Raw genomic sequence first — 60,948 nt, 5'->3', positions numbered from 1 at the left:
ATTACATAATGCTTTTGAATTCCTCAAAGAAAATGATGGACGTCTCATGGCAGAGCAGCTCCAGAAAGAGGAGGAAGTGCTCCACAATCTTGCTCTCATACTTTCTACTGTTAAAAGTGCATGCCATGTGCACTCTCCTCTTGCAGGCCCTGGGTGTTTCTTTCTTAAAGCCTCACTGCTGTTCCTGACTTTTTCTTAGGGCCACCCATGAGGAAAGAAATTAGAAGGGGGAGGTGGGGGGAGGGGGGGAATCTCACCACTTCGAGAATAAAGTGGAAATGTCGAGAATAAAGTCGTCATATAATGTCAACAATAAAGTTGAAATAGAATGTCGAGAATAAAGTCGAAATTTGAAGTCATGCATCTACCAACGACAAGCAGCCGCAGGTAGTTCGCCTACCAGCCACTCTGAGGCCACGCCCCCTCACCGCAGGCATTCTCCAGCTACATCGCCCAAAGGTGGAACCATGGCGTTTTTGTGGAAGAATTGATGAAGGATTTATTATTGAAGCTTGCATTTGATTAGCAGATGAAGAAAAGAGGAGTCCAGTCTCCTGGTTCAATTTGCAACTTCACCCATCTTCATTCAGGTGTAATCTCTTGTCTGTGTGTAAAATAAATAGGAATACGCCAATTTTTGTTCTTCAAAAGCTGTAAAAGTTTTTTTTTTTATGGCTAGAAGCAAGGCAGGTTGCTCGATGGTAAACAGATCAGAGGTGCAGATTTGACAGCAAGAGCTTCACCTGTTTTTCTAATGTACATTTATTATTAAATATTTCAATTTTCCTGTATTTAGCCAGCGATATTTGTCCCCAATTTTTTAAAATTTTTTTCCAGTCTATTAATAACATGTATTTTATTTTTACATTAATATAAAAATAATTTCTAATATATTTCAATTTCTACAAGATTTTTTGCTTCTGCTTTGACCATCAAATCATCAGGAATTAAGACGCCTTGCGTTTTATTGATCCGTCTGTAACTCCAGTGGCACGCTGAAGGAGAAGCTCTTCAACCAGCAAGGCACTGATAATGATTTTATCATGATCTGTACATATGTAGCAAATGCACCAGACACATCCACCTACTCCATGGTGCGCCTGCTCTGACAGTCTGGCCCATGGTAGTGTAGAAGGGGAAGAGCCAGAGGGTGGAGGAACCAGCAACCTCCAGGACCAGGGACAGACCATCGGACCGAGCATCTCAGGCAGCCTGTGCACAAGAATGACTTTCTTTAGATTTCCAGACTCCTCCAGGACTTGTGCCGGGCGGGAGGGAATTATAGGGGCTGTATTAATTCATTTTAAAATAAAAAATTCAATAAAAATATTTTAAATACAGCAATTGATGTAAATAGTTTTTGCCATGCCTTTTAAAGAATGTTTAATTAGAAATATATCTTTAAAAAAAAAAAAATTCTGGTTCTTTATTTTTTGGAGAGGTGTGAGGACTATAAGTTGCATTTTTTTTCTGGGAATATGAAGTGTTTGTGGTATCTTAACAATATATCACAAAGCCATTACGTATGAAAACATCTTTATCAAAGTCATGAAATCCATCCTTTGAAAATGTGTTCACTTCGGTCATTAAATAAAATCAGTTTAAAACATGATCTGAGTCCAGAATAATTTTCAATGTTGGGTTGAACAACAACATTAATGATACTTGAATTTGAAACACAGTTTGAAACACATAAAGTTGGCACATAGTTGCATGACTTCACAAACTTACTCTATACATTCATTACACTCCATGCTACAGCACGCAGCTCCGCTCTGTCGTTCTCACTGGGTTTATCAAAGAGAATTGAGACATCGACTTTATTCTCAACATCCTATTTCAACTTTATTCTCGACATTTCGACTTTATTCTCAAAGTTCATGATGACATATTTTTTCCCCCTTCTAAAATGCCGTAGCCCAGATGAGAGAGACAGATACGGTATTATATGTCAAACGAAAGATTTATGGCCCCCAATAAACCCCTCCCCTTGCCATTTGTCCACCATTTGTCCAGCGTATGTCCACTGCGCATTTGTCCCCCCCCCCCCCCCCCCCCCAACTTCCTTCCGTCTGAGGTCTTTTGAAGTTTTTACGACGGGTTAGGCGTTGACACATCTGAAGGGATGAGTAGGAGCCAGACAGTCGGTTAGAGGGGGGTGAATTTATATTGTACCTGGAGATGGCGGAGAAACGTGTTATGAAGAGGTTATATATTACAAGCCGAGTCATCATGGTAGTTTCGGCGGGGTAGAAAGAAAGAAAGTCAGGGTGGAAGATGTGAAAGACTTTTTATCATCTCAAGACTCCGATACTCTGCATAAACCGGCTAGGATACATTTTCCAAGGAACAGAGTTTTTGTTACAAGACCTCTCAAACAGTTTCAGGCAGACCTTTGCGATAGGAAGACGGGCTCACCTTTGAGCGTGGTTGAAAGATTTAACCGAACGCTAAAGACTAGAATTTCACTGCTAAGAACACTAGACGGTGCGTGGAAGTCCTACCAGACTTAGTAAAAAGCTATAACAACACTCACCACAGCAGTATAAAAATGCGCCCGGCTGATGTGCTGAAGGGCCTTCAAGTGTTTCACAATTTGTACGGTACACCTACACCACGAGACAAGAGAAAACAAAAATTTAAGGCAGGATTTAAGGTCGGCGATGTTGTCAGGATATCCAAGTTGCGAGGGGCCTTCAATAAAAAACTACGAACAGAGTTTCACGGATGAAGTATTTACGGTGTCAGAATGCATTCTGCGTACTCCGCGTGTATAAGATTATGACGGCGAAGTGATCGAAGGTTCATTCTGTGAGCCGGAGCTGCAGAAAGGGAAAAAAAAAAATAGACTCATTAACATTTAACTCATTAACATTTCTCAATCATACAATTTTCAAACAGTCTGTTAGATATTACATTTTACTACAAACAGATATGTCCGGGTGTCTGTAGCACTTTAGATGGTTATATGACCTTTTTAAAGCTCTCCAGAGGTGAACCTAAAAATTATGATCTAAACAAGAAACTCAGGTTTCACCTTAACATGTAAAGCAAATAATCAAAAGTGTTACTATTTGTGACCTGAAGATAACCAAATCTGCTCCTAACTTGAAATTTTAAGTTACTGCTCTCAAAACTCTGAAACATGTCGTGTCCTTTGTGATAAGCATCGTGAAATTCTCTGATATTTCCCAGTTAACGTGATCACTGGAAAACCTTCACATCCACCCAAGTTCTAATATATAGATCTGAAAATACAACTCAAAAGGAGGTAAGGTTTTTAAAAAAGTGTATAAAATACAAGAAAAGGTATAAATGAATAGTAAAATCATTCAAAGACAGAGTCTCATTCTAAATATTCAAAATAAAGCCACACAAACTTAATCAGGAAGCGTAGACACACGCTTGAATAAAAACAGAATAACTGGTTGATAATTTTCACAAACTCAAATTCAATTTTCTGTATAAGAGACAATAATGATGTTGTCGATGTACGCCAAACAAAACCGAGTCAGCAGGTAATGTCAGCTTTGAAAGCTGCTGTCTCACAGCTGCAGCGTAGACGGTTGGACTGTCTGAAAAAAACAAACAACGTTACTCTTGTAAAGCGATATTGTTGGTCACAGAAGGTGAAACTAAACAAATCCTATGTATTCCTGTGTACAGCAGAATACAAATACACAACTGTGTACCATTTCACTCTGGCTGCTATTGATACTAAGATAGCATTAACATCTGGTACAACCGGACTTAAATGAATGACGCTGAAATTTATTTATTTTTCCTGTGCAAATCTGTACTTCTTTGTTCCTGGTTTCAAAAATGGGGTTTATTGGTGTGTTGTTTGGAGACAGACATGACACTCCTCGTTTCAGCATTGTTTAAACCACTGGTCTGATCCCCAGTTCTTTTTCCTTTGATAAGAGATACTGTTTAACACAAACAGGATATTTCACATCGTTAATTGTTGCTTGATAAGGTTCCACAGCCAGCAATCCTACATGATTTGCAAATACAGATTTTCTTCTCCTTTCTAACAAATCCACAGAAACATTACAAAAGAACAAAATATGACAACCCCTTGTAAGAGCAGCATTTATATCAGAACAAAGAAAGAACAAAATAAAGTGCTTAGTTTAAGAAACAAATACAATCATCAGCTTTACATACCTTCTCCTGTAGCAATTTCTTTTCTGAACAGTCTCAACCAGCTGCACAAGAAACAGAATTTCAACTCAATATACATTTTCTCACTCTTTTTCTACTCTGACAGACAGTAATCACTCCGTACTGCAGTTTGCGCCGCTGTTTTAGGTGGCGTAAAGATTAGTTGTGCGTCAACTCTTGCCTGTATCTTGTTTATAGCACTCCCTACATATAACGTGACTCTGTAGCTCGTCTGATACTTTAAAACTGAACCATCTCCGAATTACTGAGCCACTGTTTTTTTTTTTTTTTTTTTTTTTTTTTTTTTTTTTACTGAATGGGGTTTTTATTGGGGTGTTGTTTGAAGACACACAATGACTCCCTGTTTCAGCAGTGATTGAACCACTGGTCTGACCCCATTTCTTTTTCCTCTGATCAGGGATACTGTTTTAACAAACAGGATATTCCACATAGTTAATTGTTGCTTGATAAGGTTCCATACCCAGCAGTCCTACATGATCTGCGTGCTGCGTCCATAATTTAGATGGAGCAGATGCTCAAACTGACAGAGGTTGTAACAACACATCCAACTGAATGAACTTCTGCTTTCATTGTATTTTGCAGGATTTTAATGAACAAAAATGCAAAGTGTCCTCGTCATACGACCAAACAATAACATTTTAGTTGCTATCTTCATCATCTGGTGGTCTATGGAGAAACTGGTAACAAATGTCAAGCATTTTAGTCCCAGTGATCATTTGTAACTGCACTTTGAAGTTTTTACGATGGGTTAGGTGTTGAGGAGATGAGTAGGAGCAAGACAGACGGATAGAGGGGGTGAATTTATATTGTACTGAGAAAAGCGTGCCATGAAGAAAGTTAGGGTGGAAGATGTGAAAGATTTTTTTATCATCTCAAGACACCTGTACTCTGCATAAACCGGCTAGGGTACATTTTCCAAGGAACAGAGTTTTTGTTACAAGACCTCTCAAACAGTTTCAGGCAGACCTTTGCGATAGGAAGACGGACTCACCTTTCCTCCTCTCCTCTCTTTCATCCTCTGGTTGTCTATGAAGAAACTGGTAACAAATGTCAAGCATTTTAGCTACTGTCCCAATGATCATTTGTAAGTGCACCGATGAATGGTTCAATGTTTCCGTGCACATCTTTTAATAATAACATCAGTCCCTCTGGAGAGAGACAAACAGTATTTGTGGACTTTCTACTCTGTCTGAGAATGGTTTATCTACTGGTCTGCTTGACAGGATGCTAATGTTCTGATTCCCTCTATTGTGAACAGTCAAGTCACCACATCAACATTTAGCAAAACAGAGGCTGCTTTCTGCCAAACAGGGAAATACTGTCCTACCATCTGATGTATGTTTGGAATGTTTTACTGTTACTCGCTCTGGAGCGAATCATCGTCAGCGTCCAAGTTCCTTCAACTTCCTTAAATCAGACACAAAATACGCGTCTCTCTGCTTTTCTTCACCTGGACAGGACGTGTTTTCATTGAGTCCTGTGGGATTACGGAAAAGGATTAGAGAATTAGATGCAACTGGATTGTTTGCAAATCCAAAAAAAAAAATACAAGAAAAAGCTAAGATTCATGCTGTACACAACTCTGGGAGAGTATAGACCGTTTGTATCAACACTACCAGGCTTCAGAGGATGAGGACGAGACAGGATGAGACCAAATCAACGACGATTTAGGGGCTGACGTTATTATAATAATACTAATGATCAAACACTGGCAAGGGGGAAGAAACCTTAATGATCAGAGACTGTGAGCAAAGGAAAAGAAAAAAAAAGAGCTGAAGCTAAAGTAGCTAGACCCTCCGGAGTGCCACAAGTGTTGAATCAAGGCCAAAACTCAACAAGTACCAAAGACAAACATTACACCAGAACAGAGAGCAGTTTCCTTTCTGTGGAGAAAAACTTCTACACAATGAAGAGGCCGACAGTATTGGGACGCTGACGGTGATCAAATAATAATAATAATGATGGTTATTCAGGCACAAGTTTCAAATACACCGGTAGAAAATACCAAAGATTTGTTTAAACATTAAAGGGAAACCAAAAAAGTTTCTCGGAAATGTAGGTGCATTTCTCTCTTGTATTCGTCAACAGGAGATATACTGTCCATGAAGTAATGACACTGTTCAAACTGTCAGCATTTCTGGTGTCCCACCAAGAGAACCGCTGTCAAAACTGTTACCGGTCGAGAGAGATGGCTGGAAATTTCAACATGTGTTTGTGATTTAGAAATGTTTTCATTTTTAGGAAAAAGATATGCTATCAAAATTAAGATTATATAGAATTTGTGCTCCAGAGTGAGTAACAGTAAAACATTCCAAACATACATCAGATGGTAGGACAGTATTTCCCTGTTTGGCAGAAAGCAGCCTCTGTTTTGCTAAATGTTGATGTGGTGACTTGACTGTTCACAATAGAGGGAATCAGAACATTAGCATCCTGTCAAGCAGACCAGTAGATAAACCATTCTCAGACAGAGTAGAAAGTCCACAAATACTGTTTGTCTCTCTCCAGAGGGACTGATGTTATTATTAAAAGATGTGCACGGAAACATTGAACCATTCATCGGTGCACTTACAAATGATCATTGGGACAGTAGCTAAAATGCTTGACATTTGTTACCAGTTTCTTCATAGACAACCAGAGGATGAAAGAGAGGAGAGGAGGAAAGGTGAGTCCGTCTTCCTATCGCAAAGGTCTGCCTGAAACTGTTTGAGAGGTCTTGTAACAAAAACTCTGTTCCTTGGAAAATGTACCCTAGCCGGTTTATGCAGAGTACAGGTGTCTTGAGATGATAAAAAAATCTTTCACATCTTCCACCCTAACTTTCTTCATGGCACGCTTTTCTCAGTACAATATAAATTCACCCCCTCTATCCGTCTGTCTTGCTCCTACTCATCTCCTCAACACCTAACCCATCGTAAAAACTTCAAAGTGCAGTTACAAATGATCACTGGGACTAAAATGCTTGACATTTGTTACCAGTTTCTCCATAGACCACCAGATGATGAAGATAGCAACTAAAATGTTATTGTTTGGTCGTATGACGAGGACACTTTGCATTTTTGTTCATTAAAATCCTGCAAAATACAACGAAAGCAGAAGTTCATTCAGTTGGATGTGTTGTTACAACCTCTGTCAGTTTGAGCATCTGCTCCATCTAAATTATGGACGCAGCACGCAGATCATGTAGGACTGCTGGGTATGGAACCTTATCAAGCAACAATTAACTATGTGGAATATCCTGTTTGTTAAAACAGTATCCCTGATCAGAGGAAAAAGAAATGGGGTCAGACCAGTGGTTCAATCACTGCTGAAACAGGGAGTCATTGTGTGTCTTCAAACAACACCCCAATAAAAACCCCATTCAGTAAAAGAAAAAAAAAAAAAAAAAAAAAAAAAAAAAACAGTGGCTCAGTAATTCGGAGATGGTTCAGTTTTAAAGTATCAGACGAGCTACAGAGTCACGTTATATGTAGGGAGTGCTATAAACAAGATACAGGCAAGAGTTGACGCACAACTAATCTTTACGCCACCTAAAACAGCGGCGCAAACTGCAGTACGGAGTGATTACTGTCTGTCAGAGTAGAAAAAGAGTGAGAAAATGTATATTGAGTTGAAATTCTGTTTCTTGTGCAGCTGGTTGAGACTGTTCAGAAAAGAAATTGCTACAGGAGAAGGTATGTAAAGCTGATGATTGTATTTGTTTCTTAAACTAAGCACTTTATTTTGTTCTTTCTTTGTTCTGATATAAATGCTGCTCTTACAAGGGGTTGTCATATTTTGTTCTTTTGTAATGTTTCTGTGGATTTGTTAGAAAGGAGAAGAAAATCTGTATTTGCAAATCATGTAGGATTGCTGGCTGTGGAACCTTATCAAGCAACAATTAACGATGTGAAATATCCTGTTTGTGTTAAACAGTATCTCTTATCAAAGGAAAAAGAACTGGGGATCAGACCAGTGGTTTAAACAATGCTGAAACGAGGAGTGTCATGTCTGTCTCCAAACAACACACCAATAAACCCCATTTTTGAAACCAGGAACAAAGAAGTACAGATTTGCACAGGAAAAATAAATAAATTTCAGCGTCATTCATTTAAGTCCGGTTGTACCAGATGTTAATGCTATCTTAGTATCAATAGCAGCCAGAGTGAAATGGTACACAGTTGTGTATTTGTATTCTGCTGTACACAGGAATACATAGGATTTGTTTAGTTTCACCTTCTGTGACCAACAATATCGCTTTACAAGAGTAACGTTGTTTGTTTTTTTCAGACAGTCCAACCGTCTACGCTGCAGCTGTGAGACAGCAGCTTTCAAAGCTGACATTACCTGCTGACTCGGTTTTGTTTGGCGTACATCGACAACATCATTATTGTCTCTTATACAGAAAATTGAATTTGAGTTTGTGAAAATTATCAACCAGTTATTCTGTTTTTATTCAAGCGTGTGTCTACGCTTCCTGATTAAGTTTGTGTGGCTTTATTTTGAATATTTAGAATGAGACTCTGTCTTTGAATGATTTTACTATTCATTTATACCTTTTCTTGTATTTTATACACTTTTTTAAAAACCTTACCTCCTTTTGAGTTGTATTTTCAGATCTATATATTAGAACTTGGGTGGATGTGAAGGTTTTCCAGTGATCACGTTAACTGGGAAATATCAGAGAATTTCACGATGCTTATCACAAAGGACACGACATGTTTCAGAGTTTTGAGAGCAGTAACTTAAAATTTCAAGTTAGGAGCAGATTTGGTTATCTTCAGGTCACAAATAGTAACACTTTTGATTATTTGCTTTACATGTTAAGGTGAAACCTGAGTTTCTTGTTTAGATCATAATTTTTAGGTTCACCTCTGGAGAGCTTTAAAAAGGTCATATAACCATCTAAAGTGCTACAGACACCCGGACATATCTGTTTGTAGTAAAATGTAATATCTAACAGACTGTTTGAAAATTGTATGATTGAGAAATGTTAATGAGTTAAATGTTAATGAGTCTATTTTTTTTTTTCCCTTTCTGCAGCTCCGGCTCACAGAATGAACCTTCGATCACTTCGCCGTCATAATCTTATACACGCGGAGTACGCAGAATGCATTCTGACACCGTAAATACTTCATCCGTGAAACTCTGTTCGTAGTTTTTTATTGAAGGCCCCTCGCAACTTGGATATCCTGACAACATCGCCGACCTTAAATCCTGCCTTAAATTTTTGTTTTCTCTTGTCTCGTGGTGTAGGTGTACCGTACAAATTGTGAAACACTTGAAGGCCCTTCAGCACATCAGCCGGGCGCATTTTTATACTGCTGTGGTGAGTGTTGTTATAGCTTTTTACTAAGTCTGGTAGGACTTCCACGCACCGTCTAGTGTTCTTAGCAGTGAAATTCTAGTCTTTAGCGTTCGGTTAAATCTTTCAACCACGCTCAAAGGTGAGCCCGTCTTCCTATCGCAAAGGTCTGCCTGAAACTGTTTGAGAGGTCTTGTAACAAAAACTCTGTTCCTTGGAAAATGTATCCTAGCCGGTTTATGCAGAGTATCGGAGTCTTGAGATGATAAAAAGTCTTTCACATCTTCCACCCTGACTTTCTTTCTTTCTACCCCGCCGAAACTACCATGATGACTCGGCTTGTAATATATAACCTCTTCATAACACGTTTCTCCGCCATCTCCAGGTACAATATAAATTCACCCCCCTCTAACCGACTGTCTGGCTCCTACTCATCCCTTCAGATGTGTCAACACCTAACCCGTCGTAAAAACTTCAAAAGACCTCAGACGGAAGGAAGTTGAGGGGGGGGGGGGGGGGGGGGACAAATGCGCAGTGGACATACGCTGGACAAATGGTGGACAAATGGCAAGGGGAGGGGTTTATTGGGGGCCATAAATCTTTCGTTTGACATATAATACCGTATCTGTCTCTCTCAGATGTTTTAGGCCACATTGATTACTATGTGGACAAACTCATCCTTGTTTTTCTGAATTATTTATAACATTTTAAGTCTATCTAGTTGTGGCATCCATTAGAATAGACATGAAAAAATACTACTTGCACTACTAGTACTAATTCTAGAATTATGAAGTTATTCTGATGATTATTATATACTAGTCCATAATATTTTAAGTTACAGCTTCCATGTGTTTTATATATTTGGAAATGTGAACTTCTTCAAAAGATATTAATACTTGACAGCTGTGGTCAACAGCTCTTCTGCACATGCTCAGTAGATGAACACAAGAACAATGTTTTCCTGCAGAGTGTCGTGACTCCCAGCCCACATTTTCCTGGACTTGGTAGTTCTAGAGTTTGAGAGTTGACAGTCATGACAGTTAACCATTTGCATTAGTTAATGTTTATAGTGGATTGTTCTCCGTGCATGTGTGTGTGGTTTCATTACAAAAACAAACATCACCCACTAGAGGCCCAACCGGAAAATAACATCGTTTTCAGTGTTTCTGCCGTTTTTGTGCAAAAATGCACCAAAATGTTGTGATGTAAACACAAAACTTCTCTGCAGCGAAAATGCAAAAACAAGAAAAAAAATTAAATGAGTCACGTAAGCTGGGCCTTAATTTGGAAGTTTAATTCAATCTGTCACGTGTGTGTGCACACAATATCGCATTTGTTCTGGTTTTAACAATAATAATATATGCAAACCTTCATGAAAAGATATACAGTATAAAATCATTATTTAAAACAGTGACATACTGTCATCTGAAATGCATTTGTAATCCAGCATTCAACCGCAAATTACTGATTGGCATGAGACCAATGTCTTCCTGTTCACAGATTTAGAAAACAGAGATGTCACCTCAGACTGCTGTGTCAGTTTAGGAGGAGGAGGAGGAGGAGGAGGAGGAGGAAGAGGCCGAGCGAGGGCCTCGATGACCCCTGGGGTCCTCAGGAGGCTCACCGAGGAGTAACGCTCTGTTAATTACTGCCATTACAGCCCCGCTCTCCTCCTGAGACAAAGGTCTGGCAGCTCCGGCGCTCATTATGAAGGTTGTTTGTCTCCCAGCGTTGTGGGAGGACGGAGGAGAAGCTGAGGACTCATTTAATGCGGCGCTGCTTCAGTCTGACTGTGTGCATAACTCGCGGCGGTTAGCGGCGGCTCCAGAAGTTTGTCCGTTGATGAAAGGTTAATAAGAGGCTGACGCACGCGCTCCTCCTGACAACAAGCAATCCTGAGCCACGACACAGTCTGATTATGAGAGATTAAAAAAAAAAAAAAAAACTTCATAAGTTATCAGTGAAAAGTGACCTTAATTCCACCTTTGGTAATATTTTCAATATTTCAACACATTTATGCCAATCCAGGGGTCTCAAAGGCAAAAACATTTCAAGTGAAAATGCATCGTTTTGTGCTTTATTTGAGGAAAAAAAAATCACGTTTACATGACAGCATTTTGATAGCACACATATACACACACACACACACACACACAAATACACTACAATACATTAACAACGCTGAGTACACGCACATTAACAACACGGATCACTGTTGCTACTGTATACCAAACGAAGACTGTAGGTGGAGATCTTTCCTGAAAAACGCCTTTCAACCAACTAAGAAAAAGGACACATTTACCCCCCCCCTCCTTCCCCCCCACCTTTTTTTTTTTTTTAATTTTGTTTTCTACTTGTGCAAGTTCTCCAGTGTTTCAACCTTTTCATGTGCAGATGAAGATCCAGCACATGACGGGTCGTAGGTCATTCAGGAGCTGTCAGAGTCGATGTCAGGGAGTCAAACTCATCATCATGGAAACGATAAGTTTCAAATCTGACTTCCACAGGAGTTGAAGTCAGGTTTGTGATGATTTGTCTTCTGTCATTTTGAAATATATTAAGTTATTCACAAAGTCACCAACACAGTCTAAGTTGGATGTTAATTCTGCTTTGGAAGGGATTCAGTTGATTCCCGGGTCTCATTTGCATTCACTATACTGACAGTACAGAGTGAGAGAGATAATCACAGTCCTCATGCTATCACCCCTGCGCTACATACGTGATAGACTTCACAGACTATATTTAAATGTCAATCCTTCTCACTTCTTCACCCTCTAAATACAGAATCTTCATCCAGCTGCAGGGCTGCTCTCCTGCCTCGCCGTTCGGCCAATGAGCAGCTGGAGTCAGACGGCGGCGACGCTCCCGGAACACAGCAGGGTGTTTTCCTCTTTCAGAACATCCGGAAATGATCTGGAACACTTTATTTCCAAGTTAATTTCAAGGATGACCAGAGATGAAAATAGTTTTTTTCTTTTTTTTTTAATCAAATGAAGCTACGGAGGCCCAGAGGGGACAAATGAAAGGAAAAATCTCAAGACCTCGCAAGGCGTCTCGTGATATAAGATCCCCTGGATGAAGATAAAGATGATTCTGAAACATGATTGATTTGGGGATGTTCTGTAAATAATAGATCTGAGGTAATGGATTTCTTTGTCCTCCGTCTCAGCCTCACAGTGAACATGGCTTAAAGGCCTGCTCACACGAGGTTTTCAAGTGAAAATGGAAAACTTTTGCTGAAAAGCAATTAGTTTAGTTTAGATTGTCTAAAAATGTGCCACCTTCCAGTGTCTGGCTACTTTAATGCAGCTTTTTCTGTTTCGCTTCCATTAGATGTGAGAGTTGAAAAGTTTTGTTTGGAGGCTCATCCTGCAGTTTAGATTGTTTCAGGGATAAGATTCTACTTCCTGAATCAAACACCAAACAAGAGGTGCTGAGATGTGTTTTACTGATGAGCGAGGACGGCTTTATTCCTCAAGTTCCCGTGTCCGCGGCGAGGGACGGGCAGATCGTGTTTACACTGAATTTCCATCACGTTAGAGGATTCGCACACACACTATAAAGGAAGTTGTGTCAGTGTGGGGGAAACTGCAGCGTTACGCTTCACCCAAATTAATAATTAAAAAGCAGATCTGTTGGATGTTGGCTCGCTCGCCCCTCTTTTACCGCGGGATGAAAAAAAAAAAAAATCCAATTTAAAGTTACGCTGCAATAACAGCAGCGGCTTTATTACCCCAAAATCCCTCATCCATCATCGTTTTCCGGGACAGCAGCTGCACACAATCGCTGCTGTTATTGATTTTTACAGCCACCTCTGTTTTTTGCTGCGATGGCAAACAAGACCCCGACATCCCGGCTTCATTAGAGGAGCTCAGACGTGCAGCAAGCAGCAGAGAAACAAGAGCGAAGAGACTGTAAAGCATTTATGACTTCTGTGACTTTTCTCCCACGCTGCATTTATTATTGCATATATATTTAAATAGGCCGTTATGGGAGGTGTACTTTAATTCTACAACTTCAAGAGTGCCTGATATGATCAAGTTAAAGGAATAAACAACTTTTTGTCTTATGCATCATGTATATTGGCAACATTTAGAGTCATATTAGAAGCTTGATGTTTCTCTGTTTCGCGTCAAGGTTAGGAATTCATTGAAGTCCTGTTTACATGACAAAGATCGGCTGCAAAAGGCAGAATTTGCCTGTTTATGTGTTTAAAATGTTATGAAAACAAGCTGCTACACACACTGCAGTTTGCATGCTTGGCCACTAGTTGGTGCCGTGATGTTTTTGCATCAAAATCAATTAAAAATGTGAGTACGATGTAAAAATCCAACCACATGTATATTATGTTTCTTATAAATCAGACGCACTAACTATTGATAAATGTGAGAAATCCATCTCGACAATGCAGAATTTATTGATAAAGTGCTGTTTGAATGAAAACGGTGAGCTGCACAATCACTTGCTATGGTTGATTTCTGAACACACTGCTGGTGAACTATTTACAGCAACGTTCACAAGTGCTTCTGTTTGAACTTGAACCTGTTATGATACAACACTGCTATGTTGCTTCTGAAAGCACGAACGACACGTTGTGTGCATTAGTGGTTAGAGCTGGCGGTTAAAGTTAGAGGTCAGGTTAGGCTTAGAATAATGGCTTAATCAATTCATGTAATTTGTGTTTATTGACATTTAGCAAACAAATCATACAACATCATGTAATAATCGGGATCACTGGTTTGAATCTCTACAGTGTAATACACGCCTAATAGAGGCTTTTATTAGTGTCAGTTTAAAATACTTTCTTTAATTTTATTTAATTGCTTTCAATTGCCTTTCATCTTTCAAGTGTTTCTTCAGTTTTCTTTATGACTGGGATGGTTTCGTGTAATTTGAAGTGTTTCTTTGCGTTTGTGAAGCTCTGAATGGCCTTTGTGTGTGAATGGCGCAGTATAAACTTTCCTTTAAACACTGTATGAATAAACTCCTGGGCAGAGCTGGCCCTGCCCGCTTCCTAAGTGAAAGCCATTAAACTTTGCAACATTCATGTAAAATTTAATGGGTTTGATGGGTTTGTTGAGAAATAATCCGCATACACAGAAAACACATGAGAGAAGCACGAGGGCGGGGTTCCCGCAGCCTTTTAATGCCTTTCAGATGATATTTTAGATCCGTTTTAGGATATTTTAGGAGGAGATACAGGTCAGGCAGGGATTTATTTTACATTTTCAGCCCCTTTCTACTCCGTCATCCCACTGTTTGCTGCTACAGGACCGTCTTCTTTGTCATTGCTTTGTTTAAAACAATCCAACTTAATATATCTCTTAATATTTCTCATATTGCGACTCTGATGGAGGCCAGGACTCCAAAGTGACCGAGTTGAGTTAATGTTAAAAAAAAAAAAAAAAAAAAAAAAAAAAGTTCCAGTCTGATTTTCCTGGTGGTGTAAAACAATCAAAGTTACTTTTTTGACTTAATTATTCACAGGTAATTACAAAATGAAGGCAGTTTGCTTGTACACGCTGAGTAATCCGCTACACTACTGATGGGCTGACCGAATAAGGAAGAAATCAGATGCATGTAAAACACTGAAGAAACCGAATCCACTGGACTTTTAGGAAACTTTTCAATCAAGTGTTGCTGTGACTTCAGGCTGTGCCTTTGACCCGGTTGGTTAAACTGAAAAGTAATAAGAACAAACAGCAGCTGGATGAAGCATGCAGTTTACTGATCAAAAATACACACATGCACATACGTAAAGATAATTTATGAAGGTGTTTATTGTTCTTTTCATCAGTTAAATATTCATCGTCACCGGGGGCTCTAAGGCACGTCGGCACGGACGACACCCTTGTCTTTTACTGTTGCATAATGAAGCGAGGCCATTTGGTTCATTAAAAATTCATGCTATGATATAAAATAACCTTGGGCCAAGCCGCGACCAAAAAAGATGAAAGCCCGGGAACGTCTGAATGTCGGCTCCACCGCGGCGAACACGAGAGGCCGCAGAGTTTTCTCCTTGTTTCTATATTAACGGATAAAACTCGTGAAGGTAAACATTTCCAGTCCAGAGCAGCATGTTCTCCCTGAGCCCCTTTTTCTTAGTTTTATTTGAACACAACAGCTTCCACAGAAAACGTAGAAATTTAACTACAAATGGATGAACCAGAGACTCATAAAGGTTATGTCCTTTACAATATTCACATATTTTTGTATTCTTCTCGTGTTCCAGCCTGTTGGACAGTCACTGCCATACAGGTATGTCACACATGAAATAATCTAATCTGATTTTATCTTATAAAAACTCAGATTATGAATTTTAGAAATTACATAATGTTCATGTTCTCTCTTTTTTTCTAATTCAAATGAAGCTGGTAGTAGAACCTTCTCTGTGTTCAGTGCCTCTAAATGGAATTATTTATATAGAGGTGTTGCAAAAAAAAGAAAGAAGAGGAATGGGTCAGATCAAGGGTTTATTTGTCATTCTGTGTGAGCCTGAGGAGAGTCTGAGCCAAAGTCACCCCTCAGTGAGTGAAGCGTACCTTTAAGTTGAGCCTGTTTCTCATTCCGCTCTTCATTTCACAAGACAAAGAGCAGAGGATCGAGCACAGAATACCAACCCGGCCTGGGAAGTGGTTTGTTCGCTGGTTTGGAAAAGCTTCTCTTCCAGGCTTTTTGTGTTGAGAGAATTCACTCAAACTGCCGGCTGCCCAGCGAGACACGCAGGGAGGAAAAAAAAAAAAAACCCAAAATGCTCGGCCAATCAGCTTGGCTGAGACATTTCCTCCTTCCTGAAACTTTCCGTCTGCCATGTTTCTGCCTTCCTCACTGCTCCTTTTCGCCAGCTGGTGTCTGGTAGCAGTGACAAAAACAACGTAAATACTGGCTTTAGCAACACTTTGCCCATCTTTAGCAACGCAAACCGCTAACGGACATCAAGCAGTCCTGCAGCTGACGGCCTCGGTCACACGTCTTCTCCGCTTTCCCATATTCAGAATTTATCTCTCTCTTTTTAAAAATGGTTTTCCTGCAAGAAGTAGATTACTGTGCACGGCTATGTCCTAAATTTTACCTTGGGCTCCCTGGAGAGCAGCTTTCAGGAGACGTGGAAGTCTGTCAAAATGCTCACAGGCTCCCCGGGCGCTTTGACCTACTTGTTCCTCTGACAAGGCAAACTGAGGAGACTTCCACAAGCAGAAGATACCTCACTGCGCCAAAGCAGCAGCGCTCCAGATCAGCAACACTTATTTGCTGGTTATTCCGATAAGAACAACAGAAAAAGAAAATAAAAACACAACATGTGGACAACATGCTGGACATTTCCAAAGAATAAGACAGTTAAATCCTAATAAGGGGTAAAACTGTAACCACATCGCAAAGTGTCAATTAAATGATAGAACATAAGCAGGTGCTTCAAATTCTGCTGCTACATACAGTATATGTTACATGCTGTATCAGTATCTGTTAGTCATTTTTCTGAAATCTTTGAGAAGAAATCAAGAGGAAAACTGCATTATTCAAAAAATACTGAATTACTGATTGAAACATACACCACCTGGCAGATTTAAGACTTGCTTGTTTTTGTTAATTTTACCAGTTTGTGAAAACCCACTGCGATGAGTTTAAGGACTGAACGAAGTCCTGGAGTTTGAGCCTTTCTGCATTTATCTTGTGCATAATTTTCAGGAAAATTTTCGACACCGCTCACATCTGGACTTGGTTAAAACACCTCGTGATCGGGACACAAGCGTTAAAGGTCAGAGCTTGAAACTCGGAAAGGCCACGGTAGCGGCGGCGGCGCTGGCGCCGGCGGAGCACTCGACGCTCATCCTGATGAAGCAGGAAGGGATACTGCATCAGGACGAAGAGGAGGAACGCATTAACCAAGACAAAACACACAAAATACGTCTACATGTTAACCTTTTACCCGAGAGAAGTGGAGTTCAAAGGTTTCAAACTGACTGAAAGCTGCGGCGTGGAGCTGATCTGACGTGCAAAACCAGCACGGCACAGATTGAAATCTGTTAAATTGAAGTCCCGGATTCTCATATTGTTTTCCAATTACCCAGGTGTCACATGACGCACAGCCACTATCCATTACTTAGTGAAAGGTTAGGCTGCAGCATGGTGGATTATCCACAGTAGCTTAGCATTTCGTCGAAATGTCACACCTTTCAGATGAAGGAGAAGTTGCACTTAATGGATTCTAAGGGGCGATCCTTCACTGTCAAAAAATGCATTTGTGTCCCACAGGAGGTGATTCTGCGTGACTTTTCATTCACGCATGCAGAAATCGCAGGGAGGGCCGTGGTGGTGCTGCTGCTGGTGGTGGTGGAGGTGGGAGGGGTTCTCTGAAACAGGTCAGCCTTTCAACCACATGTTTACTGACGAAACATCTTTTCAAACTACGTACACAGAGTGATGCTTCACAGTGTTTCGGCCCATTTCACCGCAGGCGAACCGGCCGCTCTCTGCTGGACTGCTCGTGGATCAGTGGAAGCATGTCAAAGGTCACTGAGCTCCGGTAAGAAAGATTTATTCAAATGTGACACATGAAATACACATGAAATATACATGAAATATGCAGTTTTATTTCAGAGAGACTACAATACCACAATGGTTGAGTTTTTTTAACCCTACCACAAGAATGTGTGGCTCAGTGGAGGTGAGAGGAAACTGAAAAACGCTAGAGATGAAACAGATTAAAAAAAAAACCAACTCCTTCTCATCTGCCTCACATTAGTTAGCACATCCAGTAACACTCAGCAGGGGTGACTGTGGAGCGCTGGAGGTGTGTGAGAGTGTAAAATAAGACACGTTTACCTGATCGATCTCACAGAGTCTATTTTACAAAGACCAGCAGCACTCAGCATGGCTGTCACTGAATCTGTGGAAGTGTGTTGGGAATGATCTCCAACTTTACAGAGATTTCTGCAGAAGCAACCAGCAGCACTCAGACGGATGGATGGCCTGGATTTCTGTGGAAGTGTGTGAGAAGGAAAGACGAGCACATACATTGCTGCTTTTGTAGGTTTGAAAAGATGGAACCCATTTCTCTCGTCCATCTCTGAGTGGTCTATCGGGCGTACAGCAAACGTGTTGAATCAGTGGAAGTATGCTGAATGGAATCATCAGTCTGAAAAAGAACGATGTACCAGTTCTATACATGCAGTAATGGTGCAGTACCTCCTCCCCCTTCATCCGTCTCGTGATGCCTTGGTGTTATTTGTTTGGATCAGGACCTGCAGCAGCACTCAGCATGACTGCCATGGGATGTGTGGAAGTGTGCTGGAGGGAACGGACTTCCCGTTAGTGTCAGCTTTACAATGAGTGCTTAACAAAAGGAACACTGTCACTGCATCTGCTCGCAAAGATGCATTTAAAAAGAGTTCCTCCTCCTCCTCCTCCTCCTCCTGAGAAGTGTCACTCAGCCTTAATTTCTTATTGCATTATGTTTTTGTGCTGATGCTCAAAAGAAATTACAAACATATTTTGATAGAACACTCTGCATGCATGGTAGAATGAAGTTGTCTGAAAAAAAAAAGAGGCAAAATTGATGTATTGATGAACCTAAATCCAGCTCCTGTTCCCATTCTCACTGAAATGAACTCATCTCCTTTGCATCCAGGACAGCTTCCAGTTCTCCACTGACAGTGTTGGACCCTTCCAGTGGTCGCTCCTTGTCTCGCAGGCAGTTTATCTGTCGGTGGGGTTTGATTCAGAACGGGTGGGGGTTGGTCCTGTTCTCACAGCACAGACCCCTTCAGTCCCATACAAATACACTCACAGATGTCTCACTTCTCCCGCTCACATTCGCAGACTTCTGCCAGAACGAGGCAGCTTCGACAGTAACAGGAAGACCACGGAGAAGCAGAAGGGATGGGGGATTAACAGAAAGCAGTGACAGAGAGGAGCGACGGCAGGAGAGTGAAGTGGAGGGAGGGAGGGAGGGTTTTCTAATAAGCTGCTCTTCTCTTCCCTCCACATCTCAGTCTGTGAGGACTGGAGCCCGGCGCCAGCTCTGCCGGCACAACCCTGGAGGCGAGCACCTGTAAGCCTCGTCCGTTCATCCGCCCGGCCAGCGACGACTCCTCGGACAGCTTCTGACTGCCGCAGAGACCGACCGGGATCGGATTTGACGAGATCGAGCCGGAGGAGAGGGAGAGGAGAGGAGTGGAGAGGAGAGGAGAGGATGCTGAGCTGCCACAGTCTGCAGTTAAGGTCTGAGCCCTTCTTTATTTCCCCGCTTTGAGCCGGCGGTGTTTGAGATGCTCGGCACTGACAGACCGACACGCTTCCTGACGGAGTGTGAGGACAGATCTGCTACAGAGATGAGTTTCTCTCTGAACTGCAGGGAACTTTGAAGTCGATAAGCCAATCACAAAGGATGAATCAGGATGAGAGTAAGATCTTGGTTCCTCAGTTCCTCTATGGATGATGTGAACTGAGACTCATCATTAAACGATGGGTAACTTCTTGAACGCTCTGAGGACAATCTGACAAACGTAAAATGGGTTATAATGGAAGACGTGCAACAGTTGGAAGTGCTATGGAAAGATTTACAGCTTTCACTTTCAAACTAAAGATCAATACTCAGTAAATGACATTCCTTTCCTCTGGATTAGCTGTTAGCTGTTAGTGTTAGCACCCGAACGCTCCCCGGTAACAGAGATCTGAGATCTGAACTGAGTTTCTGAAGCTCAGATTGAAGATTGAGATGGTGTTAAACTGGTAGATTAAATAATTTAAAATATTATTCACCAAACTGAACCATAAACTGCATAGCAAGTTACCTCAAATCAATCAGTGCCATGACTATCAGTTAACTTTGGCTGTTCATCCAGAATGCACCTCTCCGTGTGAGGGTGTGGCTCCAGTTTGATTTAAAGGGGACATATTATGCTTTTTTTCACTTTTGGAAGAGTTTCTTATAGTAGTATGTGTTCACATTCAAATTTGAAAACAGTCTGTTTTGAGTTGGGTCCGCTTATCCTGAAATCAGCGGATTTAACTCCTCCCCCTGACTGTGCCCCCACCGTGTCTGTGTGTGTGTGTGAGTGGGCGTGGCCAGACGCGTTCAAGTGCACACCGGTAAGCAGACTCAGAAACAGCCTGTTTTGAGGAGGGCTCGCCAGAGCGACTTTTTAGACTCCGAACAAAGGATGAATTTGGGGCGAACAAACTTAAATACTATGTTTTTGGGCTTCTGAGACTTATCTGACGTGACTGAAAAATAGCATCATATGTCCCCTTTAAAATAGGAGGGTGGTTGTTCTGTAATCATGGTGAAGGGACAATTGGTGGAATAAATGTATGAAAACATGCATACAGAGAGGATGATGTTTTGTAATGACAATATGTTCTGAGTGTAATTTTTTGCATGTGAACACTTGTAAATATCGACATATGTAACTATTGTAACTTAACAAATTCAACAAATTCTCAATCCTTTCATGAAAGACTGAATTAAGTTAGACTTCATATGATTTCATGAGGTTTTCTGGTATTTTGCTGCAAATCCAGACACACACACACACACACACACACACACACACACACACACACACACACACACACACACACACACACACACACAAAATCCCCTCTCACAGCTTAACTTTCATCATCATTCTATTGAGTAACTTCAGGAGATCCCAGAGTGAAACTTGCAGCGTTGCTTTGTCACATTTGCAGGTGCATAGCGCTCACTTTCTGCGCCCAGGAGGTTTCCAGCTCCACAGCGCGGAGATGTTTGCTGTTTCTACCACTTGTTTGGTTTGCAAAGTTTAATCCTCTGCAGGGCTTTGCTGGTTTCTTTTATTCAGACCTGGGGCGACACATTTGCAACTTTCAGCTGCACAGCCAAGCGCGACTCGAAGGTGTTTTACATTATGTTATCTTTTCAAATGGAAATATCCAGTGGAATGTTTAATAAGGATGCACACAGCGGCGAGAGAAACAATGACAGGAGGATGTTAAATAGATTCAATCTCTGAAGAAAGAAATGCCCTTTGTCAATTATTTTCATCTCCAAATGAAGGTTTTATTGGTAGATTTGCCTTTGCAGGTGTTGTTGCTGGTGTAAGAAGTCAGTCTCACCCTTGTCTTTATCATTAAGGAATCTCCAGAACACGGATATTGTTTATTATAGTCATTTTTAAAGTTGTGTAGGAATGTGGATGTTTAATATTTATTTCCTATTTCCAGGAATAAGTTATTTGATGCTTACTTGATTTGTGCTGCTAGAAAATTGACCTATTCAGTGAATTCTAACGTTTTTAACATTAAATTCTCCACAGTAATTGATATTCCTGAGAGTTCGCAGAGGACGTGGAGTCACTTATAGCCCAGAAAGTCTTTTTCCTCACTCCATACTGAAATCCTATGTTTGATTTGTGCATGTTTAACATAAGATTTCATTTTTTTTTCATTTAAATGTACAAGTTTACATTTCATGAGTTCTTTCCATATGTCTATTTGAATTATTGCGTGAGTATTCCTTTTACAATTTTCAATTTCAACAGGCGGATGTGCTGTTTGAGGAAGAGACGGGTTTGTGTTCAGATGGCTGAGCTCCCCGAGCAGAGCTCTTTATCCTGGATGTGATGGGATGTGTTTAAATCCACAGCCTGAATTTGACTGTAGATAAGTGAGAATAATAGGAATGTCCACCGCTACGTCCTGCTGGCTTTGATTCCACCTCAGCAGAGGAAAGAGTCGCCCAGAACAAAAGCTGGATTTCAACGCTGATTCAAAATTGCAGGCTCGTCTCTTTCTCTCTTGGGTTCTCCGCCGCTCTCTCCGTGCACCTTTCAGTCAGATTGATGGAGGTTGTTTTCGCCCTCTTGAAAGCCGGTTCAGATCAGAGGCAGATTCTCAGCTGAAAGGGGGGAATGCTGCAGGAGCAGATCAATACTCAGAGCGGGATGCTGACTCCTCTGAAGTCCCCCTGAACTGTGCTTTTTGACTGTGAGGGACGTGAGGATGATAGAGCTGCTGCCATCAGTGTGAACTGTGGGAGATATTTACTGTATGTGAAGTCCATCAAGGAGGAATGATGGTGCAGATTTATGACCTCTACTGGCCACAGTGGGAATGACAGACGCAAAGGAGGAAAGTAAGACATCAGTCACCAGAAAAACATTCTGGATAGAATCTCTGCAAACAGTGAAGATGATTAATTCCGATGTTTGACGGATCTTCTTGGATCCCATGGGCCTTATGTTTGGTAACCCCGATTAAACTGGTTATAAACACGTCTTTAAAGGGCAACTCCGGTTTTTTGACACCTGGACCTTATTTATAGGTGTGTGCATGCTCATATACTCACTCAGACAAACATCGTGCAGCTCGGAGTCCTTCAGAAGTTATTTAGATCCAACTGATTTAGCGGGGGCCACGGCAAGGGAGCTTCAGCGCGGGACATAATCTCTGCAAAATCACTCATTTGTCTGAGTGAGTATATGAGCATGCACACACCTATAAATAAGGTCCAGGTGTCAAAAAACCGGAGTTGCCCTTTAACCTGGAAACCGTTCATTCTGAAAGATGAAACCAAAAAAAACACATCAAATGACTAGTTACATGAAATTTTGAAGGAAGTGTGATCATTTAAAACAACCAAACAACTGTTCAGAGATCATGTTTCAGGGGTGAATTTAATCTATTATATTAATCAACCAAACTGAATTTAAGATGGAACCGCTCCATGTTAGCATTTTCTTTCCCAATTCACAATCTGCACTTGGATGCTTTTCTGTTTGGAAATTTCATGCTCTCCCTATGTATGTGTGGGTTTTCTCTCTGTCTAGTCTGGTTTCCTCCCACAGTCCAAAAGCGTGCATTGAGGTTAACTGCTGCCTGTAAATTACTTGTAGACATGAATGGGAGTGACAGTCTGTCTGTGTCTGACTGGTGATGAACTGATGGCGTATCCTGGCCGTCATCCAGTCATCTGGGATCAGATCCAGCAGCCTCATAGAGAAGACAAAAGAATGGATTTAAAAAGCATGAACCTCCTACAATTTAACGGGTTTTAATCTGAACCAGTCAAGCATAAAGCTCGTGTGGCAAAACCGGCAAGAAGTTCCAATCCAGAATACAGCACATTGTAAAAATATTAAAGCAAACAACCTAAAAAAAAAAAACAAAACAAACAAATTAATTACAAATAGACACAACACTGACGCCTGAGCTGAGGTGTCGATGATGTTTACCACCTGGTTGCCAACTGTCTACGTCAGGATGATGATGAGTTGTATGTGGCCCCTGAACCGACCGGTCCAAACTGAGGCTGGTTTTTGAATCTGAGCATGTACGTCTGATGTTGAAACAAAGTGTTTCGGTGTTTATTTGACATGTTATGGACAAAGAAACGGGCTTTTATTTGGGTCAGAAACTTTTAACAATTCACATATTGCTTTGTGTCATGAACTCATGGACTCAAAGTTCATGATAACAGTTTTTGTTTCAATGAAACAGAGTAGAATTAACATGTTTTATTATGAGTATTTCATACGTCAGTGTTGGACTGCTTCCTGTCGATTGTTCCTACATATAAAAAAAGTAGTGCTGTCAGTTTTAATCGCATTGATCGCAATTAATCGTGATTAATTCATGGAGAACTGTCAACAATTAACTTTTTTAAAGTTGAGATTAATTGCAATGAAGAATCTAATCCTCATAAATCAGTCCCAATGTCAGGAAAAAAAACACTATTATCCTGTAGTTCTTTTCTTTGACCCAATTGGCAGACCTCATGGATTAATCGCAATTAAAATTGACAGCACTAAAAAAAAGTAAAATTTTAAGTTTGTGGCATCAAATTCCTGGACTTCATTAAAGTAGCACCACTTTTTCTATTTCATAACCTCATCTCTGTGAAAATATCTTAAACATTTTGAGCTTTGGCATCTCGCCTTTCCTGCTGAGTAACATGTGACTTTGTTTCAGATTGTTTTAAAGAACTAGAGAAGCAGCTCTGTATCAATGATATAATCTTACGATTGGCCTCGACTGTGACTCAGCCTCATCGAATGTGACGAACATACAGACGTGTGCAGTACATCCCATGGTGCACTGCGGCTGCGATAAGCTCAAGGCTGACACCTCTGCCTGACTGTGAGTGAACACCACTGCTCAGCAGACAAGAGGGTTTCTTTTGACACTTCAAGGTGGGTGGGTGTAGTGTCACTTTGTTCTGAGATGATCAGACATTAACGGACCGGCACTGAAGCCGCCGAAGCTTCAGAGGAAAGTTCAGCCGGGTCCTCAGTCGCACAGTGAAGAGTGAAATGCTAAATGTGAGCCTCCTCTGCTGTAAAGTTTCTTTGCGTTGACTGAGAATGTGAAATATTTGCGTCTTTGGACCTTCGTGTTGTCAATTTACTGAGATTTAGAATAAAGTCTGCTGAAGTGCATGTTCACAGAAACAGATCAACAGGTTCAATATGGACGTGATTTGCAGGTGATTTACTATTATATGTGTCCGTATTTTATTTAAAACTCTATATTTATGAATTTAGAGTGTGTGTTCTTCAACATTTGTCAGACACAATCCAGTCCGACCCTTTTAGTAGATCAGCCCCATAGATTGAGATCCCTTCTATTTATTTTTAATCATTCCATCACTGGATGAACACTTTTTTTTCTCCAATTAGTGTTGATTGTACAGAAATGTGTGATGTTGCAGTGTTATAAACACAATCCTTGGCACATGTGCCATGGAGACATATTGATTGACTCTCTGGAGAATGTGTATTCACGCATGTGCTGGCGAGTGATGGAATTAAAGCCATTGCAACACATTTCACACTGCATATGTTCACACATCCTGATAAAACAACATAAGGATGGTGCTGTCGCCCACCGGCTCAGTTTGCACAGTCTGCATCCATTTTTCCAACCACACCGCTCCTATAAACTGTCAAATCTGTGAGTCTTTGTTGTAGATTCACAGATTTAAAAAGTGCCGTGCAGGTAGTTTAAAACATTACGATGTCTGTGGGACATTAATATACTAATTGCCACTTTCTTTATCTTCTTTAACAATGAAAGAGGAAACACTCTAGTGCTTTAGTGTGACTATCTCACTGTTAGTCCATCATTTAGGTCTCACACACACTGTGAATAACTGGCCGTGTGCAGTTTGACTCATGATTATTTGATGCTGTTTCAACATTAAAAAGAAAACTTTGGATGTCAGCCTCCATCATTAAACAGAAAATGGGATCTAACAGGAGCGTGAATGTCTGACTGCATCCAAAATGTCAGTCAGGAATCCAGCAAGAGCTGGAGATCTTCAGATTTTCGCCCACAGCACAATATAAAGTATTGAGCAGTGGTTCACGATCAGATGAGACTTCAAACTGGAGCCGGAGGAATGTGCTTCATATTTCACAATTGTGCACAAACAAAGAAATGCAATGCGGGACGTAGCGGGAGGGACAAAGACCCGCCATCAGTATCAAACAGCGGAGGAGAGCTGATAAAACGTGTGCGTGTGTGTGTGTGTGTGTGTGTGTGTGCGGCCGTGCATGCATGTTTGTCTTCATCCAAATGTTCCCATTCTGATTAAGACTGAACTACTTAAAACTTGCTGCACTACTTTAAAAGTTTCTCCACTTCCCCCCGGGAAAAACAGTCTCTACAACTGAGAGACTTAGTAAACAAGCTAATGTATGTAGTGTGTGTGTGTGTGTGTGTGTGTGTGTGTGTATTTGTGTATGTGTGTGTGTGTGTTTAATCAGGATGAGTGGCAGAGCGTAGAACGCCGCGGTACAGAAAGGAATCTGCTGGTGCTGGATGTGTGATAATTGAGTCAAGGTCATGCGTTCGCTTCCTTCCTGATTGTATGTGCTGATTGTTTGTGGAGCTTCGCTTCATATTTACTCGCTCTGGAAGTTAAAGCTGCCTCTGCGGGGGGGAACACAGTGTTTTCAATCAGCCAAATGTTACGGAATGCAAATGCATTCCAATTTAATGACAACGTCGCAGACACATGAATATATACATTTTTCCAAATGCGTTTTGTATTCTGATTGTTTTGAACTCTGAATGTGTAGTGTGAACATGAAATAAACCAAAAGAGAAGGTCGTTCTGTTGATGGGCGATCGCTCCTCGGCTGCATTGATCTCTCCTTGATTTGAGGAATATTCTGATGTGACTTCCATGCGGCTGCTTCATTAGCTGTGACGACTCACACTGACTTGTTGTTTCTCACTTTGATCATGAGAATAATTGGATTAGGCTAATTACATGCCCAGCAGAATATCACGCTTCATGTACACACTGATCTCTGATGGGACTGATTGTTGCTCGCCCCCGGCTGCAGGTCTGAATTCTGCGGTACGCTCATATAAGCATCCCAACACTCTGATTACTTGATTGTTGCTGTAATTTAGAGAATGGACACGACGATAAGAGATGAATTTTGATGAATGCTGATTACCTCGGGGTTAGAAATGATATGTAAATTATTCCTTTAAAGAGTTGCATAAAAAAAAAAAAAACACTTCACCTTGTGTAGTAAAAATGTAAAAAGTGTAGCTGGTATTGCAGGAATGCATAAAGAGGCTGCATATCTTCGAATTAAATGCAGATTTTTTAACGTTTGCTTTTCAAAAATAAGCCTTGTGGTTATGATGGTCATCAAAATTCATTAACTGGGGACACAGACTGCATTGAAGCGGGATGATGTACGATTATATCCTCCACGATGGAAACGCGAGAGATTGATTTTTCGGGATGATTGCTGACCGGGATAATTGTCAGCATCCTTATATATGAGAGTTCAGAAAACTGTTGCCCTCACCTGTTAAAGTACAATCCCATGAAAACAGTATTGTTTGGTTTCTTTTATATTCTTTTTCATTGTTATCTTGACTTTAACTTAAGATAGCCCAGAAAAAGCTCATTTTTCCCCACCACAGTGCCAACCAGACTGAAGAATTAGTTTATACTTTAAATAAAACAGTCACTTATAAGAAAAGTACAGTAAATATATATTTTTCCCTACAAAATGTTCCATAAAGTGATTGCAGTATGTTTTTTTTTAGTGAAAACTGAAAACTTGGGAAGCATATTTTGATGATCAGTGCATTAATATCACTGTTCACAATTATTTTGGGCAAGATATTCGTGACAGAAAATCAACTGTGGTTGTAAGAATTGTTTTACTGTTCTATAACCTTATTTGCAAATTATCACATTATTACACAGTAATTTCACTCAGAATGGACCAAATTGCTGGGAGTTATTATGGCGGTTGCTATATTTACCCGATAAAACGAAATAATAGGAAGTTTGTTCTGATGAATTAATGTTCATTGTCTGTAAATGTTTTCAGTGTTTGTGTCTGTTTTTCACACATTTAACAGATGATTCAAATCAGTTCCACCTTCACCAGCTGCTGCTGTTATTGTGGTTCGAGGCATTTCTGCAGCTGGCTCGCCACAACTTTTGTTTGCAGCCTTTATTATCGAGACATTTTCACAGGTTTCTGTAATCTTTTCTGAGTCACTTCTGTTTTTCGTCTCTTTCTTCACTTTAGAACAGATCATCTCCAGATTTGAGTTTTTTTTTTTTTCTTCTAAATCCCATGTCTTTCAACATTTCTCCTGACATTCTCCACATATGTCCAACTCTATGGTGTCACATTTCATTTTGCACCTTTACACACTGGCTCCATGAGGAACAGAAGCATCAGAACGATTCTGTTTCAGGCAGTTTATTCTCATACAACAAGGCCTTATTTATATACTGCCTGCAGGTCACCCATGGTTTTCCATTAATGTCTCTTTCAAACACATTCAAGGGAAAATGGTGAACTTTTGTTGCACCTTGACTTCTACTCGAAGTAACTGAAAATGAAAGTTTTAGAAAGCAGTATCCTGGAGAGCTGAAGTTTAAGAAAAAGCAGTTTCAGATTTTCCGCATGACGACACAAAATCACAGTATTACCAGTACATATTTTGGATGTCGAGATCACGAGTCACGATTGAACCTGGAATATCTGTTTTGAAACGGTGGAAGAAAACCAGAGAAAACTCATACATAGAGAGATACTGAAGGCTCAGCAGCTCAGACTGGAACTGGGGACCTTCACACATACTTTCAGATGACAATGCAATCTGAATGTGATGATCGAATAACTTTGCAGATGGATGTAGCTTCTACTGCCGTGAGATGAGCCTCTTCATGCGTGAAGCAAAGCGGGGCGCAGGGTTTTTACCCCACCTGCTCATTGTGAATGTCACCGAGCCAGATTTGATGGGGTTTTTTTGTGATTTTTCCAGGACAGCACATCAAGACTTCTCACTCTTTCTGCTAGCCGTGATGAATAAATCAGAGCTGATAACAATCGGAATGCCACGTTTCTTTTAATGAATCTAGAAATCCATCAAAGGCTGAAAGTCAAAGGTTATGTAAAGACAGAACACGTCACTTCATTTCTGTGTCCGTGGTGAGTTTGAATCCACAGTAAGTTTGGTTACTATTTTTGATGCTCATTAGTTTGTTCTCCAGCATTTTGACATTAAACAAAATTGACATGTAAGGACGATTTGCTTGGATTAATGCCTGGAGTGTCTGCAGTCTCTGAGGTGCTGCTTGCCAAGTGGATTTGGAGCTTTTTAATATTTTTTTTTCAGCATCTTTTGGCTTCTTGTTTGTATCCGTTTCCAGTTACTTCTGGAAAAGGAGGCCACCGGTGAGCAGATTAGGTACAGTACAGGCAATGTGTTCACTTTTCTGGATGTGCGCCAGCAGCTGCAGACGCATTTGATTGTCATTGAGGTTTCTGCTCAGCGCCTTGACGAGGCACGGCTTTAACCATGACCGGAGGGAATGTGAAAACAGACCAGCTGCCTGGAGGGGTGTAGATTGAACCATAATGTATTTGGTAAATGTAACAGTAGACATCTTTTCATGTAATTCCATGAAAATATCTTCATTTTGAAAGAGATACAAGAAAGCAAAGTATTCAGAGTATTGACATTTTCTGGAAATCAGAGAAATTCTCCATAAACTGGGATAACAAGACATTTTGATCACGGACTTCACACACACGGTGGGCTGGACAAAAGACCAAAAGGTCCATGTTCTTGCTATTACTTCACATCCATCTCTACACATTTTTGTCTCAACAATTTTGGACGTTTTTCAGGAAAACTTGAAAGAAGGAACCCGAAGCCTGCAGTCACATAGATTTTTTTTAAATAGTCTTATAATCAATGAATAGAGGAAAATTTATATTTTCCCCCCAGTATTCCAAAAAAGTAATGTCACTGATGCATTACTCTTTTAAAAAGTTGCTTTTCTAAGCAATGGAACGGATATGAGGCAGTGTCTCACAGCTGCTGCTGGCTGGATGTGATTCTGGAGATGTTTTTGTAATCAAACCGATGAGAGGAGCCGGTGAAAATGCGAACGGTGCTGAAAGTGGGAACATTTTCTCTGTCTGAGCTGTGAAAAGCACTGCTGGCACAGCGCGATCCGCTTCTCATTAGCACGTTCTCTGAAATGTTAGACTTCACACCGTCTGTACTTGTAAACATCTTCTCTGTACAAAGCCGTAATTACATAAAACCCACACGGTAAATTATTTAGCCCTCACTGGCCACAGTTGTTTTTTTTGTTGTTGTTTTTTTTAACTAATATCCCAAAGAAGATCAGTTTCTCAAGCATTACATGCTGCACTTTCTGAAACAAAGTGTCCTTTTGATGTCCTGGTCTTGGATTTGTGATCGGAGATGCTCCCGTCACCACCATATGCAAAGCGGCTGCAGATAAATTAACACTGCAGAGTATCCTCTTGACAAACCAGGGCATGCTGGGAATACAAGCTCATCTTCTGCAGCGGGTGTGAGAGTGAGAATGGAGGGAAGTCGGGCGAGCGTGTTCAAAAGAAGAAACCTGCACAATCTGGCAACCCTGGTCTGTAACGTCAAACATCACGTCCACTGACTTGTAGACGCAAATGAAAAAAAAATTTTCCATTACACTTTAGCAATACACTTTTTCATCATCTCGCCTGAAAATCCACCTCTTGAGAGCCTGAAAACTTTTTAGAGATATTTGGGAGGTTTTTTAAAATGTTTCCTTTACCAGCTTTTCATTAGGACATTTAGGTTTTGTGCGTTTCTAGGTTCAATGGAAACACAGCTACTGAAAGAGAAAATGCTATCACTCTGTTTCTGAAACGCTGACACTGGGAAAGAGAAGCAGAGCCATGGAGAACCAGCAGATGGACAACAAGAACAAGGTTTTCCTGCAGCGTGTCGTGACTCCCGGTTCAGATTCTCCTGGACTTGGTAGTTTTAGAGATCACAATCACCGTAATTACGATCCAACTTCATCATCTGTCCGTATGGAAGTCCGTATTTGTGTCTGCCCCTAAACAATGTTTTTTCACTGTGTGAAAAATGCTGTGAAAACACATAAAACTAAGTATTAACTTAGTCAATATCTGGCAGGACAGCTGATCAGTGATCAGTTACAGAGAGTGATGCCTTCAGGAAAACCGCCAAATGCCACAAAGTACGTGAAAATGAAGAAATGCGAGTTCCCTTCTCAGAGCCGCTCGACCCTTCCTGTCGAGGACAGTGTTGTTTTTTTAATCCCTGTAAGCATCGATGTGAGGCTCTGAAACACAAAGCGGGTGAGAGGTGACACTTCCAGAGCCGCGGCTGCGAAAAGCTTCTAATTATCACCCAGATAATTTCCAAAAGACCCACCGCGGTGGAAATGAGTGGATCTGCGCTTCACGGTGTTTTCATCACATCACATATCAACATTGCTACAGCCGTTGAGAGAAACTCCTAATTGAATGTGAGACTAATGATTTGCATTTTAATAGCACACCTACACCTCCTGCTATATGTGGCACCTTTGAATTTGCACCAGCGTTTCATTAATCACCCATCTGTCAAACTCTGAGTAGCATTTCTCACCTCAGGGAGAATTATCAAAGCAAGAAGTTGGATTCTTTTATAACAGGTGGCCTAAATAAGAATAACGCTTCAGTTTAATTCAGGTTAACCCAGCAGGTGCTCACAGTTTGTCGAATTTGATGGATTTAAAGTGAGTCTGATGACAGATGATCCCCTCTGGACCTGCTGCTTGCATCAAAATGTGTCGAGATCAGAGCAATAAAAGAGTTTTTCTTTTCACAGCGAGGTTGTTCATATGCACATCTTCAGTGAACTCATTATGAAGTCTGACTGCATGAACTAATGGCAGATTAATTCATTTAAGCTTTAAAACCTTTCTTGGTTGTTGTGCAGAGTTTATGTGACAGAAATGTTTACAAGAGGTTTGTCAAACATGAGGCCCGTGGGCCAAAGCCGGCCTGCAAGAGGCTCCAGTCTTTCCCATAAAACCACCAAGCAAACAATTTAAAAGAAAACAGAGATTTTTAACACAGATTAAACACAGAACAAAGACAGTTTTCTTGTCCGAGTGTTCTTGTCATTAGTGCGTTCCTGTTGTAATGTTCCTGCAGACTGTAAGCGATGTGAATATTCTGTTCCTTCCATCCATTTTGTTCCATTTTAATGAGGAAAATCGCAGAAACAAAGAGCAGGCCACATGTTTTGTACTTTAGGAACCGTGAGATGAGCCTCGCTCCAACAGTCGCTCACTTTGTGCGGCTCAAACTGCGAGGAACCGGCTGAATGGAGCCATTATTTAAACAAAATGACTTGTGCGTGCATGTGAAACGATGTGTGTGTATTTCGACTTGAGTATGAGAAATGACATCCGGAAGTTTTTTTTTTTTTTTTTTTCAATGTGCGACACAAGAGAAACCAGACGTAATACAGATGTACTAATTGTAACGCACATACACATTTAAGTGCAGTATTAAGTAATTTTATTTGAAAGTGCACATCTCGCTGCATTTAGGTATCAAGTTTTGGTTTTATTTATTTCAAGCCATACTGTGATTTGAATATTGAAAAATACTGAGACGAAGAGCTTCAGTGAGCAGCTGTATGCACCTTATCTATCTATCTACCTACCTACCTACCTATCTATATATCTATCTATCTATCTATCTATCTATCTATCTATCTTGAAACTGCCTCCTTTCCATTTGCAGACTTCTTTAGATTAGAGGCATATTTTTAGCCCATGAGAATTTTCAGGCACAGGAGTCCATTCAAAGTGCTTCCCTTTCAAATGCCTGTCAGCAAATGGAAGCAAAATGAATAGAGATGCCCCAACCGGCTGCCGGGTGGGCCATGTGACCAACTGTTTATGCCTCAGATAAACAGCCCCCGTGTTCTGCATGGCTCTCTCCATTTTTCAGATCTCGCTTCATCCCCAAGGAAGAATTCCACTTGCCGGGCTGTGACATTTTTTATGTGATTTATTCTATTGTCCCGAGCCCTCCGGCCATGGCCGCCCCTCCGCCCCGTCCCTTTGCCATCAGCTTTGACAATCCCAGCCTTTGTTTTTGCAATGAGAAGCGGCATTCTTCCAGAGGGATGACCTCCTCTGTCTCCGCAGGGGCTGGCACTGAGGACGCGACCCTACCCGAGGATTGGATGGCACCCGCCGGATGCCGCCAAGCGAATCCGCCAGTTGTCACCCCGACTCTGCTGCTCGCGAGTGTCTCAAGCCCGGAGCGAGAGACCTTGAGGGATCCGCCGCTTCATCACAGCCATAGATCTGTGCACCATCATTCATCTCTGTAAGTATCCCTCTTTTCCTCTTCTAATTTAGGAGAATTCTTCACTTGACATTGATTACAGCGTCTAGAAACATTCCCCTCGCACGGTAGATACAAAACACAGCAAAACTCAAAGTTTCCTCTGCAGCAGAGACGGAAAGGTAGCGAAGTGTGAAACTCTTCAGCCTTAAAATCCCCCAGCAGCTCTGTATTAGAATTCCAAACCATCCGGAGATCAAGGCGCCCGGCTCAACTTTTACACTTCAAACCAGTTGAAAGGGATGAGTGCAAACATAAGAACATCAAAAAGCAGAGAGAGCGATGCATCAGATTACCTGCAGCTGTCTGTCAGCCGCAGAAACCTGCACTGCATGAGGATTGATGGCTTCACAGCACCTCTCTGTGTCAGGACTGTTGAGATAAAACACTTTATTCTCACTCATCATCTCTGATTTTGATAACAATGCACCGCGAAGCGACTTCTCATCTGTCTGACGCTTTCCTGAAGGATGAGAGAGGCGAGAGGTCGGACGATTTGAGCGCCACGGACGGGGTCGGGTATCAAACACATGGAAACATGCAAAGGTACTGTCGGCCACTGATCTGAATCCCATTTCATTTTACAGCTCATTGTGTGCTTGTTACCCTTCCAGTGGAGGATCTTTCGTCACCCTGCCTTCATTCTGGATCTGCCTGGCAGCCCCTGCCATTCCACTGTCATTAACACAAACAACATTAGTATGGATTTGGTCTGATACCAGGAGAGAACTATTTATAGATGTGGCAGGATGCGTCACACATTTTAAAGACGCTGGTGACGGCCGCTTTCGATCTCGCGGCCGGCCGCATCTCTCTCAGTCCTCCCTCCACTGCTGCCCCTCCGATCCAGGCCAGGTCTGTCGTTTCTGATCTGGTCTCTTGTTATTGATCTTAACGCTCGAGTTTTCCTCTGTTCATCGAAAGACTCGACTCATTTTCCAGAAAAGCCTCTTTCACAGAGTAACACCTTCAACCACGGAGCCACAAAGGCTGCGATCAGATTCCAGGGACGGGAACTGTGAGGAAGTGTGAGCAACTTGTTGTGAAAGGAACCCGACATAGTGTCGTCTGTTAGAGCAAGAATAAACCTAAATTACTACACTCTCAACCTAACGTCAATTTTGATGAAACCTGGTGCAAAATTATATAAGAGCAGTGTCTAAAAAAAATGCGATGGAAGAATAAAAGTTAAAATAAAGTTTTCTGGCGCTGCCTGAAGCTTCTCTCTGCAGAGCGGGACAACGATGAAGCTCCGTCCTGCAGTTTCAATCAAACCTGTGGATGAACGGAGGGCAGCGCGAGGGTTTTATGTGCGAAAACATCATAACAGTAACGTCTTCGCGCTGGTACGTCGGCTGCTTGCAAATGAACCGCGGTGCAGTTAAAGCGCGATTGAAGTCTAACATCAACACAAACTGAAGAGCTCAAACCAAACACGGCTTCACAGGCTCCGCATTCAGCACCGCTATTGATGTGGAACTCTTGTAGATGTTTTCACAAATCCTTCAAAGTGATTGTGAATTCTTGGTTGATAAGGAAAGCATTGTGTTGCATTAAGCTGAGAACATTATTGCAGGGTTCGTGTTGCAGAATGTGTGTTTAGCTTTATGAATGTCAGCCGTGTGGAGCAGATCCATAAAAGACACTTAATGTATGAAAGTGGCGGATTATTTAGGACTGCTTCTGTTTTTTGATGTAGGTGAAAATTGAGAAGCATTTTGTCAGCTGGCTCCCCACAACTTGTATTTACAGACTTTCTGTCCTAGCTAAGGTCTGTTTTCTTATCTGCAGCTTTAACTTTTTTCTTTTTTCATGCCAAATTCAGAATTATTCGATTCAACACTCTGATATGTTTGATAACACCAACACATCCGCCTCCGTTTGTGATTAGTGCTTAATCTAATCACTTTTGGCAAACACGAGCATATAATGCATCCAGATAATTACCCTCTATACAAAAAAAATTAAAAAATACATCTCATTACTCAGGACAAATAAAATAAGTTTTACAGTTTCTCCCTGGAGTAAAGCTTTTTCAGAAAAACTTGAAAAACCTGAACGAATTCCAACCTTAACACCATCTTTCCACTTTGTTAAACAATTGCACACACCCTTGTTAAGTAGTGTGGAAGCTTTAGAAATAGCAAATCAAGCCAAAGCATTATTTATGGAACTATGCAACAGCTATTATCTTATCACACCTGGCTATTTTTAACCATGTAATGCTATTTCCACTTCCCCCAACTCTGAAAATCCAAGCTTCTCTGTTGTCTCCTGTTGAGGAAATATAAAGTGGACTCAGTCTGCTTTACATGCTGCACTGGAAAGATCAGCTTGGACTAGAGCTCGAATGCGAACACACAGCGTGTCAGATACATGATGTTCACATGAGCAAGCTGAGGTTCTCCAGCTCTGGAGGGACGGATTCAGATTCAGAGAAATGCATTTCAATTAAAAAGCCACGCAGAGCAGGCAATGCAACAATGATGCAAGAAATGGAGTATAGACAAGACAAAACATTAAAATAATATAAAAAAAAAACAGATTCAGTAACTTGCTTGTTCAAATATGGGTGAAGAATGTATCCAGGTATAAACTGGCAACACGGTACAGAGAGCCAGTTTAAATGTAAAGTTTATATTTTAATTGAGCTTGGTTCAGTTATTCGTTATGCTGTCGTTCACCAGGCTGAAGGTGGCCGCTGAACTGAAATGAGTTGTTCAAACCGCCCAACATCACAGCCATATGAAATATGACAGTAGAGCGTTAATGCCTGGCCGGAGTGCAGAGAGGTCCGATGCGTATAACTCAACCAAATTATTCCCCCTTTTGTTGCTGGCTGCTGCGTCGACAGGCGCCTCTCCACTGGGCGATCTGGTTCGGTGCTCTCGTACAGTACAGGAGGCATGTTTACAGCCGACTTGAGGGAAACAATGCTGCACTGTGGCTGATCAAACATGAATATATTCATAAAAAAATACCCCAGAAAAAAAAAAAAAAAACTCTGTAAAAACTGTGGGGTTGAGCCTTTGCAGTGAAAATCCACTTCCCCTGTTCATTTGTGGGATTTGCCATGTTTGTATACTGACTCATCTACCCCCTGTGGAGGTCATTAGCAAGTAGGCCCCCCCCCCCCCCCCCTCCCTTCCCGTGCAAAACCATGTGTACGGACTCAGCTTTAGTGCCTCGCAGAGTTGGAAAAAAAAAACCTAAACAATCAAGGGCCAGCAGCTCATGAGAGCTTTCTCGGCTCGTGGCGTTTCATTGAGAGTCCCATCAGAACAGTCCGTTTGCACGACCCCTGTTATTCTCTGCTTCCTGCAGTCACGCAGAAGGACCGTCATCTGTTTTTTTGTACGAGAACTGCCACGTTCGAGGGAGGAATGTGCGAGGAGGAGCATGAAGCCAGGCACTCATTTCATTGTCCAGAAACCAAAACTAATAATCCAAAAACACCAAAATTCAAAGTTCAAAAACCGATCAAAGGGGGAGTCTGCTATGGAATCTGGAACTGAATTAAAAACTGCAGCAGCAGCGAGCAGAGAAGCAGGAGCTATGCAGAAACACCAGACACTAACACTATGAGACTTGGCATGAAGACAAGACGGTCTGACAAACAAATCTCGCAGCAGGTGACTGCAGTCACACACTCCGGCACAGGTGAAGCACATCAACAGGAGAGGAGCCACAGATGTTTCAAAATGTGACTTTATGCTCGTTTCCATTTATTATTTTATGATATTTTGCGAGAGGAGAGTGCGCCATGAGATAGCATCATCAGAGAGCATCTCTGCCACAAAACAAACGACACCCTCAAAAATTAATGTTTGCTTCTTTTATTAACTCCAGAAAAAATTCTGTGTCTTCATCGCCCCCAAAAAAATATCTTACTTTTTCATCCGCTGCCATGTATTTGTGTCCTGGTGGTGAATTTTTAAGGTGGGGCGCCTCATCATTCTTTAATTTAAGTGCGTTTATAAACCAGATAGAAACAAGCGACCTTAAATTCACCCCATCAGACAATCAGATTGATGTCGTTCTTTTAATTGCTCCTCAGTGATTGGTGGAATCGCTGCTAAGACCCGCCTCCTTGGGGCAGCCTTTTTTTTTTATTTCTAGCACTTCCATGAACGTTTATTGTCACTGTTTTTGATCATTTTGAATAATAATAGCTGGATTGAAACACCACAAAAACACATGACCGGTACATGAATGATGGAAAAAGATTTGTTTTTTCGGTTCCATTTTCACGGCAAAGTTTTCCACTGACGTTGGAAAACTTGCGTTACATTTTACATTCTCCGGGACTTGGTAGTTTTAGACGTGACAGTCACCTGGAATTGCAATTTCTCTTCAACAGCAGTGGAAACGTGGCCTGGCATGCTAACTGCACCGTTTGGAGCGTTTCTGCTCTTTAAACAGACATCACACGTTGCCTTGTCTCTGTTTCTGTTTTTTGGTTATTTTGATCTGGAACACAAGCATGATTTTCCATATCCACTCAGGCAAACATGATAAATCAACAGTTATTTGTTTTGTTTTGTTATTTTTTTTCTTTGCTTCCAGAACTATAAGAACAATATCAAGTTTTTCCACTTTTTTTTTTTTATGGCTGCAGCATTTCGTCGATCAAGCCCAAAGTTTGTAAACAGGTTTTCACAGCTACACGACTCCAGGAAAGACTTCAAGGTGCCGTGTTGAAACTGGTAATTACTGCATACTGTATGCTGTACGTCAGCAGTCACATGTACGACTGGAGCTTTTACGAATGCCATAACGTGATTGGCTTCGCCTCACTTGACAAGTTCATTGTCAGTTTCGACTCATTTTACTGGATCTGCTCAAGTTCCCAGACAGGAAATGTAACGCTCCCTGTTGGTTCACATTACATAACAGAATCATGTAATCGTTCTCGGTGTGGCTTTTTTTTTCTTCTTTTTTTTTAACCTTCGAAGGGAAACCACAGCAGGAATTAAATGAGACATGCAGGTTCATGCTTAGAGCCCCTGGCTTTACACAGGATGATTTTGCTTTAACGGTTTCACTGTGCTGCGAGCCACCATGGAAATGCAGTCGTCCCTCGATCGTCTTCTCCCATCCGCAGTACAGTTATCCTCTCTCAGTATGAAAACACATAAACACAGCTTAAATTCTACGAGATGTTACTTTGCACACAGACACTGAGACAGCTGCTGCACAGCGAGGATCTCTGACCTGGAGACGCCGTCTGATTGACGTGGATCGCTGTTTCCCTGCAGAACACCTGTAGGAACTCAGCCTAGCTCGTCTTCTCTTTCTCATTTCAAATTAGCAGGTTTTTCTGGGTCAGGACTGAAACGTGTTACTGATCCTAGCACTCAAAATAGAGAAGAAAGAAAATACTTTTTATTCAGCGAATATCTCAACTGTGAAAAATACTTTCTAAAGATTTTTTTTTATGTCTGGTTTCCTTCAGGGTTTGTCCTCAATCTAATTCAGGTTAACTGGTGATTGTAAACTTTCCATTCCCCTGCCTACGTGGTGATATGTCCTTGAAGAACCAAGGCTGCCCCCAACCGTGGAGGAAAGAATCTGGTGTGGTGGAAAAAGTCAGCGGTGAAGGAGTGAAAATGCCCTCAACGCTCCATTTTCCTCTCTGTTAATTTATTTCAGAGATACAGGGAGCATGCGAGGCCGCTCCGCCTTTCTGTTTTCCACCTCATAGCTCAGGATCGTTTGCCTGTGGTTGACCATGACTTAAAAAATGAAGAGGAGGCGGACGGATTCGCAGCTCGTCGGCCTGGCGGGCGGTGATAATCAGCCCGTCTGCGTGAATGACACGCTGTTTGAACATGGCCCCATGAATCCAATCCCGGAGTGTTAATTAGCTGTCTCGACCTTTGATCTCAGGCTGAGGTTGATCCTTTCTAATCGAGGATTAATTATGTCTAAAGACTTGTGATTAACCGTCGGAGGAGCTGTTTCAAGGAGGGAGGCCTGAATGGAGGGAAACAAAGGCGCGGCGAGTGGATCACAGATTTCTGTGAGGACTGCAGAAGAGGGAGACGTGAATGTGTAGAAAAGCTACGGCCAGTACTTCTTCCTGAAGCCTCTCTGGAACGAGCCTGTCCGCCACAAACGGACTGGAGCATGAATGTCTTCGGGTCATTCATCACAACAAAGGATAGTTCGAGCTTTCATGTTGGATGTGAAGCATCGGCGCCACTTGCAGAAGGCCAGAAGGAGCCAATCATTCATTATCAATGATCAAAACTCATCCCTGACGGGGGGCGTGCAGAGTGATCGTGCAAATGAGTTCAGAAATATTAGAGCAGATGTGTGTTTTTTTCTCTGCAGGGACAAAAGCCTGGGCTGAATGTGGTCGACACGTCCGGAGCAGAGCAGCGTCAGTCGGTGGGATGGAAGCGTGTGTTTGCAATGAACAAAGGTGAGAAACCAGAGAAACATTGACAGCAGCGAAGTCATACATAAGGCCTGTGGGACAGAATCGGCCCGCGAGAGTCTCCATCCAGGTCGGCCAACCACCAAGCAAAAAGTAAAAATTTCAGAGAAAAACAAAACATATTTCTAAAGAGCTGCGATATCAGTGAAGCCGCGCTGAAAGACCTCATTGACAGTAAATTAACCTCAAAGCCATGCTGTCAAGGTGAGTTTTAAAAAACACGCATAAAGCAACAGTTTTTTGGTCGTTTCACTGCATTTCCCCCCAAAGGTTTTCATTAAAATTGGCTTTATGCTGAGACGGTAGTTATCTTCTGTAATAATAGTTTGGTTTAGCGAGAACATAAACCATTTTGGTGAATATACTCTGCATCACAACAAAGGAAAACTTCAAACTTTAATTTCGAAAGTTATCATAACATTGTTTGACCAGTTTGACCCACTTGGGATGAAGTTAGGCTGCATAAAACCTGTTTCACACCCCTGGTCTAAAGTTCACAGCACTAAGGCATAGAGAAGCTGAGGATAAAGCTCCTGCGTCTGTCGTGACAGAATGAAACAAAGCATCATATTGTTATACCGTATAACAATACTCACATGCAATACTTGCATCTGAGTTCACTCTGTTTGCAATATTAAAGATCGGAGTGGCAGCAGGTCACCACAAGTCACAATTACAAATAAACTCATCTCAAGGCACAGAACAGTCAAATAAGACATAAAGAATACATAATTCTACATGGAGATTCCTTAAAAAGTGTTGACTTTACAAACTTTCTTTGTTTCAAGTCATAAGCCCTAAATCAGAAATGGAAATTTGCATCGACAAGCAAGTTTTATCAGTTGTAATTTCATGTGGGCCTGACCCTTTCAGCCGCCCTGCAGCCTCCTTCAGATCAAGACTTCGTTTGTTGTGTGTTGTACACTACTCTGTTTTCAGAGGAGGATTTATAAAAAGAGGACGCTCGCAGCCCTCTCTGGCCTACATGGCTCCGGCAGACCGAGACTGCTTCTTATCAGAAGGCCTCCCTCCGAGCGCCTCGCAGCTACAGGGCCGTGGCGCCCGCGGTATTGTGACGGTCCATTAGACGACGCGGCTCGTCCATTCACAGGCTGGAGAAGGAGGGCTAAATTTAACCCTGAAAGCAGCCATTCAAATGAAGGCTGCTGGAGAGTATTAGACCCGATCGCGCAGCGCTGCATTAAACAGCTAATTAAAAGTCCACTTAATGCCCAGCTGATAAATATCTGATGGATACTTCTCCGTCTGTCTCCTGTGTGTCTCATCACATTGGCAGGTAGTGTCATGTCTCAGGTGTGACTCTGGAGATGCCGAAGAGACGAGACATCGTCGCCATCGTTCTGATCGTGTTGCCTTGGACGCTGCTCATCACCGTTTGGCACCAGAGCACCATCACTCCTCTGCTTGCCACAAGAAAGGGTAAAAATAGAAGATCAACAACTCTGATTTGCCAGATAATGGAGGTTTTGTTGCAATAATGTTTGTTTAAGTGGCGCGCAACAAAGCCGCCTTTGTCTGGAGCTCAGGAGGCGAATCTCTGTCAGCGTTTTCTAACCTGGAGGAAGAATGTCACATGTTGTGCAGCAGGCGGGACGTGACGCCCTGATACATGCCCGATAACATCTCCAATCCCACAGAGTCCACACTCTTTACGCTGCTTAATGAATTATCTCAGCGAGATAAGGAATGTACGCTGCGACAGGAAATGTGACGCCCGGGGCGAAAAGTTGCTAGAGAGCAAAATGTTTCCACATATATAGTACTGTTTCTAACTTTTTTTTAACAAAATTTTTTTCAGTTAAATCCTTGACCTACCTCCTCTTATGTGTCTTTACGCTCGAGCCAGTAACGGAAAATAACTTTGCAATGATTTCTGTTCATTAAATTGTTAACTTTGTGTGTCATCTACGAGTGCACAAATTGTGGGATGAATAGCAGCTATATTCGTACTGCTTTCCTCTGCCTAAAATAATCTCTTCCACAATCAGTGGAACCTAGCTAATTGAAGTAGCACAGTGCAGGTGTATGTATTCATTATATCTGTAATTACTGTAATCATGTGTATGTTATACTACATATGTATTTATCTGCAGCCACGTGGCAGCATGGAGACGATTATGTAACAGAAGCTCCAGTTTGAATTAATGCTCTATACTCGCTTCAGGAACGTTTTAGTTTAACTCCTCTGGACTTGACACGCAGGAACAAAACACAACATCTGATTTGTTCTATTTTCTATTTACTGACGTTAAACGTTAAATCCCTAAACTGATCAAATACCCTGCAGCTCAGCCTTTACATAGACTCATGTTTTGACTCTGACAGTATTCAAACAAAATCGTTCTTTTTTGCTTTATCGCACAATAAACGTTTCCTGATGAAACTCAGAAAGGCTCCTTTCCGTCTCCAGTATCCATGTGGATTAAAGCTCAAGTCATTCAGTTAAATCAGGAGCTTAGTGACGCTGAAGTCATGCAGATCCACCATGGGTCATGATTAGTCGAGAACAGGGGTCTGAACCCTGCAGCGCTGGAGCCACATGTGGCTCTTTCGTCCTTCTGTTCGCTCAGTGAAGCTTCCACAAAATGAAACATGAATAAACATTTAACTTATTGTTATTATAGTAACACGCCACAGTATTCTTTAAAATTATTAGTCACTCTTAGTTCAAAAGGAATACAAAAAAGGTACGAGTAAAATTGGGTAAAACAGCAAAACCACAAGAAATGGGGTGAAAAAAATTATAGAATGACTTTAAAAAATGACGTTTGTAGAATTTCTAAAAGAAGAAAATGAAATGTGGTTCGAAAAATGCCTGGAAAACTGGCTAAAAAGAGGTAAAAAGCTTAAAACAGCTACAATTTCAACATTGTCAGTAAAAAAAGCTTGAGAAGAGGAACAAACCTGCTCAAATCAGATACAGAGCTAGGTTAACTGTGGTAAAATGTTCACTATTCTAAACTGTAGTTAAAACTTCTAAAATACATCATAAGATAAAGTTTTTGTTTGTGCATCAAACTATATATGAAACTTCATGAGCAGCATTGGCCTCATTTTAAAGGTTAAATGTGCTTTCCGGCTCCAGACCAACTTGACATTGTGGAAAGTCACAGAAATGGCTCTTTTGGTCATAAAGGTTGCAGAACCCCTGTTCTAGAATCAACTGACTGTTCAATCGTCAAAAGTATAAACTGGACTTTAATGACAAATGGGGGGAACCAACGTCAAGAAAGACCGGGCCAAATATAGATTGGGATTTAAATGATTTTGTCTTGAAAGGTGTAAACGGGGCCTAATAATCATATTTTGTTTGTTTTTTTTCTGGGCCAGACGTCAGGCGTGATGGTCCCCCCAACTCCAGAAGCACCTTTGCGCTCAGGGAGTCCTGCTCCCCTCAGAACCGGGACGTGGTGGAGGTGGTGCGCACCGAGTACGTGTACAGCCGGCCGCCGCCCTGGTCGGACGTGCTGCCCACCATCCACGTGGTCACCCCCACCTACAGCCGGCCGGTGCAGAAGGCCGAGCTGACGCGCGTGGCCAACACGCTGCTGCACGTGCCCAACCTGCACTGGATCCTGGTGGAGGACTCGCAGCGGAGGACCCCGCTGGTGAGCCGCCTGCTCCACGGCGCCGGGATCAACTACACCCACCTCAACGTGGAGACCCCCAGGAACTACAAGGCGCGGGGGGACGTCCGGGACCCCAGAATCCCGCGGGGCACCATCCAGAGGAACCTGGCCCTGCGCTGGCTGCGGGAGACCTTCAGCGTGAACGGCAGCCGGCCCGGGATCGTCTACTTCGGAGACGACGACAACACGTACAGCCTGGAGCTTTTTGAGGAGGTGAGGAGACGCTTCTCATTTGTATTATGTTGTTAAAAGAAGGAGAGATAAAATAATAAAAATTGTATTTGAAGCAGAAAAGTAACATTAATCTTACTTTTCTGGAAGCACCGTTAAAATCAGATTCTCCTTAATTTAAAGTACCGCCTTTTTTTTTTTTTTTTTAACCTGCGCTGGATGTAAAATGTCATTTTTTCCAAATGAAGACGTAGGAGTTGAACCAGGGACTGATGGTTCGGATGCACTAAATACGGTTTAAGACCCGGAACCTGACTGAACAATAAAGATGCATTGCTTGAGCTCAAAAGCAAGGCATGCCAAGTTCAAAAAGAAAATCAGGATAAAATAACAACTAGACTCACTGAGCTTGAATTCTAATTTGAATTTATACAAACCACTGCGTTGTGTGTTTTAACCGCGGGACCTTCCCAGTGCGCTGCCGTGCGCGGAGATGTGCAGTTTGTCACTCCAGCTTGGCTCTTTATCACGGTATTTTTGCATAAATTTACGAGAAGACTGAGCTGAACTATGTAACCTGAACTGAATACCAACTTCCCTTCACTGTGGCTGATTTGCTTGTCTGAACCTCGAGAGTCGTTTTCACCCGTTTACACAGTGACGGAGTCGGAGCGTTTTCTAAACGTTCTACCCAGCCATTTTCAAAAAGTTGCGTTTTTAGAGGCTGCGAGAGTTAAAAATAACACCGGAGCGGACATCGTCATTGGCCAAACCAACAGGAAAATCAGTAAACGCCATCTTGGTGAAGGAATTATAATAACATGTGCAACATATACGAAACAGCATGAACAAGTGAATCTGACATGTGTGTAAAAAAAGGATAGAAGATATAGAAATAAAGAAAAACTGTCAGAGAAAACTAGCTTCACTCATTTGTTACACTGACCACCTGCTGCATTCAGCGGAGAAACTACTGAGCTGAGGAGTTGTGATGAAGATCTAACAAAGGTAAAAGAATTAGTAATGGCTGGAAATGGCTAAAAATGCGGTGCTGAAATAGAAGATGATAGTTAAAATTAATGAAACTGCTGAATCTTCAAAACAGATACAAATAGTAAAACAGTTAAAATATATTAAACAGCGAGAATCATAAAAAAAATGTTTAAAAAATGACGGTAAAACCAGGTAAAATGGTTTGAATCGTAACCATCAAAAAAGAAAATTTTGTAAACCCGCAAACAACTGAAAGGATGACAATGTAAAACAGCTGATTCTGTTAGAAAACCCTGATTATGCTTCACTATGATCATTTTGACAAGTAACAACAGGACCAGCAGCGGTTGTTATCGAAACTATACGACTATAAATGCTCTGATTCTGAACAGTAAACAGTCAAAGAACAGAAACACATTCCAACAGTACAGTCAAAAATGGATTAAAACAACTAAACCTAAAAAAAAATGGTAAAAATCTCTACAATGGCCAATGTAGTGGGTGAAATTTCTTCAACAGATAAACAATAAAAGAGCTACAACAATGAAAAAATGGCTAAACAAGGTAAAGTGAGGAAATATTGAATTGAACTGATCAGCAAGTTAGGTCAAAGTCCGCTCCAGTGCTATTTTAAGCTCTTTTCTCCAAACACCCAAAACACAACATTAATAAATAAATGAAATACCGTAATAAAGATGATTACATGATAACATGAGGTAAAAGCAGAACTTCTAAAGGAGCATGTAACACATTCTCAGCACAAAACGTCCTCATACATGTGAAAGGTGTGTATTCATCAACGCTGCAATCCCTTCACACCTGGTTCAAAGTGCAGGATGAACACAGGCTCTTTGTTGGGAAGCTGTGCAGCTGTTGACTTGTCCTCGACTGTACCGAGTAACGCCCAAACCAGCAGTGTCTTTCCTGTAAAGTCTCTGTCAACCACAGTGAAGCAGCAAAGACAGCTTAATCTGAAAATTGGCCTCCATTATGTAATCACTTAGCTTTGCCTACTGACTGGGTGGAGCCTTTCTCTCAACAGTAATAAAAGTAGTCCAGATCAGATCTTTCCTCTTCATGTAAGCCTTTCATCTCTTCTCCAGGCAATTCAGCGCATGCCACAAAGAATAACAAGCACATGTAATCACAAGAAGAGAAACAAAGCAAGACTTCCCAAAACAAAACAGCATTTAAAGACAGTTATTCTCAGTTTAATGTATAAAGTCTGTTAGAGTTAAAGGAACAGGAGGAGGAAGCCGTATTTTCTGTCATGACTTTAGATCAAAAGAGTTGAACAGATTTTAGTTCGGGGGCCACATCCAAGCCAAGTCCATCAAGCAGTGACTGGTAAAATAATGCCATGATAACCTTTACTTTTAAACTTTTCATTCAAATATTTAAAGTTTTTCTTTGCTGTGGTGCAGAGTGTATATGAAGAATAAGTCTATCACCAGGTATTTACTGCAGAAAATGACTCCAACCCCAACGTAAAGCCAATTTTAATGAAATTTTCTTGTGCGAAATACAGTGAAAGATCCTGACAGGCCGCTGTGTGGCGCTTCTGTGGTGTGAATTATTTTCCTGAATTAAGTTGACCTTTTCTTTTTTTTCCACCTTATATTGTTTTCTGCCATATTTTGTTTTACAGCTTCTATATAACTCCACTTTTGTTTCAAATTGCCCATTTTAAGGGTTGTCCATCGACAAAAAGCGTTAAGACACGACACAGCTCGAGCTGGCTATTTATTACAGTTCCACGAGAAGCACTATGATTGTCAAAGAAATTAATAAAAGTACTGATAATAAATGAATTAATAAAACGAGTCATGATTCATATGACTCAAATCAGTCATTTGCGCTTCTATCTTCCAGATGCGTTCCACGAAGAAAGTCTCCGTTTGGCCCGTGGCCTTTGTGGGCGGCCTGCGGTTCGAGTCCCCCAAAGTGAACACCTTGGGCAAAGTGTACGGCTGGAAAACCGTGTTCGACCCTCACCGGCCGTTCGCCATCGACATGGCGGGGTTCGCAGTGAACCTGCACCTCATTCTGTCCAAACCTCAGGCGTACTTCAAGCTGCGCGGCGTGAAGGGAGGCTATCAGGAGAGCAGCTTGCTGAAGGAGCTCGTCACTCTCAGCGACCTGGAGCCTAAAGCGGCCAACTGCACCAAGGTGGGAAACAATGTGAAGCAACCGCCTCCTGAATGTGTGTGTCTGTGCGTGTGTGTGTGTGTGTGTGTGAGCGTCTCTTCACGCTGGCTGTGTTCCTGTTGGGTGCTGTTTTTCTTAACCTGCAGGTATTAGTGTGGCACACGCGGACCGAGAAGCCGGTGCTGGTAAACGAGGGCAAGAAAGGATTTACCGACTCCAATGTGGAGATATGACAGACTTCATCTGACGCAGGTAAAAGCAGGTTTAGAAATGCAAATGAGTGCGTTTCCACAGGAGAAGCATCGCGTCTCACAACATCTTCCGTGAAATGAACGCCTGACCTGTGTCTTCTTTCAAATGCTTGTGGCTTCATGTGGAGGACTGTGCAAACTGTGCAAAAACTGTGTTCAGAACCGGGCTGTGCGTGGCCATCAGAGTATCGCATTGAGAAATGTGGTCACTGTGTTGCCACCAGTAAATCCACAAATGTAAATGACTTGGAAAATGGAACACAAAGCTTCAGAACTTACTCCAGTTCTTTATTATTTTCAAGGTAAAAACCTCTAGTGCCGTTCAGTATATCTCATTTATGGACTATAGATCAGCTGTTGACACCAACCTTTTCTTTCTTTCTTTCTTTCTTTTTTAATAATAAAGTAATTTAATCAATTTATTTAGGATTTAAGATTTTCTACTTGGCCTGATTGTCAAGTAACAAATCATCTCTTGAGTTTCTCTGTTTTGCAGTTACATTTTAAAATACATTTACTTGATCACGTTGAAAAAAACCAAGTTGGCTTATTAAAACTTTGGAGTGGGTTAGATGCAAAGAAGAGATGATGAATAAATTGTTTATGCCCGATCGTTTATTCAGTCAATTCATCTTCTGTTTATTTTAACTTGAGTAAATCAGCTCGGATATATTTGAAGATAATTGGTAAAACAGTAATAAAAAAATATTTTATGCCTTGAATTGTCATCATTGGAAAAAAAAATAGGCATGAATAATCATTATGTGAAATGTAATATGATCAAATAACACAAAGCTCTTCATTCATTGTCACTGTGGGCTTTTCAAAACCTCCTAAACCAAAACACATCGGCATGTGTTTCGGTTTAGGAGACGGTTGTAGTGCACCGGTTGGTTCATTAAGAATTCACGCTGTGATGTAAAATAACCCTGGGCCGAGCCGAAAAAGATGAAAGCAGGGAAAACATCTGAATGTCAGCTCGGATGCGGCGTTCTGCAGCAGCACTGCCGCAGCGTCATTCAGTTTCACACCTTCCTGCTTTTAGTGCTAACAGTTGCCCCGGTTCGGTCTGAATGGACGTGATTACAAATCCAGTTTGAAAAGAAATGGAGTCAGATGAAACAGCTGCTGGTTTGAATGAGGAAAACAAAGGCGACTCGCAGAGGTTTGATTTCTGCCAGGATGAAGACGCTGGGATAGCTGCAGGATGAGTGGCGACATTTGAATCACCTGAAAACCTTTTCTAAAAGCCCTGCTCTTCCCTTCTGCACATTCAGACACTATTGAGAGGCTTCGAGACAGGAGAGCAAAAACCTGATCAAAACTTGAAACTTGGTGTAAACGGGGCCTGAAAGTAGAGATTGGGGTGATGGTTGACGACGTGATCTGACGTTTTGTTCCCTGTTGTTTTCCAGGATCGATCAGGTTCTGGATTCAGGAGCAGGAAACACGGAGCAGATCGCCTTGAGGCGAAGACACCTGGACTTCACCTGCGTCCACAGCTGGAGCGGTGAACAGTACGGCAGAGCCCGGAGCGCCGGGGCAGTGGAGGGGGGGTCTCCCTCCCGGGCCCAGAGACAGAAGCCTTGCCTGCATCCACGCCTGCTGCAAGAAAACATTGACTGTCAACGGTATGAATGCTGGAGTCGAGGCTGACGCTTCCCCTCACAGACTGGCTGGATCATCCCTCCTACTTCAGATCTTGAAGGACCTTTTGGTCTCCGTACCCTCCAGCTGGACTTCGCAGTGTCATTTTCCTCAACGTGACCGGATCTATAAGCTCGACCGGGACTCCTGACTCTTCAGTGAAAGGAATACTTTCTGCAAACAGATGCACTGTGGGGAGTTTCTGTTTGAGGACCGCTGCACCAGCAATTGTTTTCTGATAGCTGCACTGATTTCACTTGTGGTTTAAGTGTCATGACTTCTATGTATGTGTCGTTTTTTCCTTTTTTATAGTTGACTCACTGACTTGGATGTCTGTCAACACCCGGGCGTATCATGCGACTGCTCTGATGCTAGATGTTCATTATTTATACGTACAAATTGGCAGACTTGTGTTATAGAAGATATTCTGGCCAAGATGGTCTCAGTTGACTGAAATCGTTTCTGCCAACAGCTGCAGTACTGCTAAAAGTGTCAAACACTTTTTTCAAGGGTCACAAAGCCTGAACTCATCTTGAGTAGGGCAGAAATAGTTCCACAACACCTATAAATTGAATTTATAAAGTTCTTCTTTGCTGTGATACAGAGCATATGTGATGTAAATGTCTATATTTACATAAAAATCAATGAATTACTATGGAAAAAGACTACAATCTCAACATAAAACCAATTTTGATGAAACCATCTGGTTCAAAATGCAGTGAAATGTCCAAGAAACTGTTGCATTATGGGAGTTTTGATGAACTCACCCTGACAGCATGGCTTTGAGGCTTGTTTGACGGTAACGAGGTGGCCGTCATTCACGGCAGCATCACTGACGTCTCAGGGTTTGTTTACAAAAATCAGTGATTCTTTGAAATTCTGACCGCCTCCTTGGTGGTCTGGTGGGCCGGATTGGAGCCTCTTGCGGGCTGGTTTTGGCACACGAGCCTTATGTCTGACACCCCTGTGTGTTTGAAACGGAATGCTTCACATGAACACGTGTAGTCTTGAAAACCACCTCAGGTAAATTGTTGGGTTCATCTTTCAAACAGTGCCTTTGAAAGAAGGTGATGGACTGGAAGACGACCACCAGAGGGACACAATTTTACACTAATTTATTCAATAAAAACATCTACAGAGAATAGAGCTGGAATTGTGAGTTCACTGAATGTCTGTAACATGTTTGTCCTGCATCCCGCTGTTTTTCGACATCTGTCCCTCCATCTTCTTCCGCTCATTCTCTTCTAGGTCTCTGACGGAGCGAGGGATGATCCACCGTCACTTCAACATTCAAACATTCTCAAATCATTTTGATTTGACCCAAAGTCACTTCGCTGCTCAGTTCCTGACGGTGCTGTGCAGGTTACTGAGAATTTGTTGATTCATTATGGCGTTTGCTCACTGCTTTAGTTAGCTGGCGGACGTCAGATGCTCCATGTTCCTAATGTTAGTGCTGACTGAAGAAAAAATGGTTTTAAATGACAACAGGCACATAGGTTTTATCCGAGTCTTGAACGAATCAGCAGCTGTTTGAAATGCACAGTGGAATATTATATTTGTAATCATCTGAAGAGTTTTATAAGTCCCCCAAAAGCCTGAGAGAGCTCCTTGGATCTCTGCATGATGGCAGCAGACACTTCAAAAGCAGAGAATGGTGTCGAGGACGCGACAGGAGACCGTTTCCACCTGTCACATCCGAAAGAACTTCCAGCCGCTGACACCAAGTCCAGACCTCCGAAGGTTTCATAAAAGGAGGGGCGCGCTCACTCTTCCCATCCTGTTATTTATTTCAAAGTAACTTTTCTGTTATTTATTCATGTTGCTGCCGTCGCCTCTGTTAACAGTCTGGCAGCGTTAATCCTCTTTCATAATGTAAATAAGTTCAAGAAATTCTATATTGTTGTCTTTCTTTGAAAGCCTGAGGAGAGTCTGAGTCACAGTCACCCCTCAGTGAGTGAAGCGTACCTTTAAGTTGAGCCTGTTTCTCATTCCGCTCTTCATTTCACAAGACAAAGAGCAGAGGATCGAGTACAGAATACCAACCCGGCCTGGGAAGTGGTTTGTTCGCTGGTTTGGAAAAGCTTCCCTTCCAGGCTTTTTGTGTTGAGAAAATTCACTCAAACTGTTTGCTGCCCAGCGAGACACGCAGGGAGGACAAAAAACCCAAAACAAAACACTCGGCCAATCAGCTTGGCTGAGACATTTTCTGCTTCCTGAAACTTTCTTTCTGCCATGTTCTTCCTTTTCACCAGCTGGTGTCTGGTCGCAGTGACAATAACAACCTAAATACGGCCTTCGCAACACTTCTCTGCTTTACATTCATCACTCTCTTTTTAAAAATGGGTTTTCTGCAGGAAAGAGATTACAGTGCTCGGCTTTGTCCTAAATTTTACCTGAAGTCTGTCAAAATGCTCACAGGCTCCCCGGGCGCTTTGACCCACTTGTTCCTCTGACAAGGCAAACTGAGGAGACTTCCACAAGCAGAAGATACCTCACTGCGCCAAAGCAGCAGCGCTCCAACCCAACACAGGTTATTCTGCCGAAGACAATGCAATTCTGGCAATAGCACAACTGATTACAGCTGAGGCAAAACATTTATGCAAAACACCTTATGCTTCTGAAACTTCAAGGTCTTTAGATGGCATGATGGCCTCCCAAAAAAAAAAAAAAAAAAAAAAAAAAGCTGAAAATAAGCACATTTGAGTCAATCTAAAATAAGTTCATAGTGTCCAAACAATGGCAGCATTCTGGATACATTGAGTTAATTCAGTTTGTAAAATATCAATCAATCTGAGGCCATGTTGGCCAGAATATTTTCAAGTGAAACCAGAACCTTATAGTTTAGTTTTGGTTGTCCGATTTCAGAACAACAGTGCTCCGAGTCAATGAAAACGCAGCTTTCTGAAAATGCTCTTTCTCCATCGGGAAAAGGGGGAAAACGCAACTCTTTGAAACTCCAGAGCGCCATGACTTCCAGTCCGAGTTGTCATATGAATTATCATTTTTAAAACACTACACCTTTTTAAAGTGAAGATGTGTTTACACCTGAAACACTGTCGTGCAAATTAATTTCATAACAAAACATTTTTATCAATCATTAAAACATGTAAAATACACAAAACTTTATAATACAAAAAATCTAAAATAACCCCATTTATGCTGATAATTTCAAAAGCACACAAAAAGCACAGTTCTTCACCGTGAAGAGCATTTATTCAAATATGAATCTAAAATCATTCGGCTAACAGCATTCAATAAGAAACAAGATGCTGAAAACATTTGCAACTTTGTTGAATTTTTAAGTTTTTTAAGCTGTTTCACACGTCTGTATTTCCCTGCACTGCAATATTGACAACCACAAATCTCAATGATTTCCAGTAAAATTTAACTTTGCAAAAAAAAAAAAAAAAAAGTTTTTTTTTCATTGATGTTTTTTAATATGGTTCTCTGGATTTATCACGTTATGGCTGTCAGTAGATGTGGTGTTCATCAGTTTACTGAGAAACTCTTGACTTTTGATATTACCCTCAGTGCCTGATGCAACACAGTCTTTTCAAGGCACATTTGCAGAGAAAAACTCAGAAGAAATGATGGGAAGGAAAAATTCTCTGTTAACAGGTAATGAAATCTGCAGAACCAGACTCAGAGGTGAAGACAGGAGAGTGAGTGCATGTTTGTGTCATCTAATTGTGAAACTCTATGATGGACTGTCTATGTGTTCAATGTGTTCAATCTTTATGAACTGTTTTACATGTGTCTAGTACATCATATAGTTAAACACAAATTTGGTCAAATTTAAATTTGACTTGTTCCTTTTGTTTGTCACGGCATATTTTCTCCTCATCTATGTTTTGTAGTCTCTTTAAAATCAAATCTTCCTTCCTTCCCTTTTGTTTGTTTTTACGGGGCGCCGTTCAACTTGTCGGGGAAATTACAAAGGAAAAAAAATGTTCTGCTTTAAAGGGTCTCACGAGGCGCAGGTGCAGACCTCACAGACACGTCGAGTACCAGACATGCCAAAGTGTTCACTACAGGCCTGTTGCTCAATTAGATGACGCTGACTAAAACATACAGTTTTAATCCCTGAGCTACAGAGTGAGATAAGTAACCTTCCTCAGATGAATCGCACAAATCAATGAAGCCAGTTGGATCAGTGACAAAACATTATATAGGACACATGATCCACTCCGTTTGACCTGACTAGAGTTATCTGAGCTTTGTGTGTTATGCAGTGGAGGTCTGTGATGACTAAAACCATACTTATGATAATTACTACCTTTGATTGTGTTGACTCATTTTGCTCAAATGAAAATATGTCAGCTGTTATACAAACGAATAGACATTAAAAAAAATATTTTTTTATTTTGTTTCTTTTAATCAGAACCTGCTCCTCAAACAGTTCATTTGAGTTTTTTCTTGTTTTTCATTCATCAAGGGTCTGAAGATGTCATCTACTTGATACGTAGTAAGGTGATGAATCAGGTTTGACAACATAATAAAAAGCACTGTCATATTGTTCGATTCACACCACACCCAACACAGAATAGAACAACGGCCATCATTCACTGATTCTCAGTGTGATCTGAGGGGAAACCGAGGCAGAGGACGGCTTGTATACAGGTGGATGCTGAGGAGCTTCGGTTTTTACAGTTAAGGTCTGAATTCTTTTTTATTTTCTTTGTCTTTGGAGCATTGACTAACAGAACAGACTTTATTGATCGTGCACAGGGTATTTCATGCTGAGTGTCTATGAAGAGGGTTTAAGTTAGTTCAGCCAGGACCACTTTGTCAAAAGTTTATTACAATTCAGAAAGCATAAAAATTGGAGTTACAGTTATTGCATGACAACAACAAAACTACTTCTACAATTCTACAATTTCATTTAGCAGACACTTTTGTCCAAAGCGATGTACAACACAAGCAAGAATACAGACATAAGAAGAAACCATTAGTAAATGCTTCAATTGCTTCAAGTGCGATTGGTCAAGGGAGTTGCCATCAAGTTGCAGAAGAGGAGCCACTACCCCCCCTCTTTCTTTTTTTTCTTCTTTTGCTGGGTTTTAGACCACCTGACCTATTCTTCTCCAAAGATGGGGTTGGATTAAGTCCCGAGGTGTTCTCTGAACAATTGAGTCTTCAATTGTCTCTTGAAAGTAGAAAGGGACTTGGCAGAACGCACAGAGTTAGGTAGTTTGTTCCACCATTTGGGAACAACAGAGGAGAAGAGTCTGGCAAGAGATTTAGAGCCGTGCTGGGCTGGAAGCACCACACGTCTCTCACGTGCAGAGCGAAGAGGGCGAGAAGGAGAGTAGACCTGGATCAGGGAATCCAGGTAGGCCGGAGCCATTCTTGTAAGCATTTTGTAAGCCAGGAGGAGAGATTTGAATTTGATCCTGGCTGCAACTGGAAGCCAATGAAGGGAGATGAACAGGGGAGTGACATGAGCTCTTTTGGGCTGGTTGAAGACCAGACGTGCTGCTGCATTCTGGATCATCTGTAGAGGTTTGACTGTACATGCAGGGAGACCCGCCAGAAGAGAGTTGCAGTAGTCAATACGTGACACCACGAGAGCCTGAACCAGAAGCTGTGTGGCCTGTTGGGTCAGGAAGGGTCTGATCTTCCTGATGTTGTAGAGGGCATAATGACAAGACCGAGAAACTGAGGCCACGTGAACCTTAAAGGTCAGCTGGTCATCAATCATGACACCCAGGTGTCTGGTTGAGTTTGTAGGCACAAGTAGGCTCGAGTGAAGTTGGACACTGATCTGAGGCTGGACAGATGGACAAGCTGGACAGACCATGAGTTCAGTCTTAGACAGATTTAGCTGAAGGTGGCATTCCTTCATCCAGGTGGAGATATCAGCCAGACATGCTGATATTCAAGCTGAGACTGTGGTGTCGTCAGGTGGAAAAGAGAGGAAGAGCTGAGTGTCGTCAGCATAACAGTGGTAGGAGAAGCCATGGGAGCGAATCACTGCACCAAGTGAGGTGGTGTACAGAGACAAGAGTAAGGGGCCAAGCACAACCCCTGAGGGACCCCTGTTGATAGGCCATGTGACCTTGACACCTCCCCTCGCCATGACACTATGAGGGATCTGCCTGTGAGGTAGGACTTGAACCACAACAGGACAGAACCTGAGATGCCGAGGTCAGAGAGTGAGGAGAGGAGGATTTGATGGTTCACGGTGTCAAAGGCAGCAGACAAGTCCAGCAGCAGGAGGGCAGAGGACTGACCAGCAGCTCTTGCCAGCCCCAGAGATTCTGTGACTGAAAGGAGTGCAGTCTCACTGGCATTGACTGCTTGCATTAGGATAACAGGACGATTACATGCCTGTGTAACGATGACCAATGGAATTACAAGCTTAACATAGCAATTGAACTTTGGCAGTGTGGCTCTGTTCTGGGAACTCCCTCCTCTTCCCCACGCCTGTGGGGAAAACTTGAGGCAGCGAGAGCACTCCTCCCTGCCTTCCAAGTGCCGACTTGGAGGTGCATGAGAGAGGGAGAGCAGCAGCAAGAACCCCCGGAACAGAGCAAGCATAATGATAATGTGACATAGGAAGTCAGGACACAAAGGAGGAGCTGGGGAGGAGGTGGGTTATGAGCAGCATGCAGATGACAGCCAGACTCTCAGGTGGACTGGGGCGGCCTAAATAACCAAATAGATCAGCTGATCTGGCTGGGAGGGGGAACCAATCACCTGACGTGAGACTGCATGATAGGCCACCCATAAGCATGTGAGTGAGAGCTCGGCCAAGCAACTTGACTACGTGCCTGTCTGAACTAACACTTTGCTCTATATTGGTCTGTGTGGTTAAACTACAGAGAACTGTGATTCAGATAAAAGTGTATTTATGAAAGCTGTTGACTCTAAGGACATCAGAGTAGTTTGACTCATGCATTCATTCGTTCATGAAAAAAATAGATTACTAGGATCTAGAAAAACATCTTGGTATCACAGTTGTTTTGGAGATGGAGAAGTTAAAGCAACACTAAGGAACTTTCAGTTTTCGTTGATTTTGGCGGCGCCAGTGGACAAAAGCGGTAGTGTTTTGCCTGAACAAATACTACAGTTCCCATGAGGACTAGCGCGTGGCGTGTAAAATCCTGCTCCCGGTGGCATGCTGTCAGACTGAACTCACCTACATTTGTTTCCAGTGGCTGTGTGAAGGATGGATAGCGACGAGGTAATGAATCTAATCGTGGATAAACAATGTTATATCATGATGTGACGCATGCCATAAAGCAGTCCACACATTTGGAGTTTTTTAGTGTGCATGATTCCTACCACCCTCCTCACAGCTGCTTAGTCCGAGTGAAAGCAATACTGATGCCCTCAGGCCGTGACAGAGGGGTCATTCAACTAGTTGTAAGTCGATGTATCATCACAAAAGATATTAAGATGTTTTATTAAGGTTGAAAAGTTCCTTAGTGTTGCTTTAAACTTCACTTACTTCACTTGCAAGATGTCTGTCTTTTGGACCAGGAGTGTTCACCTCATAAAAGCATGATGGATCCTCGGTCCAAGCATTAGAACGTCATGAAATAATTTTCTGATGTTCTAAATTTGTTATGCAAAATAACAATTTTCGAACCGATTGTCCCATACTTTCCACTTTTTATTATAAATATCAACATTGTGTTTCAAATCAAAGAAAATGTGACCCTCAGAATTAATGTGACCCTGAATGTTATCGGTTATATCAAAGTTCCACTAATGAACATCCCAAAGCACCAATGGCTGCCTTCCTTTCCTTTTTGTGCTGTTTGGGAGAAGAAAATGAAAATCAATGCTTCAGCCTTGTTCATTTGTGGAGTTTGCATGTTCTACCTGTCTGCAGGTCTGGCTGCACGACATGTTGTGTTGCATTTATGACCAGCAGCGTTGCTAGTTTTGGGGATGGGGGCGGGACTTAGCCCCCAGGAGATGCACAGGATGTGTGCAGATATAGTGCACACGCGCAAAACTTTACAAACAGCTAACAAAGACTGAGAAATGATTCATTGTTGTTTCAATAATTTTTTTTTTTTTGTTTTGTTTTTTTTTGTAATTCAGTCCAACAACAGATTTGCACACAAAGAGCATGTTTACAGTGTCAGTTCTTAGCCAGGGGTCTCTGGACCCCCAATAGTATTTTGAAATGATAATACGAATATTATAATAATGATATTTTTAAAACCAGGATGTTGCTGCCATTGTTTTTCCTGTTTGGTATGATTTGGTACATGAGGATTATGAGGGGACCTTGAAAAATGTTCTCCATTTTAAAGATTCCTAGATCGAAAAAGTTTGAGAACCCTGGTTTATCGTGTGCGTCCAGGTATTATTGGTCAAACACAGAGCATTTGGTTTATTAATTACATAGGACTTTCTGCTGTTAGCTATTAGCTGAAGCTAACTTGCTGTGACTACCAGCACTGATCACCATTTACTTTCTGAAAAAACTTTCTTATATCCATTTTTCATCCATCACCAGTTTTCTGCTCCTACTAATGTTTAATTCAGTTCTGTGAGTTTCAAAGGTTCACACACACTGTAGGTAAACTGACAGATTTATGATCATAATTAAGTGAAGAATGAACAGTTATTATTCAGTATTCATATTACGACCACTTTATACTGAATATGTCGGCATTTCATTGCCCCCCAAAAATTCAAGCATTATAACATCATGAAAAAAAAAAAGATTTTTGCAGTCCCTATATTCTGGACATTGCCCGGATTTTCAAATAAAATAAAAGTGTGATCCTCAGAGACAATGTGACCCCAAACACTTTGGCTCTCAGACAAGGCGGACGCTTTTTCTATCGCTCCCTACTTGCTTCAGCCTCCCTATTGTCTCTGCTTGCTGCACTCTTGTCTCGTCTGTTTGGCTGGAGTAATCACTTGACTTGGTTTTTCGAACAAACCAAAATATCACCCATGGAATTGATCAGCTGGCTAAGCAATTGGTAGGATTTTTTCAAAGAAGAGCACAGGAGCAGGGGATCCTGCCTGTCCGTACGGGACTGGGCATGCTGGGTATGTGATGGACGCCCAGGGGAAGGGGAGGGGTGTCACATGCCTGGCACCCCTATCCATCGAGGACATTGAGGATGTTTACATTTTTGGATATATGATGATCGCTCTGCTGCTGACTGGCTCGTGCTGAGGCCTGATCCTCTGGAGGATTAAGAAGACCGCCACCACAAAAGACGTCCAAGGGATGATGGTCTTTTCAAATCAATGGGCAGAAGCTGACGCTGACCGTTTGTGCGAGCTCTTTCGAAAGGTGGACAATTTGGGTTATGGACGATTGAGACGCAAGTTGGATGTCACCAAACCCAGCTTCTGTCTGAAAAGTGGAGAACCAAGCAAAGGAAGGTCAAAACACCAAAACAAGATACCTTGTGATTGTGTCTGGCGCCCCTGGAACTCAAAACATCCCCTGAAGATTCAAGGCAAGAAGAAGATTAAAAGTAAAGCATGGTATGTCCTTGGACACTTGCCAGTACAGGTGCCTGTCACGTTTCAAGATATTTTCTGTCAAGATCTTGATGAGCCTGCGCTGTGTCATCGGCTTCGGGCGCTTTCACTCCAGACCTGAGATCACTTCAGGGACATTCTGGGACAGTCCGCTTCATGTGCGCATGTGTGAAACCTCCTATTGTGATATAATGAAGCACACATATTATTATTGTAGTGGTGGCCGCCACTATGGGGCAAGATGTTGGAGATTTAAATGCTGTTTTTGTGGCTCATCTCAAAGTTCTAATGTTGAAAGTGTTGTCAGTGGTTTTCCTTTGTATTCTTGCAATGCAGTTAATAAATAGTTAAGTTAAAAATGTTCACGTCAGACCATGAATGAAAGGTGTAATCTCATCTTGCTATTTTCACTGTTCTAGGTGTAGTGAGTTAAATGATTGCAGTGTGAAAGCAGACCAAACAAAATGAATGTGTGCAATATTTTGTAAAACCTCAAAGGTTTTATTATCTATCCAGAGTGCTTTGTGACTGGAATGTTCTGACTGTGTGTCGTGTCACTTGCTATTTGTTTTACAGATCACAGCACAACTCAGAATATGATGCCGAAGGTGGTGAACACAAAAAGCATCTTTAAAATTTTGCTCATTGTGGTGCCTTTAACAATGCTTCTTCAAGTTTCCTTAAAGAGCACCATCGCACCATTGCTCACTGTAGAAAAAGGTAATATTTTTCACTGTAGTACGTTCATCCTTCAGTATTGTGCATTGAGCACTCATGGTAGAAGGTGGGTAAGTGGAGGACGGGATATGAGGTGAATCCACCTTTGCAACCTTCCAGGTTCTTTGTCACATGCCATTTTATTGCTGAGGGTCTCATGTAAGCTTTTGGTATTGATCTTATGCAATGTTTTAGAAATGGGGACCAAGTGATTTTAGCCAATAGACTTTTAGGGCCCACTATAAATCCCTGCCCCCTCTGCAATGTGACAAGCTCTGCACTTGGCCCTGTTGCTTAAATATTCTCTCCACAAAAATAAAAAAGAGCAATTCGCACATCCTCAGACAGCAATGCATATTAAACTGTTTCATCCAGAAACATAATGAGCTCTGCAGTCCACATTTGCAAGAGATGATAACTCTCATGCATTGAATTAAAAATGAAGGCAACAAGACAGAAGTTTGATAACATTTATTGAGTTTGATTTTTGTTTGTTTCTTTTAATCTCTCTGAGCTATACTTTCTCCTGTATACAACTAAGTTAGATCAGTGTGCAGCAGTTCAATGGAACATAATGTTAAATCTATACCTGCCATCATGCTTGAGCTCATCATCTTTAATTTGTTTCCTCAGCAGATGCTGCCAGATGGATTTCTACTTCCAGGAATTTATTCTCGAGCTGGAGCAAGGACTTCATGAAACAGGTCGACGTTCGGCCTCCGCCCTGGTCCGACAGCCTGCCCACCATCTACGCCATCACTCCTACATACAAAAGATTGATGCAGAAAGTGGACCTGGCACGCATGTCCAATACTCTGCTCCATGTGGCCAACCTGCACTGGATCGTGGTCGAAGACTCTGAAAGCAAGACCAGTTTGGTTGGAGACCTCCATAAAAACAGGGCTGAACTATACCCACCTCATTGTACATGAAACTCAGAACATTACTTCCAGGAGGAGGGTGGTAGGAACCCTGCACACTAAAAAACTCAAAATGTGCGGACTGCTTTACGGCATGCGTCACATCATGATATAACATTGTTTAGCCACCATTAGATTCATGACCTTGTCGCTATCCATCCTTCACACAGCCACAGGAAACAAATGTAGGCGAGTTCAGTCCTACAGCATGCCACCGGGAGCAGCATTTTATGACGCCACGCGCTAGTCCTCATGGGAACTGTAGTATTCCTTCAGGCAAAACACTACCGCTTTTGTCCACTGGTGCCGTCCAAATCAGCGAAAACGAAAAGTTTCTTAGTGTTGCTTTAAGATGTGTGTCTCACAATATAGCAGTATTAAAAACATTGGGTGTACACCATTTACAATATTTAGCTTACCTCTGTAGCTAATCTCTGAAGATCAACTGGACCCAGTGTGCAGCGTTTCTTGGCCATTTGAGCTACACTGCCTCTGTGTTCTTCACAGAGACTAATTAGGGTATCTGCGTCTCCAATTTATTGTCTCCAACTTCCGTGCCTTGATCTGTCTGTCTGCTACATGTCAACGGTTCCCATGGCGGGAGGGTGGTGGTACGATAATAATCCCTTTGTATTCAGCTGTGGGCGCATGAAATGTGCGCCCCCAAATCGCCCTGTCTCTTGTATTGAAGAGGAGCTACTGCGCATGCCCAACTTTCAACGAGAGTCCATGGCCAAAGATTTTTGCGCCCCAGAGTGGAAACTGGATATACGTCACTAATCAGACAACAGAGATGAATGAAACAGCCTAATTCATCATCATTCCCTATGTAGTTTTTATTATGCGCATAGAAAAACAATGGTGTGTACAATGTGCCCTGATATATTCATTGTAAGTACCGCTAACAGCATTAAATTGTCACTTGAAAGTTGCAGTGCCGGTTCGGCACCAGAATTTTTTTGCTGAGAATTTGAGATGATGTGACGTAATGCGCGCTCCCACTGACCTGATATCCTTTTAAGTTTCGTTTTGTCCGCCATTACTCCAGATGCTTAGCGAGCAGCAACTGAGCAGTATGAGGATGGATCTTCCAGAAAGTAAGAAAAGACCGGCTTCTAGCACTGCCACAACTCCAGCACAGACCCCACCAGGCAAAAGAAACTTACATTTTACTCGAGCGCTACTAAACGAGCGAGGAAAGAGTTCCCCTCTTCCGTGCACGTACGAGACCCAAGCCACAGACACGAGCATTTCACTAAGCTGCAGTTACGCCCAAGGCCTGCAGGGGCCGTTGTTTCATATAAAAGGTGCAAACTCCTTAATGCACCTTTAATATATCACAGGGAAGACAGGAGACCAGT

General features: G+C 41.8%; 1 protein-coding gene across 2 annotated transcripts; it reads left to right on the top strand.

The window, feature by feature from the left end:
• Positions 1-19,661: 19,661 nt before the first annotated feature.
• LOC115395944 (galactosylgalactosylxylosylprotein 3-beta-glucuronosyltransferase 1-like) lies at positions 19,662-49,619 on the top strand. 2 transcript variants are annotated; one of them, XM_030101646.1, is made up of 9 exons: positions 19,662-19,693; positions 32,982-33,165; positions 33,653-33,729; positions 39,520-39,610; positions 40,923-41,065; positions 42,977-43,488; positions 46,312-46,608; positions 46,734-46,839; positions 48,254-49,619. In XM_030101646.1, exons 5-8 carry the CDS (start codon positions 40,954-40,956, stop codon positions 46,818-46,820), a joined length of 1,008 nt encoding a protein of 335 aa, XP_029957506.1. In that variant the 5' UTR covers positions 19,662-19,693; positions 32,982-33,165; positions 33,653-33,729; positions 39,520-39,610; positions 40,923-40,953; the 3' UTR covers positions 46,821-46,839; positions 48,254-49,619. The 2 variants fall into 2 exon arrangements, with proteins under 2 accessions (XP_029957506.1, XP_029957505.1); XM_030101645.1 differs by lacking the exons at positions 19,662-19,693; positions 33,653-33,729 and having other exon boundaries at positions 32,709-33,165.
• Positions 49,620-60,948: the final 11,329 nt, after the last annotated feature.

This window comes from Salarias fasciatus, chromosome 10 (assembly GCF_902148845.1).
Source record: "Salarias fasciatus chromosome 10, fSalaFa1.1, whole genome shotgun sequence".
Taxonomy (NCBI): Eukaryota; Metazoa; Chordata; class Actinopteri; order Blenniiformes; family Blenniidae; genus Salarias; species Salarias fasciatus.
This window is presented reverse-complemented; position numbering and strand designations above follow the sequence as displayed.

Coding starts and splice junctions, on each gene's coding strand:
- LOC115395944 (XM_030101646.1), top strand. CDS start 40,954: ATGCCGAAGAGACGAGACATCGTCGCCATCGTTCTGATCGTGTTGCCT. Junction 43,489..46,311: donor GCCTGGAGCTTTTTGAGGAG/GTGAGGAGACGC, acceptor TCTATCTTCCAG/ATGCGTTCCACGAAGAAAGT. Junction 46,609..46,733: donor AAGCGGCCAACTGCACCAAG/GTGGGAAACAAT, acceptor CTTAACCTGCAG/GTATTAGTGTGGCACACGCG.